Source organism: Suncus etruscus, chromosome 2, assembly GCF_024139225.1.
Source record: "Suncus etruscus isolate mSunEtr1 chromosome 2, mSunEtr1.pri.cur, whole genome shotgun sequence".
Taxonomy (NCBI): Eukaryota; Metazoa; Chordata; class Mammalia; order Eulipotyphla; family Soricidae; genus Suncus; species Suncus etruscus.
In genome coordinates this window covers 311796-377269 of record NC_064849.1, presented here as the reverse complement: position 1 = coordinate 377269, position 65474 = coordinate 311796, and the positions used below count along the sequence as shown (strand labels likewise).

General features: G+C 50.5%; 1 protein-coding gene across 1 annotated transcript; it reads right to left on the bottom strand.

Annotated features, from left to right (window-relative positions):
• Positions 1–18404: 18404 nt before the first annotated feature.
• CMKLR1 (chemerin chemokine-like receptor 1) lies at positions 18405–34737 on the bottom strand. Its single transcript, XM_049767841.1, has 2 exons — positions 34713–34737; positions 18405–19548 (listed from the first exon to the last, which is right to left on the bottom strand). Exon 2 carries the CDS (start codon positions 19543–19545, stop codon positions 18433–18435), a length of 1113 nt encoding a protein of 370 aa, XP_049623798.1. The 5' UTR covers positions 19546–19548; positions 34713–34737; the 3' UTR covers positions 18405–18432.
• Positions 34738–65474: the final 30737 nt, after the last annotated feature.

Genomic DNA, 65474 nt, shown 5'->3' with positions numbered 1-65474 from the left:
GGACCCAGATACTCCCACCCTTGAAGCCCACCTCCATGGCCCTTCTTCCTACTTTTTCTAAGAGGATCAGAAAATAGAGACCCCAAATCCAGGCAGCACTCAGCAACCGGGGGTCCCCCGATTTGATAATGGGTCTACACTGAGGTCTCTGCAACACCATTCAGTAGCTCACCCTTTGCCATCTCTCCACATCCACTTCCTCTTTTTTCTTTTTGGCCACACCCAGTGATGCTCAGAAATTTCTCCTGGCTTTGCACTCAGAAATCACTCCTGGCTTGGGGGACCATAGCACAGGCAAGGCAGATGCCTTACCGCTTGCGTCACTGCTCCAGTCCCCACTTCCTCCTTTTTAACATGAGCCTTGGCTCATGGCTCCCATCCTTATGAACATAGGGGATCATGCGGCCAAGCCAGTGCCAGCCATGTCAATCCAGCAGATAGCGCCATGCCAGAGCATGGGAGGCAGGACTCAGGCACCTTCTGGTGGAGTCTCCAGAGACCCGAGGGGGAATCTTGGATTCTGGCAACACAGGTGCAGGGGTGAGTGGACACTCAGGAGGGCAGGCCCAGCATACAATGTCCCAGGCATCACATCACAAATGCTATTACAGAGGTATTATGAGTAGTGTGTGTGTGTGTGTGTGTGTGTGTGTATGTGTGTGTGTGTGTGTGTGTTTGTGCTTGCATTCATGCATGAAGCACCAGGCTTTTCTGCCCAGTCCCCCAACCCGGCATTATGCCCAGTTTTTATCTGGAATTTCCACCTAAGTGAGCAAAAACGTGAACAGCTGGTGAGATTGGCTTGTCCTGTGCACTCTGTCCTCTCTGCCTTCTCTGCTTCAGGTACAGAACTCGGAAGCTCTTCAGACTAGACTCAGTTTAAACCTTGCCTGCTCTCATCTCAGTTGCATCGTTCAGAGGAAAAGATCCCTGGTACTCCTCTGCTGTGCCCTCTGACCTTGCCTGAAGCTACCTCAGGCTGAATGGATTTCTCTGGGCCCCTGAGCTCTTACTGGGAAAAACCCCTACCCCAAACACACATAGATACCCCAAATTTCCATCTCCAGAACAGACTGCATTCTGGGATACTGCATGGGACAGTGGGAAGTGGTCACCTCACAGGGAAAGAAAGAGAGTTTTGTTTTGTTTTGGTTTTTGGGCCACACCCGGCATTGCTCAGGGGTTATTCCTGGCTCTCTGCTCAGAAATCACTCCTGGCAGGTACTGGGAACCATATGGGATGCTGGGATTCGAACCAACACCGGTCCTGGGTTGGCCGCTTGCAAGGCAAATGCCGTACCACTGTGCTATCTCTCTGGCCCCAGATTTTTAATTTATTAAAAACTATTTGGGGGGCTAGAGTGATAGTACATCAGGTAAGGGCATTTGCCTTGCACGCAGTCGACCCAGGTTCAATCCCTGGCATTCCAGATGGTCTCACTGAGCCTGCCAGGAGTGATTTCTGAGCACAGAGCCGGGAAGTAACCCCTGACCACCAAGTGTGGTCCTAAAAATATATATAATATGTATTGTCTTCTATTAATTCATGATGATTGAAGGTGGGGAGGAGGACCTGAGGCTCTGCTAATAGAGAAATCCTATGTTCTTCACCCACCCCAATTGTAGCAAGAACCCACAGTTCTACTTGCCGCAGTGCACAATGCTGGCAGATGCGGCTGTGACCTGGATCGGTGACCTGGATTAGGCAAAACAGATACAGGCTTGTAGCTCCAGTGATTCTTTTATTTTTTTTTTTTAAGGAATAAACTATAACAGTCACAAGAGCAGGCAACTTTGCAGCCACAGAATATTTTCCAGATGCTGTGATTAAACTTTATTTTAACGCATCCTCCGACAATGCCACAAGGCATCGCTCTAATCCACCCAATTTTTATACACGAGGAAACGGAGCCAGAGGGGAAGGCCCTGAGCCTGGAGGAGCCGAGAGCATCTGCCTTGCAATGTCTGTGTTCACGAGTTCAAATCCCCGCTGTGCCACGGACACAGAGCACCCTCCTGGTGGTCCTTCTCTGGAGCCTGGCAACTCTGTTCTCTGGGGACCCCAGCGGTGCAAGTCCTGAGCGGCGCAGCATAGGCCCAGCCTGGGATGCAACCCGGGGACCAAGATGGAAAAGCCAGAGGCTTCAGGGCGCCCCCTAGTGGTGCACATCTGCATTGACAACCATGACTGGTTCATCTGGGCCGGGTCCTCAGCGAAAGGAGCATCAAGATGGAACAAGTGACCACTGCAGCCAGTGGGCAGCAGAAGTGTGCAAGACCCAGTCGTTACCACAAAAAAGAAGTACTATGAGCACTGCCCCGTTCTTTCCTCAGCTGTCCGATTTCTCTTGGAGTAGGGGAGGGGCTGGAACACACCCAGAGGTGCTCGGGGATCACTCCTCCTGGCTCTGTGCTCAGAGATCACTCCTGGCTCTGTGCTCAGGGCTCATTCCTGGAAGTGCAAGGAGAAGGGAAATCTTCTAGTGCCTGGGATAGAACTGGTGTTCAGTAGCATGCAAGATAAGCAGTTGAGTTCCAATTCCATCACTTAGGTCATGCCTGACCTGCTCCTGAAACTCCAAAGAGGCCCAGGGAGACGGCACAAAGTCACGCTTTGCACGCTCAAGTTCTTGGTTAGGCTCCCAGAATTCATTCCGTGGCTCCATGGACATTGCTGGGTTTGGTCCTGGAGGCCCCTGAACGCTGCTGGGTGACCCCAGAGGTCGTTCGAGCCCTCAGGACACAGTAGTGCTATTCCTCAGGCCCTAGCACTGATCCATCTGGCTTGCTAAGCTAGGCTCCGCCCACTCCCTGAGCAGTTCTTGGGAACCTGCCCCCTAAAAAACATCTGCCCAAATCTCTTGCCTCTGCACCACGGGCACACAAGTGAAAAGAACTCAGCGGCGGAGCCTTGGGCAGAAAGCACTAGCCTGCAGGCTGGTTTGGGGGCAGGGTGCATAAACTCATAAGGATTCATGAAACTGTTGGTTTTTTGGTTTTTTTTTTTTTGGGGGGGGGCCACACCCAGCAATGCTCAGGGGTTTCTCCTGGCTGTCTGCTCAGAAATAGCTCCTGGCAGGCAGGGGGGACCATATGGGACACGGGGATTCGAACCAACCACCTTAGGTCCTGGATCAGCTGATTGCAAGGCAAACACTGCTGTGCTATCTCTCTGGGCCTGGGAGACGGTTTTAATAGCACAAGTTGCAAACAATGCAAACAAGGCAGACCTCCTGGTCAGGGAGGTAGTGCAGTTCAATGCCCAGCACACTGTATGGTTTTCTGAGTGCCACAAGAGTCACTCTTGACCCAGGAATAGCCCCTAAACACATCCAGGTGTGGGAAGGAAGGAAGGAAGGAAGGAAGGAAGGAGAGGAAGGAAGGAAGGAAGGAAGGAAGGAAGGAAGGAAGGAAGGAAGGAAGGAAGGAAGGAAGGAAGGAAGGAAGGAAGGAAAGGAAGGAAGGAAGGAAGAGAGGGAAGAGGGGGGGAGGGGGAGGAAGGGAGGGAGGGGGGAGGAAGGAAGGGAGGGAGGGAGGGAGGAAAGAAGGAAGAAAGGGAGGGAGGAATTCTTTCCCTTGTCACTGATTGGCATAGCAGTAACCATGTACCCAATCTTGGCCAAAGAGATGTTAGAACACTGAGGATGTAGCTCCTGGTAGTCTTACATGGCGAAGCTCTGGGCTGCTGCAAAACACAAATCAAACCAGAATTGGGGATAATCTCTGTTCTTCCTTACAGATCTGCAGATCCTGGGGGCTGACTGAGAGAGAGAGAGAGAGAGAGAGAGAGAGAGAGAGAGAGAGAGAGAGAGAGAGAGAGAGAGAGAGAGAGAGAGAGAGAGAGAGAGAGCGATTCTGTGGGAACTGTCTTCTGAGAAGCAAGAGGAAACCTTTGATGTTCTCATTGGCCCGGGCAGCTGTGTTCCCACCCAGCAGGGCTCCTGCCTCTGTGAAAGCCTGTGTTTGTCTCATTCCCTTCTTTGCAGCCCAGAGCACACTCGCTCGGCGCTCTAATCTGACCGCTCTCCAATTTTCGCTCAGTTCATCTCAAAGTCTGTGTCCCTAAGTCCATTCTTCGCCAGCGTGGAGAATCAGGAATTTTCTCCATGTCACTTGGAGTTTAGCCCTCTAAGGTGCCCTGATCTCCTGCTTTTGTGTGTCAAGTTAACAGAGAGGGACATACCCCCCAGCCCCCCGCCGGACAGAGCCATCAGTGGATGAGCCAGACATGGAGTGGCTGAGCTTGGCGGGACACTGGCTTCTTGTTCTTAGCCGGGGTAATCTCGGATGAATTTCGAGGCTAATTTTCCGTCGGGGACCCCGGAGGTGGGAGCAGGGAGAGTTCAACTCTGCTGGCCTTGTCAGCTCTGACACGTTCAAGACTGAGCAAGCTGTTCACATCCATATCTCAGCCAGCTGGCATGGCTGGACAAGGTCGATGTGCCCTGGCCTCGCAGGAACCAGGACAGGGCAGGGGACAGTGGTGGCATTACAAATTCCAACAAACTGAAGCACCCCAGGACCCTGTGTGGGCCCACCAGGGCAGCTACAGAAACCCCCACTCCCTGCCCGTGGCTGGTTCTTTCAGATGCTCTGCAGTGGCTGGGGGAGTTGTGACCAGGACAGTGCAGTCGCTGACGGGCCCTCCGGCTCCCAGAATCCACCTAAGATCAACAGTTCCAGCCAGGCTGGGAGAATTCTCCCTCCAGTGCCTGCGAAGCTGGTAGTTTGAGATAGGTCTTTCAGTCTCTACGCATTCCTGCAGGCCTGATGTCTTTGTAGGGGAAGCCTTGTGCCCCAATCTCGAAGGACTGGGGGACGCGGGTCTGAAAGTAACACTGACATGGAAAATAATCCACATGGGTTGGGGAGATAAAACAGGCTCAGGAACTTCCACTATAAGTTCTTTGCCAGCAGGCAAAGGGCACCACAGGTAGACAGGTAAACTGTGGACCCCAAACTAGAAGTCTCTCTGCCCCGAAGTCTTTATTGGGAAGAATAGGACCAGTCCCATGGGTGGAGAGCAGGTAGGATAAGCACATGCAAAGAAGAATGATCCTGAATAAAACAAAAATGTGGTTACTCCAACAGTCTTTTACTCAGGAAGCTGCATAGCCATGAGAACTACCAAAACTGCTAAGTTATTTAGATTGGACTCTGCCGCAGACCACTCAGCCATCAGAGGGCAGCACTCGGGTCCTCCTCGGAAGACAGGCGGGCAAGGAGTCAGGGTAACAAAAGACTCAAAATCTTGGGTGCTGGAAAGTGGCTCAGAGCTTTGGCTTGAACCTCTGCTACGGCCTCTGCATTTATTTCTCTATTTAGTCCTCTAACAGAGGGATATTAGCAAAAAATCAAAATGCCTGACACTCTCACCCTCAAATGCATCAGCAATATAATATAGCACCATTTCTTCTTGCAAAGGCATACTAAAAAAGGGGAAATTTTACATATAGAAACAAGCTCTTATCTACTAGGGATAGGAACTTTATATTTTACAAAACAAGGGCGCCTCCCACCTTGAACATATGTCATGTGAACCCAACTTAGACTCCATGTGATTAGACAGCTACAGTCCAACCTCGAACCCTAGATCTCAGACTTAGAACCGACACAGTTCTCGCAACAACTCCAGGAACCAAACTCATTCTGGGACATTCTTAATACTGCTCTGACACCAACATGTGCCAGTTTTGATATGACATCCTGATCATGAAATGGCAACAACTTGATCTAAGATCATGTTGTCTTATCTCATCACCTATCAATAAAAAGAAATCAGAAGACATGTCATCCTTTGATCTGTGCAAAAACCAGGATCACTGACTACAGAAGACTGACTGTGACAACCATGACTGGGAAGAACTTATTCTGGGACCAGTAAGAAAGACCCTAGCCTAAGCTTTGGCCTACAATCTGTACAACAACCAAGAACTCTAATTTCAGAGGTCTGACAGAGACAACTGCAACTGAGCAGAATTTCTGGAAATGTAATGAAAGACTTTATCCTAGGATTGGTGCAAACACCAAGACCACCAATTACAGAAGACTGATTTAAACAATAGTGTTGGAACAGAACTTCTAAAACCATAAAGAAAGACTCTATCCTAGGCTCCATCCTATGGCCTGTGCAAATATCAAGATCTCTAGCTACAGAGGCCTGATTTTATCATCCACAAAGGAGCAGAAAGTTTCCAGACACCGCAAAAGGACCTAAGGGAGAGTAAAAGAACAGGTACGAAGCTTGGAGCTTTTTCTATGACCATATACTTCAAGGGCGAGAAACCCTGCATTTCTTAGGCCAAGGGGATTCCCTTTCTAATCTTCCCAATATTTACTGTGCCTATGCAAAGAAAGAAAGAAAGAAAAAAGAAAGAAGGAAAGAAAGAAAGAAAGAAAGAAAGAAAGAAAGAAAGAAAGAAAGAAAGAAGAAGAAAGAAAGAAAGAAAGAAAGAAAGAAGAAGAAAGAAAGAAAGAAGAAAGAAGAGAAAGAAGAAAGAAAGAAAGAAAGAAAGAAAGAAAGAAAGAAAGAAAGAAAGAAAGAAAGAAAGAAAGAAAGAAAGAAAGAAAGAAAGAAAGAAAGAAAGAAAGAAAGAAAGAAAGAAAGAAAGAAAGAAAAAAAAAGAGAAAAGAAAAAGAATTATCACAAAAAATTTTTGGGTTTTGTTATTGTTTGTTTTCTTTTTGTTGTTTTTTTCTTTTTGTGCTTTATTTTCTTTTTATTTCGGGACCATAGTTATTGTGTGGTTATTGTCTATTTCTTTGGTGCTTTTCGGGTTTCTTGTTTGATTTTTTTTTGTATTGTTATGTTTTTCTTCTTTTTTTCCCTTTTTCTCTTAAATTGATATTTATAGCCTCTAGAAGGACTCCTCCTGTTTTTGGGTTGTTTGATTTTTGCCCCATTTAATTTTTTTTCTTTCCTTCAAACAGAACCACATAAATTGAAGTATCTTGTTTTGCCTCACAAATTGAGGGGAAACAATCGAGGGTACAAAGACCAAACAGTCGTATGAACATTGAGTGGAAATAAAAAAATGATCAGACTTAAACACCAAATCCAAAGCCAAGGACAACAGAATTGACACCCAATCTACAACAAACTAGGCACAGAGGGGACCACTTATACTAGCAGCCCGGGGGCAGGGGTGGGGGGTCAAAGGAGAGGGATATGGGATGCATGCTGGGAACGGGTGGAGGGAGGACAGCATCGGTGGTGGGAATGCCCCTGATTCAATGTCACTATGTACGTAAAATATTACTGTGAAAGATTTGTAAACCACTTTGGTCAAAATAAAAATTATTATTAAAAAAATAGAGAAAGGTTATTCTGGTGGTGGGACAAGTGTTCAAATACTGAATGCCTGGAACAATTGTGTGATAAAAAAAAGTGCAGTATTTAAATAAAGTTAGAAAAAAAAGAGCAAATCAAGATACATCAATTTACAGGTTCCCCATTTCAACACATATTAACAATTTTCTAGGCATGCTGACCTTATCAAGAGTCAGATCGAATCTTGCTATTTCTAAACAGTGGCACTCTGGTGATTGTCTGTATTAACTATCTGACCTAAGACTAGTGGTTAATGTGGTTAATCTTTGCTTGATTTTAGAAGCCAACCCAGCCTGAGCTGTGAGCAGGATTTTTGTTATATTTAATATGTCATAGATCCACTTTTTTTTTTTTTTTGGTTTTTCGGGCCATATCCGTTTGATGCTCAGGGGTTACTCCTGGCTAAGCACTCAGACATTGCCCCTGGCTTGGGGGGACCCTATGGGACGCCGGGGGATCAAACTGCGGTTCTTCCTTGGCTAGCGCTTGCAAGGCAGACACCTTACCTCTAGCGCCACCTTCCCGGCCCCATAGATCCACTATTTTAAAACTATGTCTGTGGGTTCAGGTTTAGGTCTCCAATCATGTATTTCTTTGGTCCAAGCCTGCCACAGCCTTCTTTATTTGCCTTTTTAGTAAATGCTTTTGTTCCTGTGTAAGATGGCATTAAAAAGGCATTGCTCTTAATATTTTTAAAAAGGACAATTTATAATAAGACATTCTTTTTCCTTCATGCACCACTCCTCTGTTACCAGCCTTATTATACACTCCTGTAAGATAAGGTATCAGGTGTGGGCCATAGTCTAAGTGGGCCATAGTCTAGTCCTATAGATGGTTCCCATCATTAGCCCTGTATTAGATATAACCATAGTGTGCCTTGCTTTTTCTTAGGGACATAAGAAATTCTGTTTCCTTCACCTGATCTATTTCTGCCTTATTCTAGGGACACTCATATGAATCTGTCACAGTCCTTCAAGTGTCTCCAGCTGTCAGGTTTTGTCTTCTATCAGAGACTCTTCTACTGGTAACTGACCCAAAGTTGTGGCTGAATGACTCTTACTTTTATTATTCTTAAGAATATTAGTGATAGCTTTTAAGCAAAATTCCTTGATTTTCTGCTAAAGGCTTCTTTTCTAAATAATCATTCTCAAAAGTTTCTGTGTGATTCGTAAAATCATTAACATGCTCTCAAATAATTATGTTGTCAGTTTCTATAAAACCCAGTGTTCCCAGGTTACTGTAGTATGGAGAAAGCAAAACAATCATCATTGTTCCCAGAAGCAGTACATGATGTGGGAAATATTTTCTTGCTCTGGGACCACCTGCGACTGTTCCAGGAGACTAACTTCTGCGAAGGTTTTGCCTCAGGTCTGAGAACATGGCTTCCGCCATGTCACGAGGACTCAGCTGGAGCTGCTGTGGCAGGACTCCTATCCCAGCTCTTCTCCATACCCATCCCTGCTAAGGTCGAATCACAAACATCATGATGCTGCCTCCTGCCAACCCTCCCTCAGAGCCTGGCACCCAGTGGGTACCCAAGACAAATCAGTGACTAGGGACTAGAATGATTGTACAGTGGGGAAGGCATTTGCCTTGCATGCAGCTGACCCAGGTTCTATCATCGGCATCCCATAGTGTCTCCCAAACCAGTCAGGAATGATTCCTGAGCGCAGAGTCAGGATTAACCCCTGACTGCCACTGAGTGTGGCCAAAATAAAACCCAACCAAACAAACAAACAAAAATAAATAAAATACATCAGTGGCTGGAAGTCTGTGTAGTTTAGGGTGAGTTAGTTTGTAATTATTTTAATCATTGATTGAAGACCTGGAGAGATAGTGTGGTGGTGGTGGGATGGGGGTAAGGCACTTGCCTTGCATGCAGCCAACCCTGGTTTGATGCCCAGAACCACTAGGAGTGATGCTTGAGCACAGAGCCAGGAGGAAGGCCTGAACATAGCCGGGCATGGCCCCCAAATCCGGATTTTGAAAGATAATCTTAATTATTTAATTTTGACTATATGAGTAAGCTTTCTTTTCAGGGGGCTTTCTTCATGGTGGCATTGCCAGCTAGAGTCAGGCACTTCTGTCCTGGAGCTCACACAGACTCTGTGACAGTGGGGACACAAACAAGAGGCCATGGGACTGCACTGGTGCATGTGGGAAGAAGGTGCTAAAGGCCTCTCTGGCACCCTATTTTCAAAGCACTTGCCCTGCCACTGAGCATCACTAGATTCTGGTAAAAAAAAAAAAAAAAAAAACTTTCATGGCTCAGTAAGAGTTTTTCTCGACTCTTGAATGAAGGATTTTCTCCTTCAGGCTTCTAATAAGAACCAGTTGGAATGATGGACTGAAAAATGTCTCCAGCTGCTCGGCCCCACTTGTCCCCTCTCCTGGAATCCCTCCTACTCTGCCCCCCTTTCCTGCAAGGCTCCTAGAACAACAGGGCATGGTGGAAACATGGAAAAAAGAGAGGCCTGGGCTTGTCCTCCACACACACTTGGCCTCAGGGCTCCAGGGACCCCCAAAGCCACTATATCTTGACAGTGCGTCTGTCCAGGCGTGGCCCAGCTCAGCCCCGAAGCCCCACGATGGCTCCAGCCACAATTTCCAAGTTGGGGAGAAGCACAGGAAGTTGTGGTCAAGGTTCCCTAGCCAAATTCCTAGCAAGGTCCTGTCCGAAAAAGAGCCAGAAAACAAAGGGGTGAGGAGGGAGGGGAGGGCACATCTGGTTTCTTTCTTCTCAGTCTGTGATTCATTAGACGAGGGGAAGGCGGTGGCCAAGGAGGCCTTCGGGGAGACCTCCTCTTTGGGGAGACTCCGAAGTGTCCCCAAATCAAATCAGAGCCTCTGCACACGTCGCACTGGGGGAAACTGGGGCCTCGGTTTTCATGTCTGTGAAATGGAAGGCAAACCCCAACTTCCCTTTTCACAGGAATGGTGGAAGGGGTGCCCTGCAGTGATTTTCACTGACACGATGCCAGGGATGGCTCAGGTTGACCAGATGAGACAGCCGGGGCCAAGTTCTTCTGCCTCTGGGCACAGTGTCTCAAGCGGAATTTGGAGGTTCGGAGGGGGATAGGCCAGCGAGTCCTTTTCAGATGGACATCCTTAAAGGGAGGCAGGTGTTTGGGTCCTCCACCCAGCCACCCCCAGAAGAGGTGCAGATAAAGGCCATATAGCCTACATCTGAGACACAGAGAAAAGGGTTCCAGATGATAGGATGAAGTTTCAGGAGACAAAGGGCAGGAGGAGGCCAGAACCATGAATGGGAATGGGGTGGGCAGGGGTGTCAGGCAGACCCCTTCAGAGGGTATAGCTGCCACTGCCCAAGCGGCTGGTGGGGAGGGAGAGAGAGAAGGGGGGAGAGAGAAAGGGGGAGAGTAGGGAGATAACAAGAGAGAAAGAGTCTAAGTATCTTTTATTCCAGTCTGAAGTCTGCAGCTGTCCAGGGGTTTCTGAGACAGAGAGAGGGAGAGAGAGAGAGAGAGAGAGAGAGAGAGAGAGAGAGAGAGAGAGAGAGAGAGAGAGAGAGAGAGAGAGAGAGAGAGAGAGAGAGAATTCACAGGCCAGAGAGGACCAGGGAGGGTTATAGGTCCAGGTTTGGGGGGGAGGGGTTGATACAAATCAGGCAGCATCTTGCTGATGCTTTTATCCGGCCTCCCAAGGGCTGGAAGTCTCTGCACCCATACTTTCCCTCTCCCCATCAATGGTCAAACTTTTTCCTTATAAACCCTGAACCATTGTTTGATACAGGGGGTATGTCCAAGTCCAACTGTCATTACAGAGGGGTGTCATCACCCCATGAAGGTAGGTTGAGTAGGGGCCAGAGAGATATCAGAGCAGTAAGGCGTTTGCCTTGCATGCGGCCAACCCAGGAAGGACCCAGTTAGATTCCCAGCATCCTATAGGGTCCCTCAAGCCTGCCAGGAGTGATTTCTGAGTGCAGAGCCAGAAGTAACCCCTGAGAGCCGCCGGGTGTGGCCCAAAAACCAATAAACAAATACATAAAGGTTCATCGAGTGATTCACTTAAGCACATCAACAGGAGGGAGTGTCCTGGGGGGCAGACCGAAAATGGGGACCATTCACGCCAACTGCAGAAGACCAGGAACAACAGCCACTCACAGACCGTGGGTAGAGCGAGGCCAGTGGGACTCCTCCTTGTGCCTTTAGGCATTGGTTTTGCTGGTGGGGTGAGAGCAGCTGAGGTGAAAGGGCAGGCAGAGGTGCTGAGCCCAAGGCTTGGTGAGCCCTCCAAAGAGGGCCTGAACTCTGGCTGCTCCATGCAGAGTGGGCTTGGGGGTCGATGCAGAGCAGGGCTGGAAATGGGGAGGCCAGCCAGGAAGAGGAGAGAGAGGGTAGTGTCTGCAAGCCTGACATCTGTGAGCACTTAGAGGCGAGACCCATTTTAGCTCCACAACTCAGCAGACACAAGTGTATGTTCGACCCATTTTACAAACGAGAGAACTGAGGCTTGGAAGCTGCTACATCTAGAGCCTGAACCTAAAGCTTCATGCTGAGCAGAGTTCACGGGATGGTACTGAGTTCTAGCACTAATTGTCTTGACACCCTTACTCGTGTGATTCTCTCTGTATCCCCCAGAGTCTTCTGGAGTTGGTTGGGGGGATTCGGGCCCTTTGGATGGCGCTGAGGGGTGGGCTCCTTTGTCCCAGAGAGAAGCTTTAGGCCTGGTTCTGTGCAAAACAGCAGGGGAAGGAGGAGGAAGAGATTCCCGTAGACTCCTGTGGCTCATTTTCTGCCTAACAAACCTTTGCTGAGGTGTATCTCTTTTTGTTTGTTTGTTTGTTTTTTTTTGGGGGGGTCACACCTGGTGGCACTCAGGGGTTCCTCCTGGCTCTGGGCTCAGAACTAGCTTCTGGCAGGCTCGAAGAACCCTATGGGATTCTGGGATTCAAACCAGTCGTCCGTCCTGGGTCATCTGCGTGCAAGGCAAATGCCCCACTGCTGTGCTATAACTTACAATGAATCCCCATCGATCGCTGGTGCTCTCAGGTGTCTGAGAGGCCGAAATGAGCTCCAGGCTCAACTGCTCGCTCACTGTCAGAGTGAACCCAGTTCTACGAGTGTGTGTACCCCACTTTGAGTCTGCGTACCTCACTTCTGGGCTTCCCCGAGCACATGACCTTGCCCTCTGCATCCTTCGTGCTCTGCACTCCTGCTGCAAAACGTGCTGCTTCAACAGCCAGCCAGTGGCCCCTAATTCCCCCACTAGAACAGCCTCCCACCCCCACTACGCAGCATCTCCCCACCAGAGCGGGCCGTCCTGCCTTCTCTGCTTCTTTTCCCTTTCACTCTTTTCAGCTGTGCCCAGGGATTGAACCCAGAGCTTCACAAATGCAATGTGAGTGTGGAACCACTGAGTCACTTCCCTGGCCCCCAGCCTTCTCTTCCCCAACCCAAGTTCCCTTGGCTGGGGCTAGTAATCCCCCCTCTCGTTTTTGGGTCACATCCAAAACATGGATTACTCCTTACTCTGCACTCAGAAATTACTCCTGTCATGCTCAGGGGACCATATGGGATGCCAGGCATATTGAATCAGGTCAGTCACATGCAAGGCAAATGCCCTACCCACTGTGCTACCGCTCTGGCCCCCAGGACCCCATCTCTCAGACTGCTGTTAATACCAGGAGAATGGCCAGTGTGGCCACACCTAGTGTGGGCCAGCACACAGGGAAGAAAGAATGGTTGGTGCCTTGCTGGGGAAAACAGAATTGATGCCACTGCTGTGGGAGAGAGAATGGAGGTTCCATAAAAAATAAAAATGGAAATTCCAGCAGGACCGCATTGAAATAGTTATCTGAAGGGTCTGAAAACACTCCTGAGAAAGGGTATGTATGGCCCTACACTCCTTGCAGCCTGAATCACAAGGCCCCAAATGTGGAATCCGCCTAATGCTTGGCCGCAGATGGCTGAGGAAGCTGAGCTATACAGCCGCATTTTTTTAATTTTTATTTATTTTATTTTATTGTTTTTGGGCTACACCCAGGGGCACTCAGGGGTTACTCCTGACTCTGCTCTCAGAAGTCACACCTGGCAGGCTTGGGGGACCATATGGGATGCAGGGGATCAAACTCGGGTCCATCCCCGGTCTGCTGCATGCAAGGCAAATGCCCTACTGCTGTGCTATCACTCTGCCACTACAGTCGCATTTATAAGTCTTTATATATCTGAACCTGCAAGGTCCTGGCCCACTGTCCACACTCAAAGACTCTGACTGTCCTTCCACGAGGGGAAACGGGGTCATGGAGATTTCTCAGGGGTGGTTTGCATGTCTGGCAGGCACAAGGTGCTTGCTAGTGGAATCCCTTATAAGTGAAGCTTGGCTTCCTGAGCGCTGCTGGTGCTCACCTGTTTCTGCCCCTGCTCCCCCAGGCCTGAGCACTGTCAGGCCAAAGGTCCCCCAGTTTGGCCCTGTGGACCCTCTAAAAATATGAGCTCGTGCTCTCAGGGACTAAAGAGAGGAAGTTTTTGTTTGCTTGTCTGTTTTTAAATATTTTTATTGAGACCAATGTGAATTTCAAGTCTTTCACAGTTGCATTTCAGGCACAAAGTGACAGTGAATTAGAGTCATTCCCACCACCAGTGCTGACCTCCCTCCTTCATGGTTCCCAGCATGCCTCCGCCACTCTTGCCAGCATGCGTCCCGTACCTCCACCCTTAGGCCCCTGGACTGCTAGTGTAACAGGTCCCTTTTGTCTAGAGCTTGTTGTAGTTGGGGTCTCTTGATTCTATTGTCATTGACTTTGATTTGGGTATTTAGGTTGGATTATCTTTTATTTCCACTCAGTGCTCTGAGTGGAGTGCTCCCTCACTTGGCCCCTGGGTCCCCCCCACTTTTATTTTAAAGAGAGGGAGTTTGAGGTGATTGTGCCGAGTGCAATAAAGAGGTGAAAGCAATTGCAGGTCCTCTTCATTTGTGCAAAGACGGCCCATAACTCAAGCAAACACACACAAAGAGTTCACACAATAACTCAAGCAAACACGCAAAACAAATTCATAGACTGTGAAATTTATGGTGACTCAGGGAGGAAAGTAGGAAGGAAGGGTCAGGGACACCTTTAGGTGGTGAGAGGGTGCTGAAACCTTTGGGGGTGCCTGGAGGAAGTATTAGACCCTTTGGGGGATGTGAAGACAAGCACCACACCCAAACGCCATAGTGTTGAAAACCACCAATAAAATTTTCCTAATGGATCCCATCTCCAGTGTGATCTTTTTCTCTTTGGCGCATTTATGGGTTTGGAGTTCTTTGGTTCTTTTATTTTCCATCAACTGTCTTTCCTACTAGCCAGTGACTGTGCTTATGAAGAGTCTGTGTATGCCCCAACCCCTGTGCTCCCCAAACCACCCATGCCCAGTAAAGAGGTGGCACTAGACTGAGCCTGATGGGTGGCACTGGGCAGATACAGATGTAGTATGACACTGTTGGGGGTGTGGGGAGCTGGCTGAGTGTTTGGCTAGACTGTGGGGCAGATGGCGAAGAGATGGGTGCTGTGCGGATCAGTGCGTGGAAAGGGTGGTTGGAAGGTGATGAGGGTAGAGGGCACACAGGATGGGTAGACGCATGTGGAGGTGAGACAGCTGTCCTCAAGGTCTCTGACCTTGGGATCACAAGGCCAGGCTTTGGGGGTGAGAAATCCTGGGTCCACATCTCTTGTCTGTCCTGGCCTCCATGTTCTCTTGTCTAAGTCACCACCTGTGACATCCTCTTACAAGGAAAATGAAATGAAGGAAGGGAAACTTTATTTCACAGTGAAGATGTCTGAAGTCTAGAAAAGGACAGGGGTGGGGGGTGGGGTGGCAAATGTCAGGGTTTCTCCCATGTCCCTTCGGAGAGGTCACCGCACCAGAGTCGCAGTTATATTCTAGAAGGTGGACAGGGAGAGTAAGAGCAAGTCTAAGGCAAGACCCTTGGCTATGTCTCATTCTTGCTTCCCATCTCTTGGCTTGAGAGAAGTTTTGTCCTCAAGGGGGAGGCAGCCGCTGCTTCCAGAAGCCAGCCAAGCATAGCCTCAGAGCAGCTGGCTCCAGCAGGAGCACAGCAGCTGAGAGACAACAGAATAGAATAGGACACCAGGGCCAGAGATGAAGGCTGGGGAACTAACTGCTTGTTCCCATGCCTTCACCTCCTCCTATGGAAGATTTTCCAAAGAATAGTTTCCATGCCTGTGAACTGGGAAGGGTTGGGAAAGAGGATGCGGGTGGGATCTTGTGGCTCTCAGACTGATCTTCTCTCACCCATCCAGGTCCCTCCATCGTCACCCAGAGCTGCCTCTGGAGTCAGCTGACACGAATGCCTTCCTTGCCGGGCATCTGTCTAGCTGGTCATTGATGAACTATGTGAAGTTGAACTAGAAAGAACCGTTGATGGTCCATTCAGACCTGACCGCTTCAGTCATGAGAGTGTCTGAATCGCTTCCGGGGCCATTTCTGAGTGTCTGGAGGAGGTTTTATGCCTGAAACCGGCCCAATAAATATCACATCACTTTCCTTGGTGCTGACTCCCATTATCTGGATGCTTTGCTCTCTCCTTCCTGCCGTGTTTTTTGCCTTCTTGTCCTCTGCTTAGGGAGACATCAATGAGTCCACCGGCTGGGCCCTGGCTCCAGGAACTCTGGGTGAGACCCGGAGGCACTTTGTGGATGAGGCATCCTGTTATGGCATCAGTGGGGAGTGTGGTCTGGTAAGATACAGGGCGTGGCATGTTAATATGTGGGTGTGGCCTAATGTGAAGTGGGTGTGGTCAGTTGTACTATGGGTGTGGCCTGCTTGCTGTGGGTGTGGTTTATTTGATGTGGGTGTGGTCTATTGTGCTACAGGCGTGTCTTATTGTGATGTGGACGTGGTCTGTTGCGCTGTGGGTGTGACTTATGATGTGGGTGTGGCCTATGGTGCTATGGGCGTGGCTTGCGATTTGGGTGTGGCCTTGCAGGATGGGCTTAATCTAGTCCCATGAGGGCTTGGTCGTGAAGGTGTGAGCGTGGTCTATTGAGCCCCAGCCAGCCAGCATTCGGAGCAGGTGTTAGGGTGGTCCCCACTGGACTGAAACTCGAGATGGCAAAGTGCTGTCGGAGCAGGAAGAGGGTGGGTAGCCCACAGGGGGTGGCCTGTCAACGGCTGGCTGGCTTGAATTTTGCTTCCCATCGTCAGCTTTTCCGAAGACAGGATACATTCCGGTCCCACCCCCAAACCCTTGCTTTCTGGCCTGGCCTAGAGTGCCCACAGGCCCGGCAGGGCAGAGTGAGGGATGGGCTCAGGGAGGCAGCAGCGGAGAGGTTGGGGCTCCAAGGAGATGGTGATTGTCACCTGGGACACCCTAGACCTAGACTATCCTCAGCGTTTGTGACAGCCATCAGTGAAGTTGGGGACAGGAGGAGATCTAGGGTACCGTGGGTAAAGCCCAAGATTCCTCAAGCATCAGCAGGCCCCAGGTCAGTCCTTTCTTGGCAGAGAGACCTGGGAGGGAGGAAAAACTCTCCCTTAATGAGGTGTGAGACCAGGCGGCCTGTGGCGATGCAGCTGTGGGTTCGGCTGGTTGAAGAATTATCTCCACAGCTCAGAGGCTAGGGGAGGCACAGAATGAAGGCGCCAGGGGCCTGATGGGGCGCCAGGCTCATCAGAAGCTCCTGCCAGGCCTGTCTCTCCCTCCTTTCGCTCCCTGGAGAGCATGTGCATATGGACGGGGTCTTCTTGCGCCACATCAAGTGGTTTCTGAAAACTCTTTGCAGAACTGGCTTGAAAGCCCTTAACATGTTTCCAGGAACCAGTCAAGGAGGCAGGATGGATGGTCAAAAAGTCCCCAAGACTCTGCTGGTCTGCTATGAGCCAAGCAGAAGTCACTGTGACTCCGGCCTTGGCAAGGACTAACCAGGCACCCGAGGGCAAGTTGCTTAACCTCTCTGAGCTTCATAGGTGAAGCAATCATGGTGTGTGTGTGTGTGTGTGTGTGTGTGTGTGTGTGTGTGTGTGTGTCTTACTCTAAGGAATCCATGCATCATAATTACAGGAGCAGTATCATTAAGGTAGGATCTCTTTATAGTCTAGAAGAGTCTCAGTAGGTGCAATCCCAACAAAAGAACAACTCTGGACAGGAGGAGACTCTGGGTCGGTCGTGAGAATATGGCGTCCCTTCATGAGCCTCAGTCTCGAAAGAAAGGGGACCCTGGCTGGGAAGGCAGACCCCTCAAGTGAGCCACCACCGCAAGCGTGGGAGCCTCCATGCCCTCTGGGATCCTCTTCTTGTAGCTGGGTTTAGACTTGGCTCCAGTTGGGCCTTGAGGAATCAGGAAGGGAGTTCCTACCATCCCTACTTGCTTGCTTCTCTTTGAGCAGCTCCCCCCATCAGAGCAATGGGGTTGGGGTGGGGTCTACCTCAACAGGGGAAACAGGCACAGAGAGATTGGGTGGGGCAGGGCAGGGTGGGGGCGCTGGGGAGGGCCTCAGTGCCTTATATTCTCACATCATCTCCTCACATTTTCACCTCCCATTTTCTCACCTCCTCTTGTCATCACACAGCCCTTTACTCGCCTTCACAAAATATGGTCAAGCACCCAGAGGTCCAGTTCTGAGTCCTTCTAGAGACTCTGAGAGTCAAGTGCGTGACCTGGCACCCTGTTGGCTCACAGGCCATCACTTCTTCCCCCAGAATCTCATGTTGGCACCCGCGGGTATGGGCCACTGTGAGTGTAGACATGCTTACATGGTCTGATGTGAACTCGAGAGTTCACACAGCAGGGGACCTTGCCAAGGGCTGACAAAGGTACCAGGGACTCAGAACAGGGTCATTCACCACTCTGTCTTCTGCCTAGCCCTGGTTCTGGAAGTACTTTGGGCAACCCTTTGCATGTTGCTTTTTTGCAGCTCTCCTGCAAGACGTGGAATGCTGGTCTGGTGTGCTCAGGCCGCGGCGTGATGGGTCTCCCATAATACTTGAAGGAAAAGAGTTGTCAGTCCAGCATCCCCACTGCAAATCCTCACAGTTCTGGGCAGGACCTAGGGAACAGCGGGCAGGAATGGGAAATCGTTCCTGCCACACTCTGGAGCGGGTCGATCTTTGCACCTCCATGGGGACTTCGTGGAGGAGACTCAGAGCATATTGGTCTCCCGCTCGTTCGCGGAAGAGCGCTCGTTCACCGACGACATTTTGGTGAAGCTCCGGTGGCTGTGGTAGGAGGAATGGCCCGTGTCCTCGCTCAGCGCGTTGACCAGGCGGGAGAAGAGGGTCACCTTGAGCTTCTTGAAGTCTTGGCCCAGGAAGACGTAGAGGATGGGATTCACACAACTGTTGGCCATGGCGACGGCCGTGGACAGGGGGAAGCCCAGGGTGAAGATGGCTTTGGGCAGGGTGTGGTGATACAGCTCCAGGAGGCTGAGCGTGTGGTAGGGGCACCAGCAGAGGAAGAAGGTGACGATGATGGTGACAATGATCTTGAGGGGCTTCTTGGTCTTGGCCAGGCGGTTCCGGCGCAGCTTACAGATGATGGTGGCATAGCAGGTAGAGATGATGATCACAGGGATCAGAAAACCGCAGAGAAAACGCGTGACCGTCACCAGCATGTGGCGGCTGAACCCCACTGGGTCCTGGGTGGTGTGGGCCAGCCCCTGGGAGAACAGGGAGGCGGAAAGGCTAAAGTTGTTGAAACACACGATTTTATCATTGTACAGGACCGTGTCCCGAAAGATGAGGGCCGGGGAGCTCAGGAAGAAAGCTAGGGCCCAGATGAACAGGCAGGCGGAACAAGCCAGCCTCACACTGCGGTGGTTCTGGGCCCACACCGGGAGCACCACGGAGAGGCAGCGGTCAAAGCTGATGGCCGTCAGCAGGAAGACACTCGTGTACATGTTGTGGTTGAGCAAAAAGTTGTTGATCTTGCACATGGCCTGACCGAAGACCCAGTGGTAGTCCAGGGCGGCGTAGGTGATGTGCAAGGGCATGAAGAGGTTGAACAGGAAGTCGGCCACGGCCAGGTTGACGAACCACACGGTGTTCGCCGTCCGCTTCATCTTGAACGTGGCCACCACGATGACCACGCCGTTGCCCAGGATGCCGAGGAAGCAGATGAGGCTGTACACCACCACCAGGGAGATCCTCAACGCCCTGCCCTCCTGGGGCACTGTCTCCTCCAGCACCAGGACCGGGTAGAGGTAGTCGTCGTCGTCGTAGATGTCCGAGTAGTTATGATAGTAGTCCTCCTCCATTTTCTGGGAGGGAAGAAAGAGACCATTAGGGGGTGCTGGGATGGAACTGGCTAGCGAGGTTGGCCAACAAGACCAACAATGGAGGAGGAGGAGGAGGAGGACAAGGAAGAAGAGGAGGAGGGGGAGGAGGAAGAAAAAGAGATGAAGGAGGAGTGAGGAAAGAAGGAGGAAGTAGTATAAGAACCCAGGCACCCTAGGTCAGTCACTCACCCCAGTGAAGTAGTTCTTCCTGAGACAGAGTCAACTCAGATATAAAACCGAAGTTGGTGCCCTCAGGAATAAGGAACAAGGGTTGAGTGACTTGGAATGTTCTGTCTGAAAAGGCTCCCTGGACAGCCAGGGTTCGGCTCAGACTTTCCCTCAACAACCAAAGTTGAGCCAGAAAAACCAGTAATCAACGAAGACATCTCTACGATGAAACGGTTGTCCTGTTACTGCTTGTGATTTCTATATAAACTGCTAGAAGATTGGACTTGGGGTCCTTGCCAAGACTCCCCTAGTGGGATGAGGCTCAGACCTCGGTTAACCGAATAAACTCCCTTTTGCACCTTGCATTATTGGAGGAGGTCTTTGACTCTCAGTGCAGGCATGGGTGTCAACTCGAACCCTAACAGTAACACCCACAAGTCCTGGACTCTAGTAAGACCAATGTGAAATTTCCCCCACTTTCTACTTCTCAATCTTATTTTGCAAACCAGCACCGCTTAGACATGTCACTACCCTCTGGTGCCTCATAACAGCTCCAGGATGAAGGTAGGCCAAGAAACCCATTTTACTAAGGGAGAAACAGGCACACAGCACCTAAGCCACTGCTCTGGACCCTGCAGCTAGGGAGAGGTCTGGCCAGCAGCCTGGGAGCCATGTGTGTGATAACCTGGCTTTAGGGGTGTCTTGGCAAATTGTGTGAGGTGCCTCTCCAGCGGGGGCGCACAGATATGTCAGGACTGGGGGTTCTCATGTTCCCCAATTCATGGTCTCCCCCTGGGGTCCCACTCCTGGCCATTAAGTGACTGCAGAGTGGCAAAGGTGGAACCCAGGCCTCCCTCAGACAATGCCTTGCTCAGCCTGTGAGCACTCTTTTTCTCTCTTCTTTCCCTCTCTCTCCCTCTCTTCTCTGTCTTCTCTTTCTCTCCCTCTCTCACCCTCTCGTTACCTCTCTCCTCTCTCTCCCTCTCCCTCTCTTCCTCTCTCCCTTCCTCTTTCTCCTCTCTCTCCTCACTTCCTCTCCCTCTCTTTTCATCACTTTCCCTCTCTCCCCTCTCCCTCTTCTTCTCTCACTCTCTTCTTCCCTCTTAACCTCTCTTCCTCTTTCCTTCCCTCTCCCTCCCTCCCTCTGTCTCTTCCTCTTTCTCCTTTCTTTCTCTACCCCCCCCTCTCTCTCCCAGAAAACAAACCACCCCAGGTGAGAAGCTTCCTGAGAACTGGGCTGCTTCCCCTTTGCTCCCTCCTGTTCTGCAATGCCCAGGGGAACCTCAGGGCCTCAGCCCCACAGGCTCTGCTTTGGGTCGGTCCGTCCTCCCGCCCATGTTGACTTAGACTTCTGCTGGGTTTTCATCTCAGTTCATGGGGACCCGTGAGTCATGGCTTGGTGCCCACAGCAGCCCACACACCTTGCTGGACGTCTCGCTGGCACAGGCTCAGCCACCCCCGCGCACACTCGATCCCGCTGCCCCTCGGCAGAGAAGGCCCTGTGGTGTCCTCAGCATGTGGCCAATTCTGGCCCTGTGCCTGCCCTACCCACTGTGCTTTTCAGGGACTGGAGGCCTCTCCGCCTTTCCAGGGTCTCCAGGGGTCTCTCAAGAAACTGACCACTCCAGCTTGCACAAACAGATGTGGACACGGGTCAGCAGCACACAGGGAGAGCATCTGGGGCGCCCGTCACAGCCTGGGCAGGGTCAGCCAGAGCCCCTTCCTGCCCTCATCTCCCCTTAGTAGAGGGTCGAGAGAGAATCTGTCCTGGTGGGACTCCCAGCTGCTGCCCGTGTCCCCAGTTCACACCTCCCAGAGTCTGCTCAGAGACTCCAGCGTCAGGCGGCTCTGCCGTCTGTCCATCCAGGACTCCAGGAAGGGTGCCAGGAGCAGGGTTAGCGTCCTGCTTTGCCACTCAGGCAGCTCCCTCCCACACCCCGGACCTCCTTTGTCTAACCTGCAAGCAAGAAAACCCATCAGCTGGGCCCGCCTGCTTCCCCGGGGCCTTGGAGATATGCAGGGAGGTGCTCAGATGCGCTTTGGGTCTCAGGAGTGGGAGGGGCGCTGTTGGCTCCTGTGTGCAAATGTGTGGTGAATGTGTGGTGGGTGCCTGTCATGGTGTCCCTTCCTAGGGGACTCCTAGGGGACTAAGGCTAGGGCCCCCTGACCAGCTCACCACCCCTTCATGGCCTCCTTAGAGGCTGAAAGATGAAGCCCTGCTCTCAGGATAAGTAGGGGGGGGGGCAGGAAACCCCCCTCCCAACAAATCCACCCCTTTTAGGGGCCAGAGCGATAGCACAGCAGGGAGGGCATTTGCCTTGTATGCAGCTGACCTGGGTTGGATCCCCGGCGTTCCCTATGGTCTCCTGTGCCTGCCAGGAATAATTTCTGAGCCCAAAACCAGGAATAACCCCTGAGCAGTGCCAAATGTGGCCATAAAATAAAATTTAATTTGATTTAATTAATTTTTTAAAAAATTAAATAAAATTAAATATAAATAAAAAATAAAATAAAGTAAAATAAAATAAAATATTATAAAATAAAATAATAAAATAAAATTTACAATTTAAAAATAAAATAAAATTATAAAACTAAATATAAAATAAAAATAAGGGGTTAAAATAAATAAAATATAATAAAATGTAAAAAATAAAGATAAATATAATAAAATTAAACAAACCAACCCTTTTGCAGAGGGATGAGCAGAGAAACGCAAATAAAACCACAATCCAGTCACACAATGTCCCTGCCCAATGGTCACCTGGCCACCTGTGGGGTCACTGGTTGAGGGTCACATTGGGGGTCCCCACAAAGCCTTGTCTCAACTCCTCACAGCCCCTCAGGAGAGGGACCCACGATGCTCTAAGCAGCTTTTGCAAGGTGGCGGCAGCAGTGCCTTAGTTCCCCGTCTCCAAAAGCAGACCTCAGCCTCCTGACTTACTGGGGAAGTGCTCCAGGACAATGTGCTCCAGTGAAGGGGTGACACGGAGGCCAGGGCAGGGGAGGAGGCCAGGCTGAGGGCAGCCCTGAAGTCCCAGGGAAGGCAGCTTGGCTGGGGGCCCAGGCTGGGGGAGAGGGCTCGGGGAACAATGGAGGTCATGTTCCCAGAGGCCGAATCTTGATGTCCTTCCACCCCGGCCTGCTGGGGTGTGGGGTGCGTTCCCAGGCTGGCCCAGGCCCGCTGGTGTCCCCGCAGCAAGACCCCCAGATGTAAGTCGTCAAAGCAGATGCCAAGCAGAGTATGGACGAGGTCAGGGGTCACACCTGCAGCCATGGCGAAGACATGTCTGCTGAGGGCCGAGGGCTGGCCACCTGGCTATGCTGTGAGGAGGGGGACTGCAGGTGCCCACAGCTGTTGGGGGCTTCGGGACACGGCATAGCTTCACCTCCTCACCAGAGGAACTGCAGTGCAGGGAAGGTGCACAGGGAAATAAATACAAAGATCACGTTCTAAGATCAATGGGAAGGAGCCAGCCAGGGTTTGAACTCGGGCCCTGGCTCATCTGTGAGGTGAGCGATGAACTTGGATGTCTTGGAAAGGAGTGAGGAATAGCTGTCTCCAGGAGGGTTTATGGGCTTCAGGCCTGCAAAACCCCCAGAAAGACAACACGGATGGTCCTGCAGCCCACAAGGGTTGGGGGGAATCCCACCCCCAATGGCAGCCTTGGAGGGGGAGGCATATGAGATCAAGGTCACATATGGTTTCTCCCACTCTGAAGAACAAACCCCTTGGGGTCAAGTTATTGGCATCCTATTGATTTAACTAATGTGGTTGATGGCCACACTTTTTTCTAGCATCTGAGAGGGAAACTGAGGATAGGGGTGGCTAAGGAGCCTGTCCAAAGGCACAAGGTAACTCAGGTACCCCACTGTGCCTTCCCCTCCTCGAGGCCAAAAGATACTGTGGACATAAGAGGAAGCTGAAAGGCCTCCCTTCGTGGAGACTGCCAGGTTGCCACACTTATCCCCTCTATTCTCATTCTCTAGAATACTCTAGAAATATCCCCAGAAAAAATAAACAAAGTGGTAAATTCGGGCCTTGAGTGATAGCACAGCAGTAGGGCATTTGCTTTGCACTCTGCCAACCCAGGATAGACCCAGATTCTATCCCTGGCATCCTATATGGCCCCCTGAGCCTGCCAGGAGTGATTTCTGAGTGCAGAGCCAGGAGTAATCCCTGAGCATAGTAAGATGTGGCCCCAAAACAAAAACAAACAAGCAAAAAGAAATACTCTAGAATATTCTAGAATGCTGGGGTCTCTGTCCCCAGGTGGAAACTCCCAGAGCCACCCCAGAATCCATGGGGGCGGGAGGGTTCAGAGAGACAGACAGTCCAAGCCTGATTCTCTCCCTTCCTTGTCTGGGTGTCCCCTTTCTGTCACGGGTCCCTCCCTCTGTCTGGTCTCAGCCTCTGTCTGCTCTGGGGGTTTCTTTCCTGCAGGGCGCAGCCCCAAATCTCCCAGCTGTCCCCTCCTGGAGCACGGCAGCCCCCTGCCACTCACCTGCGAACCTCACCAGCCCCCCGGTGGACCCCACTTGCTCTTCCAGACCTGCAGCTCCCCCAGGCTGTAGCAGCTCAGCCACAGTCCCTGTGTCTGGGCCTTATCAGGGCCTGTGGGCGTGGGAACCAGTGGAGGAAACTGGAAATGGTCCTTTGGCTAGGGCCCAGTTCCGGACTTGCTCTCTCCTTCCCCGCAGTCCAACCCCTCAGTCGCCTTTGACTCTCTTGACCCCTCGGAAGCTCTTAGAGTTGGGATCCCGGCAGAGGGGACCCCATTTTATAGCTGGGAGAGTGGAGGTCCCAAGAGAGATTTTCTTTCTCTTCACCAGCCACATAGAAAAAATTTTGGGGTGGACCTGGATCTCCCCAAGAGCAGGAACTTGGCCTGCTCTGCCCACTTCCTGTCTCTCAGCCCTTACTGCAGAGCCCACCAAGGGCAGAGCATTCAGAGAGGGTCTGCCACTAATTCAAGGTCACACAGCCAGAGAGCATCCTCCACTGGGTTGGAACCAAGGTTCCTGACCTTTGCTCCTTCACCTTGCCCACCATCACTGCCTCACCAGCAGTCCCTGTCTGCCCCTCCACTCTCCCTCTCAAAGCCCCCCACTCTGTGGGCCTCCCACCCCCCTTTCTAGCCCCCACATTCCCCACCCTGAGATCGGCCCACCCAGATTCTGCATTCAAAATCCCTGGTTGGTCCAGCTTCAGCTCTTTCCCATCCAGGGCAGAGAAAAGGAGGATCTTCAACCGCCAAAGACACAGAGAATCACAGTTCCTAGACCCCCATCTCCACAGTCCTGGAACCCCCAAAACAGAATCCCTGCAGATGGTCCAACTGGCACTCACCCGGGCAGAATGAGATTTGTGGGGAGAGTTTCCTCCTGGCCCAGCTGCCCACGCCAAAGCCTCCTCTGACTCACTGAGTCTGGCCAGGAGACGTGTTTGCTTTGGGTCTGACGGGACATTCTGAGCAATGGGCTGGACCAGAGTGGGGAAGGGAGAGAGGAGAGGAGATGGGAGAAGGGGAAGGGAGAGGGGAGAGGGGCAACACAGAGAGTCCTGAGGCTCCTAAGTAGAAAGTTGAGCAAACTTCAAGCAGCTGCTCCAAACCTACCAGGCGGACTCTCCAAAACAACCCCCACGAAACCTACCTTTTTCTATAGTTTTTGAACTATACCCAGCAGCACTCAGGGGTTGCTCCTGGCTTTGTGCTCAGTCAGAAATCATTCCTGGCAGGACCCAGAGAGCTATATGAGATATTGGGGATCGAACCTGGGTCAGCCTTATGCAAGGCAAATGCCCTCCCTCCCTGCTATGCTATTGATCTAGCCCCTATAATTTTCTTTTTTGTTTTTGTTTTTGGGCCACACCTGGAGGTGCTCAGGGGTTGCTCCTGGCTCTGCACTCAGAAATCGCTCCTGGCAGGCTCGCAGGACCATATAAGATGCTGGGAATTGAACCTTCCCTGGTCATCCTTGTACAAGGTAAACGCTCTCCCTCTCTGCTGTGCTATTGCTCCAGTCCCTATAAACTTCTTAACTCAGGCTTTTTGCCGCCTCACACACACGTACCCACAGAAACTCTAAAGAGGGGGCATGTCCTGGTGCTGAAAACAGCCCCCAAGGTGTTCAACTGGGGAAGTCAGATTGAGAGAGACACCATCTAATTCCACTTTCTCTGTGTTTGTGAAGGACCCAAACATATAAACCAAGAGAAAAACAGAGCAAAACAAAACAAAGCAAACTCAGACTCTAAAGCCAAACAGTGGTCACAAAAGGAAGGGAAACGGGGAGAATCAGTCTACCTAGAGCCCCAGAGGGAAACTAGATTTGAGGGTTGTGAACCCAATGTAGCATAACCAGCTGTGGGAATGGGAGGCCGAATCCCAAAACCAAAGTGATGACCATGAAGAAAAGTTGGGAACCTTCCGCTCAAGGCCCTGCAGCATCCCAGACCCAAGAATATCACAGCCCCAAAGGCCAGGGATCTGGTTCCCACCTCAGGACTGAACCAGTCTGGCCCGAAGCTACACTGGAATCCTATACCAAGTCTCAGGGGCAAGAGTTGCTTCTTTGCAAGCTTAGCTCAAGCCACACTTTCAGTTTTGTTTGGGTGATTTTTTGGGGGGGCGAGGCATAGGGGTTGTTCAAGGCCATGTTTTGGGGCCATGTAGTGTTGGGGAGAGAACCCAGGCCTCTCTCACTCAAAGTCTGTGTACAGGCCCTTTGGGTTACAGGCCCTTTGGGTTACAGGCCTGGGTCTAAATCCTGTTCTTTTGTTGTTCTTTTATTTGTTCTTTTGTTGGGGACCCAGCAGCCGGCCCCAGCCCTAAAGCCCCCAACCAGCCCAGTCTGTGTCCTCAGCTGCTGGGCAAAGGGCAGAGGGCAGAGGGCAGAACCGCTCCCCCATAAACACCGGCTTAGCTCTGCTGGCCTGCGAGACCAGATATGGCATTTGCTTAATCCTTTGAAACCGCTTAATCCCCTGAAGTCAGCCTGGAGCCCATTCATGCAAATAATCCCTAAACCGTGTAGACTCGGCCCGGGAGCGGGGGCGGCTATGGGGGGGGGGGGCGGTGAACACCGACATGATCAGCTCAGGATGTGGTCGGAGAGGCCGGCAGGGTGGTCGCTGCCTCACACAGCCCCTGTGTTCCCTGCGTCCATTGTGCCCGCCCTATGTCCACTGTATCCCCACGTGTCCACTCTGCCCTCCCCCAGGTCCATAGGTCCTGAGCCTGGACTCAGGAGTCATAGTCGCTGCCTCTGGAAATCCAAGTCAGCAGAGCAACACCCCCCCTTCAGCCGTGAGGGTTTCAGGGACTAATACAATCACTGCTTCCCCCCTGAATGCTGGGTGGGGTGGGACGGGGGGCCAGGCCATGTGCTGCTTAGACCGTGTGCAGGCATGCAACCTGGTCATGTGTTAAGTGGGGCCTTGTACAGAGGACGTGTGTATGGGCTGGGCCATGTGCGGGCCTAAGTTGGGAGACAAGCTGAGAACAGAGCAGGGACCTCTGGAGCCCTGTGCTACCCTTTAGCAAGGCTGCACCCCTGCTTCAGGGATTGGGGGGACTTTCCTGCACCGCCACACTCTCACAGAGCCCCATAGAGAATGCTGCTCCGCTGAGGCTTAGGGACGTCGAAGGTCCAGGTTCAGACGCCCAGAGATGAGGCTTTTCCACAGAGCCTTCCATGTTCACGTCCATACCCCCCCCCCCAAATCTCTGAGTGGCTCTAGCACCTCTGTGAGGTCATTTGCAAGTTGGGTCTCCACTGGGTGGAGCCGGACCCACAGCCCGTGGCTGGTGAAAGGCTGGGTCGGGGTTTGGGCAGGTGAAGGAAGGGTGGTTATTTCATAGATCCTCATCTTCTGATGCTCCTGTTTCCCTCCAAACAGGAGTTTGGAGGTGACAGTTCTAAGACTCTCTCTGGCTTTAATAGCTCAGAGTCCAGTGGGTCCGGGGTCTGTCTGTTTGCTCCCAGCCTATGCTCAGAATTAGTCAGAACAGCTTTGAGATAAAGTAGGCATGGCACCAAGTACTTAAGTACCAAGATGACAAAACAGTGTCTAAAGGAGAAAAAAAAGAAAAAATATATGTATATACATATAGATTATACATAGAGAAGAGAAAGGGGGAGAAGGAGGAGAAGAAAAGGAGAAGAGAGGAAGAGAAGAAGAAGAAGAAGAAGAAGAAGAAGAAGAAGAAGAAGAAGAAGAAGAAGAAGAAGAAGAAGAAGAAGAAGAAGAAGAAGAGGAGGAGGAGGAGGAGGAGGAGGAGGAGGAGGAGGAGGAGGAGGAGGAGGAGGAGGACTAGTACAAGAACAAGAAATGTCTGCCCTAGAGGCAGGCAGGGGAACAAGGGAACGGGCAGAGGAAGGATGTTTGGGAGGATGAGGACCTTAGTGGCAGCCCTCGGCTAAGGGTCTTGGACATTGTCTAAATGAAACCCAATTATAAATAACCTTATAACCGTGGAATAAAAGCCAACTACATTATGAACAACTTCACAAAACCACGGTGTTTAAAGTAAGTTTAAAAAAATCTAAACCAAAAGGACAAGTTTAAAATAACATTGTCATGCTGTGTGGCCCCAGGCAAGTTGCTTTAGCTCTCTGAACTCTCAATACTAAACCTTCCTTTCAGAAAATTAAAAGAGTACAGGCAGAGGGACTTCTTGGGAATCCCTCTTCACTGTTCTAAATGTCCTGGGCCAGACATGGACTTTACTAAATTACATGTAATTTCCTGAGGCTCTGTTCTGGCAGTCACACCTGGCAGTGCTCAGGGCCTCGGGCCCTGGAAAAGCCTCACCGAGTGGAGTTCACGCCTGCTTGCTCCCTGCCACTGCCTGGTCTTCTGAGCACCACCAGGGGGCTTCCCTGAGCACTGAGGCAGGAGTAGCCTGCAAACACCCCCCAGCTCAGCCCCCATATACATTTATAAGTCCTTCCTTGCTTCTGCTGAGCTAATCTGTGGCCCTTGCCAACCAACCAGCTGGCACTCACCCATTCCCAGTCATAGACCCAAAGGCCCTTCTTAGCTACAATGACCAGGATGCCGGTCCCTTCTCCCTGGGCCTCAGTGTCCTCTTCTGAAAAGTGGGCCTGCTGATACCACCTCCTCCCAGCAGAGTGATGGGTTGCAGGAAAAGAGTCAAGGACCAGGAGCACAGCGGTTGCCCTGTGGCAGGAAGGCCAGGCTGGCAGAGAGCAAAGAGACCCAGGAGGAGCGTCTCAGCTGGCTGCCGCTAGTGTTTCAGCCTATCACCATCACTCTTTCTCCTTCGCAGACCAGATGTGGTCACAGCTGGATGAGAACTTGCTCACCACGGCCTTTGCTGGCCTCATCCGTCCCTCCCCAGCATCCACTCTCCTCTGTGCAGCCCTTTCCAACTTGTCCCAACACCTGACTCGAACCTGAGCTCTGGGCCCCTTCTCTGGACATGGTGGGGGCTGTGTGTGGCGGCCATGCTCGGTTCTGCCTCTGGTGACCCACTAGGCTGCAGAGACGGAGGAAGGGGATCAAGCTGAAGAGCCAGCCCTGCTGAGTGGATCAGCGGGACCAGGGTGGTACCCACTGGGTGCCATCACCAGTCCTCGAAGATTTGGAGGATCCTCAAAAATGTGCATCAGGGATCGGAGAGATAGCATGGAAGTAGGGTGTTTGCCTTGCATACAGAAGGACGGCGGTTCAAATCCCGGCATCCCATAGGGTCCCCCAAGCCTGCCAGGAGCGATTTCTGAGCATAGAGCCAGGAAGAACCCCTGAGCGCCGCCAGGTGTGACCCCCCCCCCCCACAAAAAAAAGTGCATTAGGCCAGAGGAGATGTTGAACAAACTGACGAGTTCATGAGACTCAAGCCCCTTCTCTTCCTCCACCTCCTCCTCCTCATGTCTGGCTCAAGGTTTTTCCCAATTTATCTTGGCCCTGGACAGCCCCATCTGGGCCCCTTGCTGGCTGCCCCTTGGCTCCGCTTACTCCAGGCCGGCCTGTTCTGGAAACTTCCTGCTTTTCTCCATAGGTCCTCACAGAAGGAGGAAGACGAGGACTCGGCTAGCCCAGGGCTCTGTGCGGTTTGGCACCTCAGTCTGGGAGGGAGGAGGGGGACCCCCAGACACGCTGACTCAAAAAGCCTTGGAGAGTCTGAGAAACTTCCGACAAGGAGGCTTGGCCGTGGGGTGAGAGGAAACCTCCCAACAATCATGGAGTCCTCAGTCCAGATTTCTGTGCCGGGCCCCGTGGCGTGGACCAGGGACCAGGGGGACCCTTTTCTGAAGGGCCAGGGGCTGGAAGAGACCCCAGTGAGTGAGCAGGAGTGGAAGACAGATGGTGAAGTCAAACGTCGGGATTCGAATCCCTGCTCTCCTCTCCATGAATTTATGTTTTTGTTTTGGTTTGTTTTGTTTTTTTGGGTTTTGGGTCACACCCTGTGGCGCTCAAGGGTTATGGGGTCTGTCCTGTGTTGACCACGTGCAAGGCAAATGCTTTACCACTGTACTATCACTCTGGCCCCTCTCCATGAATTTCTTTCACTGCTTTACCCATTCTGAGTTGGATTCCCATAGCTACAGGTAGGATACCATCCTGATTCCCACATGGCAATTCCATCTCTGATGTCTGCCCCCCTAATATGCATCCTCCCCCCCAACATTGTCCATAGTGGTGGCTTGAGAGACTAGGGTCCCACGGATCACCTTGCTGGACCCCAAGTTGGGCCCTACAGATGCAATAAGAACTCCCCGGTTGGAGAACTTTGCTTCCCTTCCCCAACAAGCCTGTGCTGAGGCTGTTTGATGGTCCAATGCATTGGATGGTGGAGGCATAAATCATAAACATAGCATAGGGCCAGAGTGATAGTACAACAGTTTAGGGTGTTTGCCTTGCATGCAGCTGACCCAATATGGACCTGGATTTGTTCCCCGGCATCCCATATGGTCTTCCAAGCCTACCAGGAGCAATTTTTGAACTCAGAGCCAGGAGGAACCCCTGAGCATGGCCAGGTGGCCCAAAAACAAAAAAAGAAAGTCAGGGAAGGTACTCCCTTTGCAAGCCAGGTTCCATCCTTAGCATTTCAAAGAGTTCCCTGAGCACTGGCAGGAGTGGTTCCTGAGCACAGAGCCAGGAGAAACTCTTGAGCCCTGCTGAGTATGGTTTCCTCAAACAAAACAAAACAAAACAAAACAAAGGGGCCAGATAAATAGCACAGCCATAGGGCTTTTGCCTTGCACATGGCCAACCTGGGTTCGATCCCTGGCATCCCATGTGGTCCCCTGAACCAGCCAGGAGCAATTTCTGAGCACAGAGCCAGGAGAACCCCTGAGTGCCAACGGTGTGGTCCCAAAACCAAAAATAAATAAATAAACAATAAATGCAGCATAAATAGAGTCACAAATCAGATAGACATTGACTGAGGGCAAGGATTTGGGCCTGCTCACAGCTGCACCCCAGCACCTTAAACTGGGCAGAACACATTGAAGATGAGTCCTAAAATTGGCTCAGAGCCCATAACACACAGGGCCTTCACAGGCCATGATGAAACTCCCACATTAGCCCCATTTTCCAGATAAAGTCAGAGTTCAGAGATGTTGTTTGGGTCAGAACAACAGCACAGCGGGGGAGGCGTTTGCCTTGCACACAGTCGACCTGGGTTTGATCCCTGGCATCCCCTCAAACCCTACCAAGTGTGATCCCTGAGTACAGAGCCAGGAGTAAGCCCTAAATACTGCCTGGTGTGCCCCCCACACACAAAAAGTAAGAGTTCAGAGAGGTTAAGAGTCTTGCTCAGGTGTGACCAGCCAGCAAGCTTCAGAAATAGGCCCTGGGGGCCAGAGAGATAGCATGGAGGTAAGGCGTTTGCCTTTCATGCAGGAGGTCATCGGTTCAAATCCCCGAGTCCCATATGGTCCCCCGTGCCTGCCAGGAGCAATTTCTGAGCCTGGAGCCAGAAATAACCCCTGAGCACTGCCGGGTGTGACCCAAAACACACACACACACACACACACACACACACACACAAAAGGCCCTGAACCTTCATGTCAGGGTTATGGGGTGCATTGGAGGAAGAGAAGGAGGGAAGGTGGGCTGGGTGAGGAAAGTGAGGGATGAAAGAGAGACTGGAGGAGGCAGTCAGGATTACCAGGTAAGATGGTCACAGTCAGCTACAGGTTTGGGGCTGGGGAGGGCCCTGAAGAGAAGAGAATGGAAGGGGCCAGGCTGGTGAATGGGGCTGGGGATCAGGATCAACATCTGCTCCGTGTCCCTCCAGAAGGCTTCTCCTGGGGGACTCAGACCCCATCCACCATGCCCAGGGATACCAGCTGTGTCCCTGCCCTTAGAATCAGAGAAACTCTCCAAGCCTTTCTACTCCAAGGTCCTTTCTACTTCCAGTTCTGGGGTTTCGAAACTGAGGTGAGCAAGTGACCGGTCCCTGGCCCAGTTATGAAGAGGGCACAGGTGTCCCCGGGCATCTGCTTCCGCCACGGTGACCAGGTCCCCACGATAGGCCAGACTTGACCTTCCCATTTCCTCACTGTGCCAGACTTGGCCAATGGGTACTCACCCCAGAGCCACACCGCGCCCTGGACTCACGTCACCATCACCACCACCAGGCACCAAGGCAAGCAGGGACTTTGGGGAAGGCACTCTGGGGGGGGGGGGTCTCTCCTGCTGTGTGAGCCCCCGACACCCCTTGCAAGATCCCAGAGTCCTGAGCTGACCCAGCCCCGGACATCAGGATTTGAGGTTTATTCAAAGAGGTTCTAGGCACTTGGTGCCCTCTGGCTCCTGCCTACCCATGGGCAGAGCTGCTGCTATTGCCAGGCTGGGAAGGGGTGTTGAGCACCCACCCTGCTGCGAGGCACTGAGCCAGGAGGTCATGGTGTCCCCAACCCCACCCAGTCCCCAGCAGTCCCCTTGCCAGAGGCAAAAGTCCCGTCTGGTGCTGAAATTTATTATTTCTGGAAAATAAATGTCTCCCTCCTGCCCGCCCTGCAGGAAATGAGGAAATGAGGGAGCCCAGGGGAGAGGCAGGATGAAGGCAGGCCAACAGAGGTTCTGTCACCCCAGGTTACGGAGAAGGGACAGTGACCAGAGAGCGCCATTCTGCAAACCCCACAGCAGAGGGTGTTAGGTTACAACTTATTTTACCTAAAATAAAGATCATTATGGTTCCTTTGTATATTTGTTCGCAACTTGGATTTACTTCGAAGCAGAGATGGTCTTCCTCGTAAACCTGGGCAGGACTGGCTCAGGAGAGCCTGAGCTCTCTGTCCTTACTCTGTCCTTACTGCCCCACCTAGGGGTGGTCTCTGGACTCAATAAAATATATCAGTCCTTGGGGTTGGAGAGATAGCATGAAGGTAGGGCATTTGCCTTGCATGCAGAAGGATGGTGGTTAAAATCCCGGTATCCTGTATGGTCCCCCATGCCTGCCAGGGTTGATTTCTGAGTGCAGAGCCAGGAGTAAGCCCTGGGCGCTGCTGGGTGTGGCTGGGGGGTGGTGTGCGTTTACCTTGCACACAGCTGACCTGGTTTTGATCCCCAGCATCCCATGTGGTTCCCCAAGTCTGCCAGGAATGATTGTGATTTCTGGGCACAGAGCCAGGAATAACCCATAAATAACTAAGAAAGAAAAGAGAAAGGAAGAAAGAAAGAAAGAAAGAAAGAAAGAAAGAAAGAAAGAAAGAAAGAAAGAAAGAAAGAAAGAAAGAAAGAAAGAAAGAAAGAAAGAAAGAAAGAAAGAAAGAAAGAAAGAGAGAGAGAGAGAGAGAGAGAGAGAGAGAAAGAAAGAAAGAAAGGAAAGAAAGAGAAAGAAAGAAAAAGGAAGGAAGGAAGGAAGGAAAGAGAAAAAGAAAGGAAAGAGAAAAAGAATGAAGCAGACAAAAAGCAGACACACACCCCTCTGAGTGCAGTCAGGAGGTCCAACCCTGCTGTTCGCCATCACATACAGAGCCTCCAAGCGCAGCCCTGTCTTTCCAGTCCAAATGCTTGTCCTTGAATGTTCCCCTGAGGGAAACTGAGGCAACTGGCTTTCAGTCCCTGTCCCACCTCCTCTTCTGCCACTACCTTCCAGGAGCCCCTCCAGAATCCCTTCTGCTCTCTGAGACATAGGCCTTCCAGTCCCTAAGCTGAGGACGCTGTGGAGAGCAAGGGAGGGGGGACAACAGACCCCAAGAAAGCTTGGGGCCAGTGTAGTTAGGGAGACAGGATAGACAAACAGAGATCTGAACACTTCGCCTGTCTTCGGCGTCCTAACCAGAGTAGGCCCCCCCCAAGAATGGAAGGAACAGACCCTAGAATCCTGACTGACCCACAGTTGCCAAGGAAGGGGCAGGACGCTCAGAGGGGCACTGAGGGGCTGCACCACCCCAGGACCAAGCCTTGGGCAGATCAGTGGGCCCAGAGAGCCCACCTGGTTCCCCAACTGGGGTCCCCCAAGATCTGCTTATTTGCAAGCAACTACTTTGGGGTTGGATGATGTTCCATGGTAGAGCAGTTGTCATGCACATGTGAAGCCTGAGTGTGATCCCCAGCACCATGCCCCTATATATTAATACTTATATTATATTATTATTTATTATATTACTACATAATAAGTATTATAATGCTTATATATTAATAATTATGTATATTGATGTATGTTAATACTTTATGGGCAGGAGCGACACCACAGCAAGGAGGGTGAATGCCTTGCACTCAGCCAACTGGGTTTTATCCCTGGCATCCCATACGGTCCCCTGAGCCTGCCGGGAGTGATTCCCCAGTGCAGAGCCAGGAGGAACTGCTGAGCACTGCCGGATGTGACTCAAAGACCAAAAATAAATAGATAAATAAATAAATAAGTGAAAATATAAAAGCATTTACTTGTTCCTAAATAAATAGATAAATAAATAAATAAGTGAAAATATAAAAGCACTTACTTGTTCCTAAATAAATAGATAAATAAATAAATAAGTGAAAATATAAAAGCACTTACTTGTTCCTAGAGGAAGGGTCCTGTGGGGCCCAGGTGCTGGCTGGGTTCTTGGGGGAGCTCTTCCTGCTGTCGTTGGACCTCGGGCTGCAGATGGACACAAGGGGCCTCAGGTTAACCTCGAAACATGGTCCGGCCACAGGCCAGCAGCAGGCTGGCCACAGGGACGGGGAAGACCCAGGCTCAGGCTTGGACGTGTCGCCCTTTGCTCATGTTCAAAGCAGCGGGAGAGAGGCGGCCCAGCCCCATAATCCCTGTCTCCACTGCCTTCCCCTATGAGTCAGAGACTGGAATGCAAGAGCACAGACTTCCCAGAGCCCCCTCCCCACCCATCCTGACGGAGACTTGTTTAAGAGTACTGCATGCAGAGTCCTCCCATGTCCTTTCAAACCCAGCTACGTCTTCAAATTAAGATGCACCCCTGAAAAAGAGAGGGAGCATGATGAAATCACTCTCACAGGGCTTTAACGTTCCACCTGGGAAAGTGGGTGCTTTGGGCAATGACCCCCCCATTCTGCTCCCCAAAAGATGCGGGGTGCCCTTCTGTGGGGGTGCAATTGCTCCCCCTTCATGCTTGCTCTGGGTGCAGGCCAGGTGAGGTGCTTCCTCCCTTTGCTTACTTTTCATCACACCTGATCCAGGGTTGAATGCACTCTCCCCCCTTGCACCTCCACTGAGGCCACCAGGAAGTGGTTGCTGCTGAGTTTGTTCCCACGATACTCCTCTTCATCCCCAGAAGAACATGGCAGCCTCTGAACGCGGTAGAAAAAGGGTCGCACTGAGGAGAGGCCAAACACCTCCTGCTCTGTGGTCTCCCCCTGCTCCCCAGCTCAAAGGGGCGAGAAACAGACTCCCTGACCTTGCAGAACCCCCTGGAAATATGCATCCCTGGCATTTCTCACACACACATACCAGGTTTTCTGTAGGACACTGTGGAGGAGAAATAATCCAGCCTGTGCTGCCTGCAGGGACGCACAGACACACCCTAGGCCCAGGTCCTGACAGAATGCGGCTTCAAAACACCCAGAGAGCCTGCCAGGTGAAGGCCCCATATTCCAGAGTGAGGCTAGATGTGTGGAGAGATATATGAGCAGATATGGGCAGATAAGGGCAGATATGAGCAAATATGGGCAGATATGGCAGCTGCTACTCAGGACAGTCCCTCCTGGGACAGTCACTTTGGGGCCAGGGCGTTGTCCCCCACATACAAGGTACTAATCCCACCCAACTGTTTCTCAGGTGAGCTCCCCAATCCTAATTCTAATTACCCCAATCCAGATTCTTGACAACTCACTGAGACAGATGTGCACAATCTAATGTCCCTGGTCCCCCTCCTCAGACCCCCAAAAGAATGATCTTCCTGAAGCCTGTTTTATGGGAGAGGCAATAAGTCCCTCTGGAAAGGGTCAAAATTCAAAGTCAGAGCTAGAGTGATAGCTCAGTGGCAGGGTGTTTGCCTTTCATGCGACTGACTCAAGATGGTTCAATCCCCTTCGTCCCACAGGGTCTCCCAAGCCTGCCAGGAGTGATTTCTGAGTGCAGAGCCAGGAGTTACCCCTGAGCTCACTGAGTGTGGACCAAAAACAAAATAATAATAATTAAAAAAAAAAAAGAATTCAAAACCATACTGTGGAATTTGGGGTTGCAGACAAGCCAGTAGCACCCCACCTGGCCTGTGTCCTTCCAGCCCTGCCCCAAGGAGAAGAGAGAGAGACAGAGATGAAAGAAAGAGAGAGAAGGGAGAGAAGGGAAGAGAAAGAGGAGAAAGGGAGAGAGAGAAAGGGAAGAGAAAGAAGAGAGAATAGAGAACGAAAGGAAGAAAGAAAAAGAATTAAAGAAAGAAAGAAAGAAAGAAAGAAAGAAAGAAAGAAAGAAAGAAAGAAAGAAAGAAAGAAAGAAAGAAAGAAAGAAAGAAAGAAAGAAAGAAAGAAAGAGAGAGAGAAAGAGAGAAAGAGGGAAAGAAAGAGAGAAAGAAAGAAAGAAAGAAAAAGAAAGAAAGAAAGAAAGAAAGAAAGAAAGAAAGAAAGAAAGAAAGAAAGAAAGAAAGAAAGAAAGAGAAAGAAAGAAAAAGAGAGAAAGAAAGAGAAGAGAGGAGAGGCTTTTACTAGGTCAGCAGAGGACCGCAGGGACCCCCAAGATCTTCCTTCAAGACCCTGAACACAGCTTAGGTCCCTCTTCCCGCTTCTGTCCCAGGTCCCCCCAAGCCTGCTCCCTTCTGCCCAAGCAAACACACCCCAAGTTTGCCTGGTTCCAGCTCATGCGTTTGTATGAAAGTGGGGAACAGAGAAGAGGTGAGGAAGTCCAGAGAATAAACTTCTCCTTTGGGACTGGCTCAGTCACTTCCTGTCCCCAGGTCCTAGGGAACTTGGGGGGGGGGGGAGTGGTGCTGCTGAGACTAACCCTTCTGGAAGATTCCAGGCACATCTTCTCTGACTCCCAACCCCACACTCCTATTTCTGAGGGTCCAGTGTGACGGGTGCTCTGCTTGTGACCTTCCCACGGGCTGCCAACAGTTGCTTCAGGAGGAATATGGCAGAGCTGATGTTCAGCAGGATGTAGGGGAACAATGTTGAAGGAAAAGAACCTTCTTCCTAGAAAGTGGCCTAGTGGGAGGGTGTGACGTGGGGACAGGAACCAAGAGGAGAAGGTGGATTCTGGGTTTTGTTGGAGGAGGAGGTTTAGGGGCTACACCCAGCTTAGGGGGTCACCCATGGAGGGGCTCAGGAGACCCTATGAGGTGCTGAGATGAAACCTGGGTTGACTGAATGCAAGGCAAGCCCCCCATTTCTCTTATGCCCCATTTTCAGTGGAGGAGGAGGGTCCTGGAGAACAGGATAAACCCTAAGGTATATTAGGGTGCTATTGCTCCCCAGCACCCTTGGGAACCATTAAGAAAAGGGGTGCTCATGGTATGGAACAAGGAGAGTCAACAGGGCAAGAAGCAAGTTTGGAGGTCCCAGCCTGAAGCCTCTCAGACTGGGGAGGGAAGGAGTATTTCCCAGCTGCCTCTGGCACTCCATCCTTTCCCCAGGGCTCTGTTGCTCCTCATGTGGGGTGCAGGGGAAGGAGAAAAGGGGGCTCACTAGCATGAAGAGCGAGTTTGGGAGCCACCCTGTCGCAGTTGAGATCTTCCCAGGCTCCTCTGCAGGGGCCCCACTTGGGCTTCAATCTCAGGGTTCAGGACACGAGGTCCTGTGTCCCCTCCAACCCCTGTCACTAGGACCATTCACACTGCAGCCACATCTTTACCTCCTGCCCCAACTCTGTACTGATCTGAATCATACACGGCACCCCCAAATCTCGAGCACCCCCTTCCTGTCCTGCTCAGACCCCCCACTCCAGACAGCTCCCCTTGCTCCTGTTTTTCATCCCTCAGCACCCCAATAATTGAAAAGCCCCACCCCAAGGTCATCGTGAAAGAGGCAGAAAATCTCCCAGCTTTGAAATCAGACAAATCGGGCCTGAGAGATAGCACAGTAGTAGGGCGTTTGCCTTGCATACAGCTGATCCAGGATGGACGGTGGTTTAAATCCCAGCATCCTATATCATGCCCCGAGCCTGCCAGGAGCAATTTCAGAGCTCAGAGCAGGAGTAACCTCTGAGTGCCACCAGGTGTGACCCAAAACCAAAACAAAACAAAAAAAACAAAAATAAATAAATAAATTAGGCAAGGGGCGGGAGCGATAGTGCAATGGTAGGGCATTTGCCTTTCACACGGCTGACCCAGGACGGACTTCGGTTCGATCCCTGGCATACCATATGGTCCCCTGAGCCAGGAGCGATTTCTGTTCACAGAGCCAGGAGTAACTCCTGAGCATCACTGGGTATGGCCCAAAAACCAAAAGAGAGAGAAAAAGAGAAATTAGACAAATCTATGGTCCCCACCCTATCCCAAGATCCAGCATGACTCAGGAAGGGAGTTTGGGGCTCCGGGAGGCTCCTCTCTCCTCCCTGACTTCACCCCATTTCCCTCCTCCACCACCAGGGCTCCTTCCCATCATACCAGGTGTGGCAGGAGAAGGCATCCCCTTTTTGGTAGACAGGAAAACCCGCCCTCCAAAGAAACTCCCTTCTCTCCACTCTGATGCGTGTGAGCAGACAGACAGACAGACAGCCCCGAAGATAAAGCCACAGCTCCACACACCCTGGTTGAAGCTGAATTCCAAATTCGATTAGCTCCGGATTGTCTGGAATCTTCCGCAGCAGGAACGCCTGTGTCAGCAGCGAGTGGAGAGGGCAGGCTGGCTTGGCTGCCAACAGGATGCTAGTCCTGAGGTTGAAAGGGGTGTCCTGGACCACCCTGAAAAGCTTGGCTGGGATCAGCACTGCCCTGCAGATACCCCCACTTACCCACCCAGCTGTGACCCTCTTTCTCAGGCTCTGTCTGTGGCGCTGCCCACCTGATCTCAGTCCTGCCCGCCCTGGAAATAACTCCCCTGCTCGCATCTCTGGAGGCCCCCCCACTCTGCTCCTGGGGTACTCTAAGCACTGAAGGGTTTGGGCTGGCACTGCTCCACCTGGAGTCCAGAACAGGATGGCACCCTGGTGGGAGATGTGCCAGGCACATTCCCAGACTCCATTTCCTCCTTGTACTCCATCTCCCTTCACCCCTCAAGGAGCCTCTGGAACTGATGTTGGCCATTCCTGGTAGGTGCTCCAAAATATGGTGGGGTGCTTGGGGTGCTCTCTCACTTCTTGCCACCACCCCCCACCAAGGCAGGCCTTTTCCATGCTGTCTCTGAGTCCCCCGCTCTGCCAAGCAGAAATTCTTTATTTTTATTTATTTATTTATTTATTTATTTATTTATTTATTTATTTATTTTTGGTTTGTTTGGTTTTGGTTTTGGGGCCACACCCAGTGACATTCAGGGATTACTCCTGGCTATGCGCTCAGAAATCGCTCCTGGCTTGGGGGACCACATGGGACACCGGGAATCAAACCCAGGTCTGTCCTGGATCAGCTGCGTACACTCAGGGGTCACTCCTGGCACTGCACTCAGAAATCACTCCTGGCAAGCGTGGGGGACCCTATGGGATGCCAGGAATAGAACCTGGGTCCTTCCCAGGTTGCGTGCGTGCGAGGCAAATGCCCTACTGCTGTGCTATCTCTCCGCCCCATGCCAAGCAGAAGTTCTGACAAGCTCAGTACCTCAGCTGGATTGTTTGGGTTCTCCTGGGCCCTAGTGGAAAATGTTGCAACTCAGCCTCCCTGAGGACAGTGTTTGTTGTCGGGTTGTATGTTGTGTTATTTGCATCTAGCTGTATGTCTATTGTGTTACTGGGCTGCTGGCTCCAGGCAGTCTTAGCCAGAATAACTCAGCTCCTTTTGAAATTTCTGGTAAGTCTTTTCTTTTCTTTTTTTGTCCATTCTGCCCATGCAGGGCTGAAAACTTAACTGGAATTTCTGAGGGGGCAACATGTCTTGTTGGTTTCCCAAAGGACACCCATGTCTCTGTTGGTCTGCCCTAGCAGGAGGTGACAGGCCTGAGCACCTTTATGGAGAATCCCACCAGCGAGAGATCTGGGGACACTGTGTTGTTGGGAGAAATTAAAAAAGGTTTGCTGGGCAGAAATGACCTCGAAGCCAGTCTTGGATTTAGGCTTCGTGGGACCTTACAGCTTTCTGCTCTGCTTTAGGAATTTCTTGAGCCCTCCAAGCAGAGAAGCTGAGCCCCAAATCATGGAAGGAGCCCCACAGTGTGGGAATGTGAGTTGGACTGTCCCCCACCTCAGTCAAGCTCCCAGGAACGTGGCCCATGAAGGAACCCATCTTTTTGTCATCCTCTCAGCTTGCATTATCATTTTCAGCCTCTGCGTTAGGCAAGTTCAGAGGATCAGTAATAATCAAGACTTTGGATGTATGGGACGGAAAGGCGAGTGTGGGGTGGGTTTGTGGTGTTTGCCATGACTCCTGGGGTGTGGAGAGTGTGGAAGCCCAGGCCCTGACTAAGTTAAGGTAGTGTCAAGTTAATGTGACTTCAAGAATTTCTAGTGTGACATTGAAGGCTATTAAGAAATAATGACATGAAGGCGCTAGAGCCGACAGCACACGCAGGAAGGGTATTTGCATTGCCAACGCAGCCAACCCTGTTTGATCCCCAGCCACCCCCATAATGTCTCCCAAGTCTGCCAGGAGTAATTTCTGAGCACAGAGTCAGGAGTGATCCCTGAGTACCTCTGGATGTGTTCCCCATCAAAAAATAAAGGAAGAAATGACTTGAATTCACTTTTTTGGTTTTGCTTGAGCTTGAGCTTGAGTTTTGGGCTCCAAAAACACATGACTGTGCTCAGGGTTCAATCGGGCTCTGTATTCAGGGATCACCCCTGATAAGGTCTTGGGGGACTACTGGGATACTGGACATCACACCTAGGTAGAACATATGCAAAAAATCAAGAACCCTATCTGCTATCTATCCCCTCTAGCCCCCAGAAATGACATGAAACTGCTGGCTCCCCAAAATACTTAAATGAAGATTCCAGATTGAGAGGGGATTAGTCCACCATCGGAGAGAAACCCGAACCCCATTAGGGACCCAGCAGAGGCCCTGCCGAGACTAAAGGAACAGAAAGGAGGTTATTTAGGGGGACAAAGAAACAAAAAATTTAGGAAGAAAATTGAGAAGTGAGGCAGCATGGCCCAGAAGGATGAAGAAAACTCCCGAGAGACAGAAACTGGCGGCAATGTGCCATCTTGATGAAGTAGCCCACAGAGCAGCCGGCTGTAGATCCCACGACACCCAGGACATAGGCAGGCACCCAGAATAAAGCAACCGGTGGGACAGCAGCCTAGCTGGCCGAAGTACCTGGCCACCCACCAATTAGCAATCACATTGTCAGCCCTGTGCCTTCCTCCCTGCTGCTCTTTTGGTACCTCCGGGAGCTATCCTTGGATCCTTCCCCAGTTGTTGGCAGAAGGCCCACTGAGAAGTCTTCCCTCGGCGCAAAAACGTGCTGACCAGATTCTTTGATAATGAAGGTGATATTTCTCAGGCTTAGTAACAAACATTTATTTGACCCTAAATATGAATCTTTCCTTTGCTATATTAAGTGTGTATCTATTTGAGATTTTTACTTCCAAACATAAGATTATTACAGGCAAATATAGTCTTGATTAAATTTCTCTTTACCTGGAAAACTCAGCACCAAAAGACACTTAAAAACAACTTTATTTTTCATTGTCTTCCAAAAGCTTTAAAACCGAAAGGTATGTCCTGCTTTTGGGACATCTCCTAAAAGGACTTGGAGGCATTTGCTAACTAATTCTTGCATCAGAATTTTACATCTAAAGTTTTGTCCAGAAAATAGCAATTGGACTACTGGTAAAGCCTGCACCAGGTAGATTTGCATCTCTTTCAGATAAGCTTGTTTTTTTCTAAAAACTATTTCTTAGTCAGACCTTAGGAAGTTAGTTATCTGTATTAGCCCCAAAACAAAGCCTGTTCCCTCTGTAAAAAGGAAAAACCGGCTCCTTGCAAGATCCCCTAATCTACGTCAGCATTGACATCCAGGGCCTAGCTGGACAGGGACTGCTTTAAGATATTCAATTTTATCTTCACATTTTAACTCTGGATTCTTGCTTGAAATGTATCTACTCACCAGGTCTGTAAACCACCTGGAGCCATGTAAACTGTTTTGTAGAAGCTTTGGTAACCAGAGAGAGATGTTGCAACTTAACAATGGAGAACATTCTTTTCATACCAGAGAAAAAAACTGGCAAAATCCTCCTTTTTTTTGGGGGGGGGTTTGGGGGGTAGGTCACACCTGGCAGCACTCAGGGGTTCCTCCTGGCTCTATGCTCAGAAATCGCCCCTGGCAGGCACAGGGGACCATATGGGATGCCGGGATTTGAACTACCGACCTTCTGCATGAAAGGCAAACGCCTTACCTCCATGCTATCTCGCTATCTCTCTGGCCCCCAAATCCCCCATTTATACCCTAATTCTTCGTATTAAAATCAGTACACTGTTCTCCCATGTAACCTTATGTGTTCCCTCATTTCTTCGTATTTTGCCATCCATGCACTCACTTTCCTAGAAGGAATTAAAAGAAATTCTCTAACATAATCAGATAAAGCTAGCTGCAGCTATTATTTTTGTTGTTGTTGTTGTTATTGTTTTAATAATACCCAGGGACAATAGAGATGAGGACTGGAAGAACCAGCTCATGATAGGAAGCTCACCACAGAATGAATAACTACACAAAGAGCAATAACTCCACTGACAACTATTATGACGATGGTAGTGAGTGAGAGAAATAGGATGCCTGTCTCAAAGACAGGCGAGGGTGGGGGAGGAGGGAGATGGGGGGCATTGGTGGTGAGAAGGTTGCACTGGTGAAGTAGGGTGTTCATTTTTGTACCTGAAACCCAACTACCAACATGTTTGTAATCATGGTGCTTAAATATCTTATTAAATTTTTTTAAAAGGATCCAAAAAGATTATCCTATTGGCCAAGGATCCCAGATGGACCATCCTATGAGCCAAGGTCATCCCTTGGGTCCTTAGAATTGAGAGAGGGAGGCAGTGGGCCAGAGGAGTCCCTGTGAGGATTGAGAGAAAGCTGCTGTCTTTTGGCAGGACAGAGAAAGACCAGAGTCTGCGAACTGGAAAGGGGCCAGGGGGCCAGTTCTCTCCCCCAGCTCCAGGATCCAGAAAAGCTCCTTTGGGACCTCGCTCTGTGGGCTCTGGCAGGTATGAACACGAGGTGCTGTCGGCCACGTGGTCTGGGGCAGCAGGAACAGGAAACGCTGGGCTCCGACTTCATCTGGCGGATGCTGATGGACTCAAACCCCTTCCTATAAGGGACCCGTGGGCTGGCTTCGATTCCCCACCCAACCCCCAGACTCCTGCTGAGCATAGCAGAGTTCGGATGAGAGAAAACGAAGACTTGGAGCTATTGGGGCTCCCCTGTTCCCCATGCACGCAGCAGGTGGACACTAAAGTCAACGCTGGAACCCGGGTCTACCCCGTCCCCACTCGCCCTCCTGGACATCTGACCCCGGATGAAGAGAAACCCCGAACATGCTTCTTTTCACTTCTTGCACTCCTCACCGCCCACAACAGAAGCCCCAGTATCATCAGAGCACCCGGGTCATGTACCCCAAGAAAGCAGAAGTGATTCCCGACACTCAGTCTCCAGAGCAGCTGACCCTTGCTGAGCCAGCTGCAGGCCTTCCGGGAGGGGGTGTTAGGGAGGGGCCCTTGTCCCAGACCCTCCACCAGGACCCAGCACGTGCAGGATGGGCCCAAGGCCCTTTTCCAGCCTGAATCCATGTCCCGAATATCCACAGTGGATCCTGATGCCCCATTTTGAGACTCTAAATAGGAAACTGCTCAGGGCAGGGCCTGGGGCATCCATGAGAGCATGGTCATGGAGCTAGCTGTCCTGTAGTTGGAGGCTAAGGACAGGGGAGGGGGGAAGGTATGAATTACAGAGCACTGGATTTGGAGTCTTGGTACCTGACTCCCAACAGATATCAAGCTTGCCCTCCGCCCCAGGCATGTCACATCCCTCCACCAACGGGACAGGGCCCTGACGGTGTCCGCCAACTTTAACTCAAAACCAAGACTATTTGGCAGGCAAGACATTTGCTTTGCAGGCAACTCACCCCACCCAGTTCCATCCTCAGCATCCCATATGATCTCCTGAGCACTGATCTCCAGGAGTGATTCCTGAGCACAGAGACAGGAGTAACCCCTGAGCACTGTCAGGTGTGGCCTCCAAACCATAAATTAATGAATGAATTAATAATTGGGTGAGAGAGATAATACAGCAAGTAGGTGCTTCGTCTTGCACACCGTAGATGCTGATTCCCTTCCTGGCACCACGAATGGCTCCCCGAAACACCACCTGAGGTGATCCTGGAGGACAGAGCCAGCAGTGAACTCTGTGGGGTTTCCCCCTCCAAGAAAATAACAGTGATAATTTTGGGAGGTGCAAGAGCAACAGCGGAGAGTTTCCTTGCATGTGGCTGACGTAGGTTCAATCCCCGAGCCTACCAGGTGTGGCCCAGAGAGCAAAATACTAATCATTTTGTCATAGAAGTCAAAACAAAAGGCTCCAGGCTCAGTCTCACCCAGGCGTGCTCATCACGGCTGCAGGAGTGATGCCAAGGAGAGAAGGAAATGAACAATTTCCTCATTCTGCCTGAAGCAGCCAGTCCTCAGATTCAACCCAGGGCGCCCCCCCCCTTTCCATGCCAGAGCCCTCGAAGGAGTGAAGGAGTCTTCACGTGAGAATCTGAAACCCCAAATTCCTCACCCCTGCCCATCACCCCAAGGAATGTCTGCAAAGAACTCAAATCAGACCAGCCAAGCCAGTGTCCTGGGCCTCTGAGGCAAGGCAAAGACCCTCCTTTTCCCCTCCTGCACATAGACTGACTGACCCAGTTAGGCTGACACCTTGCGGGATTTTGCAAGCCTCCCTGGAGAGCACAGAGGACAGCGATGCTGCAGGTCGGCAGATGAGTCCAGCTGTCACGGGGCCCTTCTCCCCACCTAGGTTTCTCCACACTGGAAATCACTCGCAAACCCCAGTCTCCCCGGCCCCTTGAGGACCCTGGACACCAGGGCGGGGTCTGTCCTCACACACCACCCTCTTCCCTCTTTTATCCAGGGCTTCCTCTGATCACTCATGCTGGGTTTTTTCCAGGCCACCCAGGGCCTGATGGTCGACCCTGACCAGTACTAGGGCAATGATTTCTGCCTTCTACTTCCCTCGTGCCAGCCACGGGGGTTTTCAGCTGCAGGAAACTCCCTACCCCAACCACATGGGCACACAGACACGTGTGCGTCACCCCCCTACCCGCCTACAGGCACTAATGTGCGTAGGAACATGTGAGTCCAAGAGGACCTTCTAAGTGCACATGCCAGCTCTCTGGAGGATGTGCTGTGTGACCCTAAGCAAGTGCTTATTTTTCTCATCTATAAAATGGGAGTAGAGTGCAGTGAGAGTAGAGAGGAGGGAAGCCGTGACAGTGAGAGTTGGGCATTGTAAGATGACGCCCAGCTATGAACCCAAAACAAAGGCGTTCTCCCATCTTCCTCTTTTCTTTGATCCTCTCCCCTTGATATGTAAAAGTCCACCTGCCTGCCTTGCCCTGGTGGATTTGGTTCTGGGATAAAAATTAAAAAAAAAAAAAAAAAAAAAAAAGAGCAGTTTTGGGTTTTGGGCCAGAGCAATAGCACAGGCTGTAGGGGCTTTGCCCTGCATGTGCTAACCTAGGACAGACCGCAGTTCAATCCCCCTGCATCCCATATGGTCCCCCAAGCCAGGAGCAAATTTCTGAGCACATAGCCAGGAGTAACCCCTGAGTGACACTGGATGTGCTCCCCCCCCCCAAAAAAAAAGAACAGTTTTGCTTGGGGCTTAAGAGATATTGTGAGGCCGGAAGCAAACTAACTCCATGATTCTTTCCTGACTGGCTTGGTTTATTAATCCTTCCTGGCTACCCTACCTGCATCAGACGCATCCATCTGAGGGTGGAGGGGCCAGAGCGATAGCACAGCGGTAGGGCATTTGTCTTGTACATGGCCAACCCAGGACAGACCTGGGTTTGATCCCTGCCATCCCATAGAGTCCCCTGAGCCTGCCAGGAGCAATTTCTGAGCACAGAGACAGGAATAGCCCTTGAATGCAGTCAGGTGTGGCTCATAAACAGAAAACAAAAACACAAAAAAGAACACCACCTGGGAGAGGAGATTTGGTGTGTGAGAAGGTCTGCCACAGAGTCAGGCAGTGGAGATGGCGAGAGGGGAAGGAAGCTGGAGCCATTGGTGGCAAGAGCTGTACACTGGTGAAGGGTGTTAGACCTTGAATGACTAAAACTCAACCATGAACAAGTTGTAGCTATGTATATCATGGTGATTCAATTTTTAAAAGAGGGGAAGAGAGAACCCAGAGAAATAGTATAGCTGCCTGTGGCCCCAAAAATGTCACAGTAATATGGAGAGGCTTGTAAGATAAGAAGTGATGGTCCGGAGAGATAGCATGGGGGTAGGTCATTTGCCTTGCATGCAGAAGGATGGTGGTTCCAATCCCGGCGTCCCATGTAGTCCCCTGAGCCTGCCAGCAGCAATTTCTGAGTGTAGAGCCCCTGAGCACTGCCAGGTGTGACCCAAACCCCCGACCCAAAATAAAGAGATTGGATTCTAGGTCCCTGGTGGGGATAATTCTGCTCAGGAGAGAAAAGTATTTGTAGACTTCAAACCACCCAACTAATTTTAGGATCAACTTGGGAAAATAAATTTAGGCTTAAGTATCAGGGAAGACTGGTCGCAATCTGGGTGACAGACACCATCATGAAACATAGCCACAAAAATGCATTCACCTGGGTTAAGAACCAGAGCTGGAGCGATGGGACAGGAGTTAAGGCGCTTGCTTTGCATGTGGCTAATCCGGGTATCTTCCCCCGATCTACATGCAATGCCCAACACAGAAGTAGGAGTAGCCCCAAACACTTCCATGCGTGACCCCCATTTGAAGGAGGCATCAAACATGGCCCCTGCAGGCTTCCTTTCATCCAGGATGCGGCCCAGGGAACAGGAGGGAACCTGGAGCGTGTCTGGTACAGATCCAGACTCCGTACAAAAATACCTGCTTCTCGAAAGGTCTGTTTCACCTGAGTTTTAACAGCACTTGTGGGCCTATCTATTGCTGATGTTGTCTCTTTGTCTCTTCCAGCTGAGAAATGATAGGCAAAGGGCCTTCAATAAGCACAATTCCCACTGGACATTCAGCCAAAGCAATTGGAGTTGATTTTCTGTTTGCAGCCTGCCCTCCCCTACCGGAAATGCAGCTTACGAGGCCTTTCAAGGATGAGTGGACTGAGGCAAGGGAAGGACTGAGGTGAATAAAAAAAACCATCAACTGTGGCTGGAGGCATCCCTGGGTGCTGTCACTGGTCTTTGACCCACTCAGTTTCCAGATTTCACTTCTCTGAATCTTTCCTTAGGAGGAAATGTGGGCTTTGGAAATCCACACAAGCCATGAGGGCTCACCCCGTCTCTCTGTGGGACAAACGCAGTTTCACTTCTCTGAGAGAAACCCTTAAAATGCTGACACAGAGCATGTCGATATGCAGAAGGACTGAGATAATTGCTTAGAAAGGAGAAAAAAAAAACAACAAAATAACTCAATGTCCAGCTCAAAATCAAAGAACCTGGACAAAGAGCAAACAAAAAATAAATAGGAAGGTGATGGAAGGCTTAGGCTCCATGATTTGTGATTTGTGACATTAGGGCTGAATCCGAGGATGAAATGCAGCCTGCCAGGTCCCTCCATCAATGGCCAGGGCTTTGGATTTGCCAAATACTTGAGAAATCAAAGCTCTTTGGGACTCAAGTAAAAACTTCAGAGCCTCGTAAGTCACCCCAAGTACCACCGGCTGTGGTCTTGAGACCCCTGAGCTCTTGGGGGAGCATTTGATGGTTCCCAACATTGTAGGGGACTGAGAACTTTGCACCCCTGAACCCTCACATGGAATGGCCTGACTCCTTTAGCCATGGAGCATTGGGATACCCTGAGCACCATTTGATTTCTTTCTCTGTTTTTGGTTTGTGTCCCACACTCGATGATGCTCAGGGGTTACTCCTGGCTATGCACTCAGAAATCGCTCCTGGCTTGAGGTACTATACAGAATGCTAGGGGATCAAACGGTGGTCCATCCTAGGACCAGCCACATTCAAGGCAAATACCCTACCACTGTGCTATTGTTCCGGCCCCTGAGCACCATTTGGGAGCACTTCTCTCTTCTACTTTTCCAAAAGAACATGAAATTTTCTCTACTTTGTCTCATCTCTAGTTTCTCTCTTTCTCTCTTTGTACTCTTTCTCTTTGTTCTCTCTCTCTTTCTCTTTGTTCTCTCTCTCTCTGTCTCTCTGTCTCTCTCTGTCTCTCTGTCTCTGTCTCTGTCTCTCTCTCTCTCTCTCTCCCCCTCCATGGGGGTACTCTGGGGACCTGACAACTACCTTCCAGAAACATCTGATCTGCTTCCATTCTCAGGTCAGGTCTGGGGGTAAAGATTGGGGATACAGGCTTGACCTCCAGAGCCTTGAAGAACAAGATTCAAGCGATTAGAACACCAGGGTGGGGGCAAAAGAGGGTGCACTCTGCACCCGTACTTGTCCTAAATGACAGGGCTCTCACACGTGGGGACATCATAGAAGGTATGACTTGCTCCGACTCAAGTTTATCTTTCCTGAGGTTTTGGGACCTGTCAGAGAAGGTCCCTGAGAAGGGCTAAGTCCTCCCCTGGGTTCCTTTTTTTACAAAAATGCCGAGGACCCCACTGTTGAACATCTGGGGGGACCACATATGATCTCAAGCTGCTGAGGCAGCACCGAAGGGAACCAGCCTCCAAAGTGAGCGTGATTGAAGCAAGAGAGTTAGCAAGAATGAAGGGGAAGAGGAGTCTTAGAGAGAAGGGAGGGGTGCTGAGAGAGCAATCAGGGGCCCAGCTGGAGTGTCAGTACAGAGGTGAAGGCGCCTTGAATGCAACTGATCCCATCAGTCCCCAGCACCCTCATATGGTCCCTCTGTGGTAGAGGCAGAAGCCCTGAGCACTGCTGACTGTGGCCCCAAAACTTCTCCTCCCAACATAAAATGAATTCATAAATAAAAGGGAAATGGAGACCATACTCCTTTTTGAGGAAAAAGCAAGTTTTAAGATTTTTTAAATTTTTATTTTCATTTTAGTTTAGTTTTGGGGGCCACACCCAGCGGTGCTCAGGGGTTACTCCTGGCTCTGTGTGCAGGAATTACTCCTGGCGGTGCTCAAGGAACTAGGGATCCCTATGGGACACTAGGAATCGAATTCCTGTTGGTAGTGTTCGAGGCAAATGCCCTACCCACTGTGCAATCTCTCCGGCTCCTGGGGAAAATTTTTTTAACTAAAACAAAACCCAGACACTTCCTCCTTAGCCACCTGGAACAGCACAGGTCTAAGTCATTCAACTGATGTCCAACAGCCATTGCTCTATCCTTCTAATGTGTTGTTTAGAAATTCGCAAGAACACGAAGGGGCCAGAGCAGTAATGCAGCATTAGGGCGTTTGCCTTGCACGCGCTGACCCAGCATGAACCTGGGTTTAATCCCCGGCATCCCATGATTCCCCAAGCCAGGAGTGATTTCTGAGCACATAGCCAGGAGTAACCCCTGAGCACCACTGGGTGTGCCCCCCCCCCAAAAAAAGAACACACACACACTCACACACACACACACACACACACACACACACACATGCTGTGGGTTCTTTGGAAAAACACTGATCTGAGATGCGGCAAGATGCCCTCACTCTAGAAAGGTTCTGGTCCACTGAGGCCCAGCCACCTTCACAGGCCTGAGGATGGTACAGGTCTAGAGGGAGGCAGAAATTCACACTCCAACACGCGGGACTAAGAAAGCGGCCCACGGACGTGCGAGTAGTGTGTCTGGGGTTTCTCGGACCCTCCCAGCAAGTGAGTGAGGTCGAAATGGAGGGCCCCGAAGGATTCCCCCTGGGGTTGCTTGCCTTTTTCTCTGTGTACCCAAAAGAAGTTTATTTATTTATTTTGTTTCAGGACTCGCCCAAGCATTGCTCAGGGCTTCCTCCTGGTTCCGGGCTCAGGAATCCCTGGTGGTGCTCGTGAGGATCCCCTATGGGATGCCTGGTCGAAGCCGGGTCGAAGCCGGGTCGGCCTCATGCAAGGCAGATGCCCTCCCGCCATGCTATCACTTAGGCCCCAGCAAGTTTATTGCACAGAGTAGGGGGGCTGAGCAGACTTCACTCCAGTCTTCCTACCTGCCCTGGTCCTCGCTGCTTTGAGCCTGTCCCTTCTCTGCTCTGCCTCAGCCTCCTCACCTGCACGGAGACGGTGACAGTCCCCCTTATAAAGCCACTGCACACAGGCACCCCATTGGGGACCCTGGGAAACAGCTTCTTGTCAATCTGCTCGTCCTGAGACTTTCCAATGATCCCCCTGCCCGTGTGCCTGCATGAGCTATTTTATCTGGTCCAAAGGAAACTTCTTGGGGGGGGGGGTGGCTACACTCAGGGGTTCCTCCTGGCTCTTTGCTCAGAAATCGCTCCTAGCAGGCTAGGGAACCCTATGGGATGACAGATATCGTGCAAGATCAATGCCCTCCCCGCTGTGCTATGGCTCTCAAAGAAAACTTTTAATAAAGGGGCCGGAGCAATAGCACACTGGTGAGGCATTTGCCTTGAACGCAGCCGATTCAGGATGGACGGTGGTTCGAATCCCGGCATCCCAGGTGGTCCCCCAAGCCTGCCAGGAGCAATTTCTCTGCTCAGAGCCAGGAGTGACCCCTGAGCGCTGCTAGGTGTGACCCAAAATAATAAATTAATTAAAAAATAACTTTTAAGAAGCACCAAAGAGCCTCTCTCTCCGAGCACCTCATCCCTGCAGGAAGGATGGCAAAGCCCCACCTCATACCTGGAGGATGAGTAGTCGTTAGGGTTCCTGGAGCAGCCACAAGTGCTCCCAGCCTGGGGGTAGAGGGGGGGATGCTTCTTCCTTCTCCCCACCGGCTAGCACTTAGCCCTTTGGGGTGCTCCTCCATTCACTCCTGGGCGCTCAGCCCCCTCTGATGGCCCCAGTGGCCGCAGAGATCCGGAGACTCCGCGCTCCTCTGAACTCCTCCAGGCTCCAGTGAGCCTGTCCCGAATGGAATCACTCCGGGGCCAGCCTGAGAAACAGCTGGAGGGAGGGGCAGGAAACCGCTGAAGGCGGGCGGGCGGGGGCGGCCAGCTGCAGCAGGACTGGGGCCACCAAGGGTGGGGGCGGCCCCTGCCAGCCCTGACAGCCCTGATGCGGGGTGGCTGGTGACAAAGTTTGCTGAGCACAACCCACCCCCTGGCAGCCTGGCACAGCTGGGAGCTGGTGCCAACCACAGCCACTGGCAGAGGAAACAAGATGCACCAATACAGCTGGGTGGGGGGGGAACTATGGGAGCACTGCAGGGGCCCCTGAGGTGCAGACACCACAGCCTGGCTGCCGGATATCACACACCCCCACCCCCCGCCAGCCTTTCTGGTGGTCTGGCCACCTTCTCCTCCCTCTGGCTTTTCTTTCCATGAATCAAAGCAAAGAGAGTCTGTGGGCTAAGTTTCCTTGTGCCTTGCAAGCAAGAAACTCCAGTTTGGTTCTGGGCAGGACAAACCTCTTAAGGAGAGAAGGACTGGGAGCAGACCCCATTCCCCCCTGCAGCACAGAGCCTAAGTAGCCCCCCAAGGCACCCCAGGATGTGGCCTAACACCCCCGCCCCTGCAGAAAATTAAAAAAAAATTACCCAGTGCCATTGAGAGTCTAGAGTCATTGAGAGTCAAGGCCTGTAGCTTGGCATGATCAAAGGAGCAAAGAGGAAAAGAGTTTGCAATGTTCGGTTTAACGTGTCGGGGATAGCCCACATGGTCCGCATGGGTAGTTGTACTAGCCCTCAGTGCCCTTCCTGGGGTGCCCTCGGACAAAGTACACCCGAAGCTTGAGCTATTTTCCGCCAGTTTGTTGTTTTACTGTCAAATTATATTTCCCCCTCCACCCCAGCGCCTCACAGAAGTCTCACGAGCGCTAGAAACCTGCGCACATGGACAGAGATATTTTCTCTGCTGTGGCTGATGTCCTGGGCACCGTCTAGGTACCATAGTGTCACCTGCTTTTCGTTCAGTAAGGGGTGTGTACACGTGTATGTGTGTATGAGTGTGTGTGCGTTCCCCTATTTCAAAAGCTGCCATGTCCTTCCACGACCTACCCCCATTTATTCATTCTCCCTAAGATATTGTTGTTTTCATCGTTTGATTCTAAAAAGCCATAAGCCACTTAGCTCTTGTTCAGTTATTATCTGGGACAATATGTTTCTGCAGACATAGTAATTCACCCAAGGTTTGTGCTTCCCCTTCCCCTGCTAGGGGGGTGCTCCCCAGTGCTCCCCATTGCTACACCTTGCTCAAGGAGTCTGGGAACTCATGGGAGAGGGCTCTCAGCTCCTGTGTCCCGTGGGTTTGGCAAGGGGATCGGCACAGCTGGGCAGCACACAAGGCTCTCCCGGGAACATTCAGGTCATGAGGATGGAGGCGTGATTAGGTCCAGGTCCTCTGATTCTCAGGGCCAAGCTGCTGAAAAGCAGAAAGGAAAGGGAAGGAGAGTTCGGAAGGGGAGGAGAGAAGGAACTGGGAACCAAAAAAAAAAACAGGAGAGGAAGGAGGCAGGGTTCGAGGAAGAAAGGAGGAAAGGGGAGAGGAAAGAGGGAGGGAGGGGGAGTAAGGGAGAGAGGGAGGGAAAAAAGGAAGAAAGGAGGGAAAAAGGAAGGAAGGAGTGAAGGAGGGGAAATGAAGGAGTGAAGAGAGAGAAAGGGAGGGAGGGAAGGAAGGAAGAGAGAAAGGGAGGGAGGGAGGGAAGAGGAAAGGAGGGAAAGAAGGAAATAAGGGAAGGGAAGGAAGGAAATAAGGGAAGGAAGGAAGGAAGGAAGAAGGAAGGAAGGAAGGAAGGAAGGAAGGAAGGAAGGAAGGAAGGAAGGAAGGAAGGAAGGAAGGAAGGAGGGGTTGGAGAGATAGCATGGAGGTAGTGTGTTCGCCTTGCACTTTTTTTTTTTTTTTTTTGGTTTTTGGGCCACACCCAGCAGCTCTCAGGGATAACTCCTGGCTCTCTGCTCAGAAATAGCTCTGGCCGGCTGCTTGCAAGGCAAACCACTCTACTGCTATATTATCTCTCCGGCCCCTACCTTGCACTTTCGAATCCCGGCATCCCATAAGGTCCCCTGAGCCTGCCAGGAGTGATTTCTGAGCATAGAGCCAGGAGTAACCCCTGAGCACTGCCGGGTATAGCCCCAAAACAAAACCAACAAACAACTTTCTGAAGGAATGTGATTTCTTGAAGCATGAACACAGCCCAGAATGCGGTGGGCAGGGTGGCCTTGGCCATTTCTAGTTAACTCAATGCAGGGAGATTAAGTTCTGGGTCTTGAGGTGGGAAAAGTATCCTGGATTGTTCAGAGGGTGGACTCCCATCCTCAAGAAACATTTTGCCTGCATGGTCAGAGAAGCAGTTTTGAGAGAGAGAGAGAGAGAGAAAGACAGACAGACAGACAGAGACAGAGAGACAGAGACAGAGAGATAGACAAAGACAGAAAGACAGAGAGAGACAGAGACAGAGAGACAAAGACAGAAAGACAGAGAGAGACAGAGACAGAAAGACAGACAGAGAGAGAGAGAGAGAGCAGAGTATTTGAAGAAGAGTGAGCTACAGATCGGGATACAGAATAAAATCTGTGGACAGTCCCCAGAGGAGCACATTCCATCTTATCTGAAACCCTCCACAAAGTAAGGTTCAGGCCTTTGAGGGGTCAGGGTAAACTGAGGCCTTGTCTGTAGTTTTAGAGGAGATGTTAGGACCTTGCCTAAATCAGTTTCTCTTTGGCCTGGTCTGAGGCCCAAAGTTCTTAGAAGTCTCCTTCCTAACAAGATGACCAGAGGAAGAAGAAGGTGACAGGAAGATGGAGGAAGCAGAGATCTGAGGGATGTGGCCACAAGTCAAGGGAGGCGGGCAGCTGTCAACACCAAAATATAAGGAGCCCACATCCACCCCATCTGGAGCATTCAGGAGGAACCAGTTCCCCTGGTTCCTGGGCCTTGATCCCATGTGCGTGGCTCTGGATGTCTGGTCTCCAGAATGGTAGGAACAAATATACTTGAACCATTTTTTTTCCATCCCTCCCTCCCTCTACTTGAACCATTTTAAGGTACGGGGTCTGTGGCCATGTTGTAGCAGTCCTGGGGCCTGTAAGCTGGAGCCAAGCTGGAGCCATGCTGGAGAAGACTAACGGCCTGACCTGGGCAGCAGGCAGGTCTGGGTGTGAGTCCTGCCTCCTCTGACTACCGTGCACCCTCACCTCATCTCCCAGCCTCTCTGAATCTCACTCAGCCTTCAGGACAAATGGGCGCTGGGTGGACTCAAGGCTGCTACCGGGAGATGAAGTGAGGTATAGGTGGAGTGTGGAGGCAACCTGTGAGGCGTCCTCAGAAGGGGCCTCCTGGCAAACATGACTCTCCCACCTGTGCCCCGAGATGGGTAAGCAGACCCCCCTTTTCCAGGCTGTTTTGCATTCCATGTTACTCCTGTGTTCAACCACATCCATGTCTCCTCTTGAAGGACAAGTGCTTCCCCTCTGGCCAATCAAAAACCCCCAGATCCGGACTTCTGCTGTCTCTCCACAAAGGAGAAAACCTACAGGGAAAGCAGAGTAGAAAACCTTCAGCTGAAACTTGAACCAACCCTCCAGCAGTTGAAATGTGGCTTTTTCCAGGTCCCACTGAGAAAGGTCAACTCTGGAAATGCCCATTGTCTCGACCTCTGTTCTCCATGGGGGGCACCAAATCTTGACTGGAGAGCAGTGGTTGTTTGAGCTAAGAAGAGACGCCCCCAATCTCCAGCTCCATGGTGGTGGGGGGGACAGAGGCTGGTGACAGACACCCAGTAGCTGTTCCACAAACATTAGTTACAGGAATGCAGAGGTGAGATGTCTGGGCAGTCAGTATCTATGCTTGGGCCAAGATCCCTGCTAGAAGCCACGCTCTGCTTCTTGGCCAGCACCAGGTCCAGGATATGTGCTGAGCAGGACGTGGTCAGCATGGTGCAGCCCTGGCACGGGAACGTCTATTCAACCATCGTCTGTCCCAGCAACTGCCCCTTCTCCTGTCTCATGGCAGCTCAGCTGGGGGCCTTATAATTGGGTGTTTTTTTGTGGGTTTTTTTTTGTTGTTGTTTATTTGTTTGTTTTGATATTGGTGTTTGGGTCACACTTGGCGGTGGAGGCACTCAGAAGTTACTCTTGGCTCTATGCTCAGAAATCCTCCCTGGCAGGCTTGGGATACCGGGAATCGAACCACCATCTGTCCTGGGTTGGCCACGTGCAAGGCAAATGCCCTTCCTCTATTCTATCCCTCCAGCCATAATCGGGTGTTTGGGGCAACTGTCTGGGGGTAAAAAGAAGAAACACGGAAGTGAGAAGTAGAGTTTGGGAAACTGAGGAGGAGGGGATTTGGACACAGGTATGACCCCAGGTTAGGTAGAGGCTGAGGTGGGAATATGGAGAAACGAGAGTAATACCTCAGGGGATGGATATGGGCCCTCCCTCTTTCCTTCCAGCTCTGGAGATTTCTCCCTACATTTCTATTGAAGAGAGGGTTCTCCTTTCAGGGGAGAGGGACACCAGGATGCCTGGCAGGGGTGAGAGAGGTGAGAAGGCCAGTAGGGGGCACTGGGGGAATCTGGTGTATCTCTACAGGACAGGGGCTGGGCCTGCTGTTCTGTTCCCTCATGCTCAGATGGTACGTGCCTGCATGGGTTGGGTTCTAGGAATTTCCCAATTTTCAGGATCTGGAACAGAGCCTGAGGGTTAGCAGCTGCTCAAAGGTGCCATACTGCCTGCCAGAAAATTCTCCCACTCCCACTACAAACACACATATGAACACACACATATGTTTTCTGTGCCCTCACCCCTGCTCTTCTCTTCAGCTACCCACCCCACTTCTCCTGCTCTTCTGAAGATAATGAAATCCCTTCTGTCTGCACCTTTGCCCAAGTTGTTCCTTCTTCCAGCCCATCTGGTGACCTGGTCATCTTCCCAGACCTGAGTGGGATGGACTCTTCTTCCTGGCAGCCTTCCAAGGCTGTCCCTTTCTCCCATGGCAGTGTGGCTGAACCAGCCATCTTCTCTCTAACTCTTGTGTTTCCCCTTTGTCTTGAACCCACCGTCTCTACCTTGGTACCCCAGTGCTGATGCGTCATTGCCCCACCGAAGTTCTGAGTGGGTGAAGCCAGCCCCCTGGTGAATTCTGAGAAACTAGAGAGGGAACAGAAGTGCCCCCAAACACCACATGTTGGGGCCGTTTGGCCTCGTGGTCAGGAGCACAGCTTCACCCTCTGAAACATCTCCCAAGGCTGGACCCCTGCTACAACTGTTCGATTGTCCTTGGTCCTCAAGCTTCGCCAGGAGCAATCTCTTCTTTTGGTTTGTTTGGTTTGGGGGCCACAGCCACTGGCACTTAGAAGTTACTCCTGGCTCTGTGCTCAGAAATTACTACTGGCAGGCTCAGGGGACTCTATGGAATGCCAGGAATTGAACTTGGGTTGATTGTATACAAGGCAAACACTCTCCCCACTGTGCTCTCTCTGACCCCACAGGAGCAATTCTTGAGCACAGAGCAAGAAGTATATAAATGAGCACAGCCAGCTGTGTCCCCCAAACAAAAACTAACAAACAAAACAACACACACTATGTAGCCTCAACTCCTGAGGCTGGCAGAGATGAGAAGTCAGCAGTCGGGTCCAAGGCAGTCAGCTTGATATGGGCCCTCACAACACTGTGTTCTCATGGGGTCTGGCAGTGCCATGCCTAGGAGTGATGAGACTGCAGTCTGCAGCCTGGAGCTGAACGTGGCTCTCTGCACTGGCACACTTGGGCCTTAGTTTTCCCTTCAGCAGCAGGGCTGAGTGACAGGAGTGGCAGGAGGCTGACTGTAAGGCACTGCACAGACCTTGCATGTAAGTAAGCCTTTGGTACAGCCTGGCGTATACCAAGCTTGGCAGAGCCTTGGGCTGGCACCTTGGAACAAGGTGGTGGCTGTGTGTGCTGCTCTCGCCTCTACCCAGCTTCTCCTCTTACCCATAGCCCACCCCCAGCCTCCCTCCTTCCCCATGAGAGGAGCCAGGTGCTCCAAGGCCACCTCCTGGCTCCTTCAGCACCACCACGGCTGCTGCCTTTCTCTCAAAATAACCATTTGCTTTTAGAAGAATCTTGCCTGGATTCCAACACAAATATACCCACCAAAAAACAAGTCTGCTCTGCTCAAGGAAATAGGGGGCTAGAGGGAGAGAAGGAGGAGCCTTGGGGTCCCTCACAGTTGCATTCTGGTCACCCTTGAAAAGTTCTATTTAAGGCCTCACTCGGGCCACCAACCCTAGGGGCACAACTTCCAGAAAGGCAGCAACGTGAGTCTGGGACAACTTTAGCCCCTCCTGGCACTGGTTATTTTTCCTGGTACTCCCTTTTGCTTGTTTTCTCTCTTCCTCCCTTCCTCTGCTTGGCTTTGTCTCTATATATTGTATTTCTGAACCTCTCCCATTTTTGCAGATGGGAAAACTGAGGCCCAGGGTTTCCAGAACTTGCAGTCCGGAGGCTTGTCAAGGGCTGTCTGCAGCATTTGAAACCTGACATGGGTTTTAAATACCAGTGGGTCCCCTCTAACCACTCCCCACGGAGCCCGTGTCTTTATATGCCCAGGATTTAGGAATCAATAAACAGCAGCCAGAATTCTGGACATGGAACAAATTCCAGAGCACGATGAATAATTTTACTTTCCAGAAACCTCCACAGAGCCTGGATTATTCTAGGAGCTTTTCAGCTATTTGTAGTAAGAAATACCTCAATGGCATGGAAGGTTGAGAGACATTTTGAGGTTTGCCGTGGGGTGGGAGCCCCCCAAGTTCAGTGAGTCTGAGGTTTCTATCCCTGGCTCCTCTTTCGTCATTTCAGGCACAAACCGGAGAACTTTCTGTGTTTACGTGCTTTTTTTATGTGGGTCAAGGAAAAAAAAAAGTAACCTGACAAAAATGAAAAACACAGAACAACATGAGGGATTCGTCATAGAAACCAACAGAAATTTGGAAAAGCGTGTTTCTCCCTCCTTCCTTTAGCACAGAATGTTTGTTCTTCCTGCCTGGCCTAGCCTCTGACTCACAGACCAGCCCAGAACTCCATCTTCTGGAGACGGAAAAAGGGCGGGGACAGGTCCCACACTCTGGAGGGAAGGGGCCAAGGGTCCCCAGTGTCAGATGCCCTGAGCTTCTAGCCAGCACCCCCTTAGCACTCATTCACATGCTCTGAGGTACCTTCAGATTCTGAGGCATCTTGAGAACCAACCTTACCTCTGCAACTTGGACCTGTCCAAATCCGTTAAGTATGGAAATAGTTCTGCCCCGTTAAAGTCTTAGTTACCAGAACCTTCTCCTGAGAAGTCCCTGTGATCCAGGAAATGGAGGAGTAACAAGAAAAATAGGGGGCCTGAAAACGTGGCTTGGGGTTACTTTCTATGTCTTTCTTTTTTTTTTAATTTTTTATTTTTAATTATGAGAACAATGATGCAAAGAGGACAAGGTAAAGTTACAGTGAAAGAACAATCGCCCATAAACAGAGTTCTCAGAAGAAATCCCCTTGCTGAGGCCTAAATATTGAACTTACAGTCAAAAAAAAACATTAAGAAAAATAAGGCAGAACCCATGTACAATTACTTTGTCCACAAGTCCCCAGATTGTAGTACATTATAACATTTCTTAACAGTACACAAAGCAACCTAAAGCCATGAGATTAATGTGACTCCTTAACTTTGAAGGCATAGTATTTACTTTCTATGTCTTTCTATGTCAAGTGGCTAAAGGGATTAATAGCATCGCCACTGGAGAGACTCAGAGCAACGGGGGAATGGCTGGAAGTGAGCAGCTGAGACCACAGTATGGGTTGAGTCCAGCCCTGTCATTGGTAAGTTGTGTAGCCTAAGGCAAGAGACTTACCCTTATGGGTTGTGGTAGACAGGGCTGTGTTTAATCCATCTCAGGTACTTAACATAGTTCCTGCCATATAGACTCTTAATAAACATTATTATTATTATTATTATTATTATTATTATTATTAGCAGCAGCAGCAACAGTCTCTCCTCTTTCCAAGCCTTCACAATGGCTTGTGAAGATCAATACAATGATAGGTGCCAGAACAATAGGATAACAGGGAATTGCACAAGGCCGGCCCAGGTTGGATCCTCGACACCTCATCCTATCCTCTGAGCCCAATACGAATGATCCTTGAGCACAGAGCCAGGAGTAAGTCCAAACACTGCTGTGTAGCCAAAAATAAAAAAATCAGGGGCCAGAGAGATAGCATGGAGGTAAGGTGTTTGCCTTGCATGCAGAAGGTTGGTGGTTAGAAACCTGGCATCCCATATGGTCCCCTGAGCCTGCCAGGGGTGATTTCTGAGCATAGAGCCAGGAGGAACCCCTGAGCGCTGCTGGGTGTGACCCAAAAACCAAAATAATAATAATAATAATAATGATAATAATAATAATAATAAAATCAAACAAAAAGCAATGATACATCCCATGAACCACATCTAGCCCTTGCCCTAGTTTTGTCAATAAAGTTTTATTAGAATAGGGCCATGTTTATTAATTTGTGCATTGTCTCATGTTGTTTGTGTGCTCCAAGTATCGGGCAGGATCGTTGTCCCAAAAGTTAAGGCTTGCTTTTCTGGGGCCTCTAGTTGAACCCCAATGACACAAAATATCCTACTGTTTGCCAGATCCGTTTACAGGGAGGCTCTCCTGCACTTCCATGGGCTTTTGGGGGTGTACCTGTCACCCAGGGGGAAGAGCACTCACACAAACGTGGAGGAGCTGGCCTGAGTCTTAAGCAACATCTCCTCTGCCTCTGGGTGTCCCTAGGCAGCTGGCTGCCTCCTGGCGCTGCACTCAACACTCCTATTGTGTGATGTGGAGGCAAGAGGAAGGAGATAGGGTGCAAGAGTTCACCTCCAAGTCAGCAAAGGAAACCTGTGAGCGACTTGTCCCCAGGAGCTTGCGTCCTGCCCTCCACCCAGCCCTCAGTGGCAGGCACTGGGCTCCAACTCCCACACGGGGTAACAGGGGGAGCGGGGTGAGTGATCTGAATGATACTGGCACCTGGTGAGGCACTGGGAGCCCAGGGTCCTTAACTTCCTTCCTTCCAAGTCCACAGGTCCCACTTCAAGACTGGGCTCTGATATCCAGCCCATGCTGGACTCAGCCAACTCCAAGGCTCTTCTCCATTGTGTTTTTGTCTGTCTTGAAATCAGGCCCCATGCGTGCCAAGCATGCCCGTCTCCCACTGAGTCACATCTCTGGGCCCCACAACCCTATCTCCACCAGAGTCCCGCAAACCTGCTGAAATTCAAGGACCTTCCCCAAGAGTTTGATCCCTCCTCTGCTGCTTTGCTATTGGTCCTTTTTGGCTTGACATGTGATGGTGCAGGGTTGAGTGACATTTCACCGTGTGCCCCACCACCACCGCTCACCCTCCCCCCACATGAAGGCAGGTCTTTCTCTCTTAGGGACAGGCTCTAGCTGGACTGGACTGGACTCTATGGAACTGGCTACTGGCACCCTTGTTCCTTCAACAGCCTGGAGCCATGTTCAAAGGCAAAGCCACTGAAATGCCCAGGCTACCCAGATCATAGCTTCAGTCACTCCCATGTTAAGAGAACAAGACGACGACGTGATATCCCTGTTCCTCCAGAAAAGCCACCTGCGCTCTCAAGGTGAGAAACTCACAAAAATATAAGTGGAGGGCCAGAGGAGAGTACAGTGGGCAGGGTAATTGCCTGGCACCACTCACCCGACTCAGGTTCAATTCCCAGCACTAAATATCTTTCCATAAATCCTACCAGGAATGATCCCTGGAGCAAAGAGTAGACCCTGAGCACCCCCTGGGTTTGGAAAAAAACAATAAAGGTGTGAAATCATGAAGTTTTCCAGAGATGAAACTTCTAGAAATAAACCACACTTCATGAACCACACTTTTATGTGGTTCTCAAATATTCCAAAACCTCAGTTACTGATTGTAATGTATCTGTGCTGTTAAATCCTTTGTTGGGTATTTGTGAATCCAAGAACAGTCCCTAGAATGAGAAATTACTTCCTATCCCCTTGTCCCCTTTTGGGGGGAGACCTTGGTAATATTTATCCGCAGCAAATAATAATCCACACAGACAAGAAGGATAGGGCGTAAAAGATTGGGCAAAGAGAGAGAGAGCGAGAGAATCCTCTTGCAGCCTGCAAACAGCTTTCGCAAAAGGACCCCTGTCCCCTGTCCATCAAGCTATTTATTGCCAACTCCACAGCGTCCCCACCTGGAAGGTCTAGGTGGGGCAATAGTCACAGAACAATCCTAAGGAAATATTTTTATAGACAACAATTCCAAGAGTAATCTTAAGGAAACTTTTTCATATACTACAACTGATAAACCCTTCACTGCAGTGAGGAGGTCATTTGCCTTGCACATGGCTGACCCCGTTTAGATCCCCAGCATCCCATAAGGTCCCCCGAGCACCTCTAGGAGTAATTCCTGAGTGTAGAACCAGGAGTAATAATCTCTGAGTATCACCGGATGTAGCCAAAAATATAAATAAACAAAAAACTCACAACAAACATCTATAACTATATCACTGCAAACTCGTTCCTCCTTTGACTCCCTCAACCTTGCCACGGGCTGAAAACCTGATAAGGACTCAAGACATTAGCAGGAAAAACCAGCCATTGCCCTGAAAACCCCCAAATCCAAGCAGCCTGATGAGGTCCAGATTTCCTGCTCGGTCAGACCCTCGACTCTGGGACGTGCAAGATAACCTGCCCAGATTCTCTTGTGCCAAGAGGGAGGAAGGAAGAGGCGATGAATAGTTTGAGTGAAAGTGAGAACCCAGCAGGGCATTGGGACAACCACTGCCCTCTGGCAGAATCTCCTCTGTCACTCTTGCTGTTCTCTGCAGGAAGTGAGCACTAAAGAACTGCCTTCCGCTCCCACAATAATCATCTCTCAGAAGGGGAACAGGCACCCTTGAAAGGGATCCTGGGAAGAGAGTGCGCTTAGGGCAGAGAAGGGACCGCAATGACAATGATAGTTGGCTACCATCAGTCTGGACAGGAATTGAGTGATGAAAGGAGGGAAAGTGATAGGCAAGACACCCCTTCAGCAACAAGATTGCAAACCAGTGTCTAAAAGGAAAAAAAATGAGACAGACACAGTTGAAAAATGTCTTCAAAGAGGTGGGCAGGAGAGAGAATGGGGGTGGGGGACACGGGGTCATTGGTGGTGGGAAATGTGCACTGGTGAAGGGTTTTGGGAACTGTAGGAAACTCAATTTTGTACAACTTTGTAACTGTACATCTCATGGTGATTCAATTAAATCAATTTATTAGGAAAAAAAGAAGAAAGAAGAAAGAAAGAAAGAAAGAAAGAAAGAAAGAAAGAAAGAAAGAAAGAAAGAAAAGAAAGAAAAAGAAAGAAAGAAAGGAAAAGGAAAGAAGGAAGAAAGAAGAAGAAGGAAGGAAGAAGGAAGGAAGGAAGGAAGGAGGAAGGAAGGAAGGAAGGAAGAGGAAGGAAGAAGAAGAAGAAAGAAAGAAAGAAAGAAAGAAAGAAGAGAAAAAGAAAGAAAGAAAGAAAAAAGAAAGAAAGAAAAAGAAGGAAGAAGGAAGGAAAGAAGGAAGGAAGGAAGGAAGGAAGGAAGAAAGAAAGAAGGAAGAAGAGAAAGAAGAAAGAAAAGAAAGAAAGAAAGAAAGAAAAGAAAGAAAGAAAGAAAGAAAGAAAGAAAGAAAGAAAGAAAGAAAGAAAGAAAGAAAGAAAGAAAGGAAAGAAAGAAAGGTGGAAGGAAGGAAGGAAGGAAGAAAGGAAGGAAGAAAGGAAAGAAGGAAGGAAAGAAGGAAGGAAGAAAGGAAAGAAGGAAGGAGGGAAGGAGAAAGAGATTGTGGGTCCCATTATCCATCCATCCCTTCTACCTAGATTCTCCTCTACTTAACCAGAACATTCTCTTTCAGACACGGCTAGGACTCAGCTCAGATTAGACCAGCTAAAAAACACATCTTCCAAAGAAGCTATTCTTCGGGGGTAAAGATGGTATTTGAGTTTCAACTGGCAATTCTCCAGACGTGCCCTAACTCTGTGGCTCAGGGGTGACCCCTAGCAGTACTCAGGGGATTGTATGGGAGGCCAGGGATTGACCCAGGGATCCAACTGAATTGGTTGCGTGCAAGGCAAACAGCTTATCCTCTGTGCTGTTTCCCAGCCAATTCAATGCAGTTCGTGACATTTTCTTTTGTTCACAGGATGAGTGAATAGTTACTGGAAAGCAAGCTCGGGGCAAAGTCTTTTTCATAGAGCAATTTTGAAAAGAGTCACCAAAGCCTTCCTGGCCTTGAGATGAAGGATTGCAGCTCGAAGTCTGCCTCATTCTGGTGTCCTAAGTCAGAATTGTATGCAGCGATGCATTTCCCACGATATGCAGCTCATGTGATTAATAATAGCAAAGAAAGGGGAAAACAATACAAGTGTTCTGCAATAGGTGTTAAAGCAAATCATGGCAAGTGCATAGGAAACATTCAATCATATCTTGAAAGTACTCTCGAGACTCCATAAACATTAAACAATACCAGGCGTCTTCAAAAGATAGCGTCAAGAAAGTGAAAAGACAACAACAGAACCATAAGGGGATTTGTAGCTAAAATATAAAAAGAAAACCTATATCTCAGCATAAAAAGACAGGCAAGCCAGGAGGTAGAGCTGGGAGGTTTCATGCCTAGCACAGACCCCAACTGAGTTCAATTTCTGTCACACATGGTCCCCAGGGCATTGATAGCTGTGTCCTAGGGACCCCCAGAATTGTCTGGGTCTTGCATGCCCCAAGATATTGTTGGCCCAGCATATAGCCAACAAGGGTTCCATCCCCAGTATCACATATGGTCCCCCAAACTCCTCCAGGTGGGATCACTGAGTATAGAACCAGGAGTAAGTCCAGAGCAGTATCAGGTGTGGCCTAAAAACAAATAAACAGAGACACATGGGGTTGGAGCGATAGTACAGTGGCAGGACATTTGCCTTGCACACGGCCAACTCAGGATGGACCTGGGTTTGATCCCTGGCATCCCATATGGTCTCCTGAGCCAGGAGCAATTTCTGAGCGCCACCAGGTGTGGCCCAAAATCAAACAAACTGAAAAACAAAACATAGACACATGGCAGGTAAGTATATACACAGAACATGTATCTCATATTTGACATATGTAGGTAAGCTTGTGCATTAAATGTATATATTCTCTATTGTACATTCATAACAGATACAGAATATGTGCTTAAAAGTTAAAAAGGGTTTTTTTATTTCTTTGTTTTGGGGAACCTGGTCATGCTCAGGGATTACTCCTGACTACACTCAGAAATCATCCTGGCATGCTCGGGGGACCCTAGGGGATGTTGGGGATTGAACCTGGATAAGCCACTTGCAAGCAAATGCCCTACCCACTGTGCGATTGCTCTGGCCTCAAAGTCATTTTCACCTTTAATATATAAAGTGATCTTTGATTAATACTCGATACAAAAGTTCTCTTGAAATAGATGGGTGCTTTTTGCTTTGGGAGGGGGTAGGACTCATAAGTGCGGCTTATGAGGCTGGGGACCCCTCCCTGCAATTCTCCACTAACTGAGCTTGTAATTCAACATAAGGTCCTCAGAATTCCATCCAGCTTGGGCTCTGATCCTGGGGTCCCTTGGCTACCCCAGCACCCCCCTAGGGGTCTTTAGGGATTCACCCATGTGGTATCAGGGATCAGACCCCCATCTTAGATCTAGGCCAGGAATATGTTTGACCTGTTGTCCCATACCGGCTTCTGGACCCCTCAACACAATATTGCCACAATTCCCATAAAATAAAGAGGCACAATTCTGAAAATGGGGTACAACAACTTTTCCAGTCTCTTGGTTGTGTTTGTTTGTTTTTGTTGTTGTTCATTTCTTTTGGGAACCACACCCAGCAGCGCTTGGGACTTAACTCCTAGCTGGGTGCTCAGGGATCCCTCCTGGCAGGACTCAGGGACCACAGGGAGTCCTGGGATCAAACCCAGGTGGGCTGTCTACTCTAAGACAAAAGCCCTACCTGTTGTCCTGTCTTTCAGCGCCATTTTATCTTGGAAGCCTCATACTTTAG

Bases quoted from the DNA above. Each gene is read 5' to 3' on its own strand.
- CMKLR1 (XM_049767841.1), bottom strand. From the start codon at position 19,545: ATGGAGGAGGACTACTATCATAACTACTCGGACATCTACGACGACGAC.